The following is a 72,089-nucleotide window of genomic DNA, read 5'->3' as shown; positions in this document are numbered from 1 at the left end:
GACTGGCAAGCTACCGAGAGTATTCCGCCCGCACGGAAGAGCCTGGCAAGCTATCCGCTGTGTATTCGATATGCCAAAACCAGTAACTACAACTGGTCTCATTCACCTGACCCTGAAGGCTTCACCGACATGGCAGCAATGAGAAGGATGAGAAAGGAGAGGCCGACAAAATCTCAAGGCCGACCTAGGCTGCCACAACGAAGGAAGACAAAAATGATCGTCTGTACTTTCAATGCACGTACGCTAGCATCAGATGCATCCATCGAGGACCTGATGGTACAAGCGCGAATGATCAAGTACGACATCATTGGTCTGACCGAGACAAGAAGACACGAATCTCACCATGCCGTTTTCGACACTGGAGAAGAATTGTTCCTCGGAACATGCGATAAAAGAGGTGTTGGAGGCGTCGGTGTCCTTGTCAACACAAACTTGGCCAAGAGCATTGATTCATTTGAATGCCTAACAACCCGAATCGGACGTTTACATTTGAATAGATGTGGCTCACTGCCTGCAGTTTCTATCTTTGTTGTCTACGCACCAACATCTCATTATGATGAAAGAGAAATCGAGAAGTTCTACATGGAGCTAGAGAAGTTCTATAAAGAAGATCACACCTTCTACAAGATCATTGTGGGTGATTTTAATGCCAAGATAGGACCGAGAAGATCAGCTGAAGAGCTTCACATCGGAACCCATGGCCTAGAATGGAACGAACAGGGTGAGAGACTGTCTGAGTTCATCATGTCGACCAAGACCATTCATGGTAACTCACAGTTCCAGAAGGCAGAATCTAAACGATGGACATGGGAGTCTCCCGGTGGACGATTCCACAACGAAATAGACCACATCATATTCAATCGACGGTTTTGCCTGACTGATGTCGCTGTTGTCCCAAAATTTCGAACGGGATCGGACCACCGTCTCCTTCGTGCAAAATTCTACTTCACAGAGCGGGGAGAAAGGGCTGCAAAGTTCAAAAAGAGAACTCCCAGAACGACCACCAACTGGGAACTCTTTGGTACTATTGCGGCAACATGGGAAGATGCCATTGTTGACAACATTGACGAGGAATACGATCGACTGGTTCAGCACCTCCATGAATGTGCGAGGAACGCCAAGAGAGAGATAGCCACAAAAAGTCGCCTATCTTCGAAAACTCTTGAGCTAATTCGCCAGCGTGGTTTGGCGCATGCCTCAGGCAACCGCAAGCTAACGTCCGAGCTTGCAAAGCAGTGCAGAGATGCGATCAAGGAAGACCTCAAAGAGAGAAGAGCAGAAGTACTGGTAGATGCGGCAGAAGCCGGGAAAAGTATTCGTAACGCCCGCCTGTCCTTCGCCAACTATAAGACCAAGATGACTGCCCTCCGACGTCCTGATGGATCCATCACATCCTCCAGAACGGCAATGGAGAAGATTATCCATGACTTCTACTCAAATCTCTTCGATAGCCATGTCCACTTGCCGACATACCAAATTCCACAGGATGGGTATGTAGTTCCCAACGTTCTCCCTTCCGAAATCCGACACACCATTTCGTCAGTAAAGAAGCAAACAGCACCCGGCCCAGACAAGGTCAGACCTGAACACCTGAAGAACCTGCGGTCAGTACTCATCAATACACTGGCTCGGCTCTTCACTCGCTACCTGTCTGAATGCAAGGTTCCATCTCAATGGAAAACCAGCAGGACCGTACTACTGTTCAAGAAGGGAGACATCCATGACATTGGCAACTATCGCCCGATCTGCCTATTGTCTGTCATCTACAAGTTGTTCACTCGAGTCATCCTGAATAGGATTGGCAGAACACTAGATGAAGGACAACCATGTGAGCAAGCAGGGTTCCGCAAAGGATTCAGCACCATCGACCATATCCACACGATAACCAAACTCATTGAGGTTTCTCGGGAGTTCAAGATGCCGCTCTGCTTAACGTTCATTGATTTAAAGAAGGCCTTTGATTCTGTTGAGACGGAAGCGGTCATTGAAGCCCTAGCCAATCAGGGCATTCAAGCCCAATACATCAGGATCCTCCGTGAGCTGTATTGCGGATTCACTACCAGGATCTCACCATTCTACAAAGAAGTGATCGTTGATGTCAAGAGAGGGGTGCGGCAGGGTGATACCATTTCACCAAAACTCTTCAGTGCCACCCTCGAGAACATCATGCGACGACTGGAATGGGAAGGAATGGGAGTGAAGATAGATGGTCGGCAACTACACCACCTCCGCTTTGCTGATGACATTGTTTTAATAACACCAAACATCAGCCAAGCGGCACAAATGCTGGCCGACTTTGACCGTGAGTGTGGAAAGGTAGGACTACAGCTGAATCTTACGAAGACAATGTTTATGAGAAACAGCCTTGTTCCTGACGCCCCATTCGCTCTCAATGGAACGATCATCTCCGAATGCAACAGCTATGTGTACCTAGGTCGAGAGGTCAACATGACAAATGACCTGGCACCCGAGCTGCGCAGGAGGAAGAGAGCGGCTTGGAACGCCTTCAAGAAATAGCCAAGAGGACGAAGAACCTCCGGCTCCGGGCACATCTCTTTGATTCCACTGTTCTTCCTGCATTAACATATGCCTCAGAGACCTGGGCCCTACGCAAACAAGATGAGAACGCCATTCAGGTCTCCCAAAGAAGAATAGAAAGAGCTATGCTTGGAATATCACGTTTCACTCAAATGAGAGAACAAATCCGGAGTTCTGACATCCGTTGACGATCAAGGATCAGGGACGCTGTCTCATTTGCCAAGGTGTCGAAAATCAGATGGGCTGGTCACGTAATGAGATTTAAAGACGACCGCTGGACTAGAGCTGTTACTGATTGGATTCCACGGGATGTCAAGAGACCGCGTGGCCGCCCACCTACCAGATGGTCAGACTTCTTTGTTAAGGTCATGAACGATCGGTTTGAGGCCCTCCATGTTCCCGGAGCGAAGAGATGCCATTGGGCTACACTAGCACGCGACAGGGACAAATGGAGACGTTACTGGCGCCCGCTCGAGCAAATCGACGACTAACGGGAAGTTAAGTGATTAAGTGATTTATTTTTGTAATTTGAAAGTCTGTGATAGTATAGTTCGGTCTTCTGTATTTCCTCTGACTCTCATTGATAGTGTCTATGTCCTTGAATGTTTTGTAATTTTATTAATTGGGGATTACATAAAAATTATTTTGAGAAAAACTTAAAGTTGTTGTCCTTCTCAGAGATGATTATTTATTTTAACAGACTGGGAGCAAACACCAGTTCTAGATTTGATCTCTTTTTAAAGGAGGTGTCAGGAGCAGTTGGTTACCTGAGTGGTACTCACAAGACCATATGTGATGCAGGGGACTGAACTAGGCTCAGATGCATGAGGCAAATGCCTTTACCACTAAACTACCTCCTCCGCCCACTCTATATTTGATCTTTTTTGATGTCATATAGTAGCATGAATCTGAGGTTACACAACCACAAGAAGCAAAAATAAGAAGCCCAGAGAAATAGGACACGAGTTAAGGTACTTGCCTTTCATGTAACAGACCCAGTTTGATCCCAGTTTGATCCCTAGCACTGCCGGATGGTTCCCTGAGCCCCACCATGAATGATCCTTGAGCACAAAACTGAAGTAAGCCCTAAATACTGCTAGGTGTGGTCCACACCTACCACACCAACCCCCTGCCCCAAAAGAAGAAATATCAACAAGGAAGCATTATTATTTTCATTTTTTATTTTTTATTTAAGTATATTATTTTTAAATTAAATTATATTGAGATACACAGTTGCAAAGTTATCCATGATTGGGTTTTAGTCATATAATGTTCCAACACCTGTCCCTTCACCAGTGTACATTTCCCACCACCAATATACCCCGTTTCCCCACTGTGCCCCCATCCCCGCCTTATGGCAGGTCTCTCTCTCTCTCTTTCTCTCTCTCTCTCTCCCTCTCTCTCTCTATTTCTGGCATTATGGTTTGCAGTACAAGATACTAAAAGTACATGACTATTTTCAACATTCAGTTCCTGTACAGAGTGACAATTTCCAGATACTATTGTCTTGCTTGTCCCTTCTCTATCCTAACTGCCCTTTCTCCCCCCCCCCCCATACACACATTTGATTTGTGGCAAGCTTCCAGCTATTGACCAGCCTTCTTGACCCCTATTTTCTGGCCTTAAATATTAGTCTCATCCTTTTAATTTTATATCCCACAAATGAATGCAGTCATTCTATATCTGTCCTTCTCCTTCTGACTCATTTCACACATCATGATACTCTCCATGTTTATCCAACCCCATCAAAAAATGGGGAGAATAAATGAACAGAAACTTCCCATGGAAGAAATTATAATGACCAAAAGGTATGTGAAAAAATGCTCTACATCACTATTCACTAGGAAGTTGCAAATTAAAAAAATGAGATATCTCACACCACAGAGAATGACAGTGCTGTGTGTGGGTGTGGGAAGAAAGGAACTCTCATTCATTGTTGGTGGAAATACAAAATGGTCTTGCTTTTTTGGAAAGCAATATGAATATTCTTCAAAAAATTAAGAATTGAGCTCTCATTTGACCCAGAAATGCAACTTCTGAGAATATACTCCTGGAGACCCAAAAACACACAGCAGAAATGTCATACGCACTTCTGTGTTCATTGAAGTGCTATTTACAATAGCCAGAATCTGAAAATAACCTGAGTATCTGAGAACAGATGGCTGGATAAAGAAACTATGGTTTGTCCACACAATGGAATAGTATGCAGCTCTTAGAAAAATGAAGCCATAAAATTTGCTTATAAATCAACTAGAAACTACTCTTGATGAAAATATTTAATCTAAATTTAACCATGAGAACCAATCAGTGAATACAGAATATGAAAAATTGTACATGACATTCTACTTCTAGAAATTCACACACATATACACAACTAAAATAAAAACATCAAATACAGTGCAAGCACTTTGATTTCTGAATTTATCTTTTTAAAAAGATATTTGGGATAATTTAAGGAAACTAGAATACAGGCCATATGTTAAATAGCATGCTGGATTTATCATTACTTTTGTAAGGTGAATGAGACCCCTTATTATTACTGTTTTTTGGCATATCAAATACTCCACGGGGAGCTTGCCAGGCTCAGCCATGTGGGCAGGATACTCTTGGTAGCTAGCCAGGCTCTGTGAGAGCGATGGAGAATGTCTATAAGACAATACAAGCAAGTATGTTAAGACCAAACACATGTGTGCTGGTTTTGTGGACTAGACTTTAAGAGATCCAGGCGCTTTGTTTTGTAGTCTCTGGATCTTGGCCGTTTATGGTATTACATGGTGCCGGGGCAGTTTGTGGGTATGACTGCCAAGCTACTGGAAAATGGGGGATCTGGGTGGAGGAAACCCACTCCCAATCTGAGCAGGCTTGGAGATCTCAGCCCCAAGTCCCACATACCTAGGTTCCTCTGTCAGTTCCTTCATGCGTGTACACAGATACACACACTTATATGCACGAGCATGGGAATGGTTATAAGTATGGGTATAAGTAGAGGTGTGGCCCTGGGCATGTATAGTGGTCATGGTTGTGAGCATCTATGTGGATATGGGAATGTGTAGGGGTGTGGTCAGAGAGAAATCAGTGACACTAGGAGAACTGTTTATTGTTTCTTTCAATATTTCTGTTCATTTTTTAATGTTTAAGTGTGAAATTTTATAGAAAATACAAAGAAATAGCGCTGGGAATGTTGCCTGGAAGTAGAGCACTTGCCTTGCATGTGTAGTAAGATGCTGGGTTCAGATACCTGGAAACACCAAAAATAAAAAAGAAACAAAAGATAAAATACATGAGAAAAAGTAAAAATTACCAATTTTGTGGAGGGAGATTTTTCTCCCCTATACTACAGTTAAGATCAAAGCAGGCCAATTTCCTTGTTCTACTCTTTATGTATAATCTTTTTCCTATGTTGTATATGTGATTCCTTGAAGTTTTAGCTTTTGTAGGGAAAGAAGTATCTCCTATAATGCTCTTCTCCCCAAGAGAAATTTAGGAATATGTATTTCTTCAGCCTATTAATCTGACAAAAATTGTTGTCAGCTATTCTAGGGAAAAGCTAACTTTGGTGGACATTTACCTCTCAGAATTCATGCTTTAATATTCTTTAACATATGGCCTCTATGAATATCTGACTTTACTATTCCTCAATGACAACTAGTTTTAAAAGCATTTCTACTCTAAATGCTTAACTGTTTTTACTAGTAGAACAGTTTAGGATAACAAAAGAAAAAGATTTTTCATGCAATAACACTTTAAATGCCAGTTTAGCAATAATTTTCTTTCAATATCTGTATTTAAATAGCAATTAAAAGCACAAAGAAAATTGAAAAATCTGTGCAGTATCACCATTATTATAAAGCCCCTGACTTTAATACATTAATTTAGAAAATCTACTTTTCAAGTACCTGTTTGAAAATACAATGTTCTCAACACAAAAGAGAGGACTCAAGGGCTGGAGGGATTGTATTGCGGGTAGGATACACTCGTTCTATTTGCTTATATAAGAAGTAGACTACCAAACAAAGTAGTACTTCTCACCTCATTTTTTCCTTTTTTGCATATGTGCATGAAAAGGAGTGTAGGTGTGTGCCCAAGTGATGCTCAGGGGTCTGATGGGTCCCACCTGCAATTCTCAGTCAGTCAGACCCGAGGTTCAATGCAAGAGGCCAAGGATGTGGTGCTGCTCAGACCTTATTGTGCTGAGGATAACCTCAGCCCCCACAGCAGTGCTGGGAACTCTGGAGCAACAGCAACCAGCAATGCTCAGGGGAGCTAAGTAGTACCAGGAATTGAATCCCTAATTATTATACTTTCTCCCAATCCCTTATTCTTTCACATTTATTTTTTAATGAACTTGAGGTACTCAGGGCTAAGTTACTCCAAGAACTTAATCATACTCTCCTTAACTCAAACTTTCCTCTAAGATACAGGGTTGACATTTCTCCTAGATAGTTGTGTAGGTTACTACTAATTTCCACGCTTGTGTGAATACAGATATCAACTGATGAATAGAAATATTTCTTTCCTTCCTTCTTTCCTTTCCCCCTCCATCTCCCCTTCCCTCCCTCTCTCTCTCCTTCCCTCCCTTCCATTCTTTCTCTGGTTCTTTCTTTCTTTTTCTATTTTTCTGTTTGTTTCTGTGCCACACCAGTGGTGCTTAGAGACTACGCTTGGGAGTAATCCCTGACAGTGCTCAGACCAAATCACATTTGGTGCCAGGAACAACTGGGGTTAGCTGCACACCAGACATGCACTGTATCATGATTCAGAGATACATTTTTACATAGGTTATCCAAAGTAGCTCAAAACATTTGTTTTTGTTTGTCATCAGAGTGATTATGGGCTGAACACGTAATGAGATTTAGAGACGACTGCTGGACTAGAGTCACTACTGACTGGATTTCACGGGACATCAAAAGATCGCGTGGCCACCCACCTACGAGATGGTCAGACTTTTTCATCAAGACCCTGAATGATTGGTTTGAGTCTCTTTGTGTTCCTAGAATGAGCAGACGCCATTGGGCTACACTAGCATGCGACAGGGACGAATGGAGACATTACTGGCACCCACCCAAGCAAATTGATGAGAAACAGGATGTCAAGTGATCAAGTGATCAGAGTGATTAAAACTTCCTCTGAAGCCTACACTCCTTCACTTCATGCTAGAAGGCTGGATGCTCCTTCTTTAAGTTCTGCTTTTTTAAAGATTGTCTAGGCAACCTAGTGCGTCTCGCATTTCTTCTCATTTAGACACTGGATAATAAGAAACTCAATTTCCTCTGGAAATTCTTGAATTGCATCACAAAAATAATGATGAGAACAATGATGCTCATGATAATAATATTACAACTATATTCTGGGCAGCACGTTTAATATTTAAGTTTATTCTTCACCTAACAAGTGCTATCATGATATTTGTTTGCTTTATCAAAGATGTCATTAGCGGAGCTGGAGTTTGCCTTGTGTGTGGCCGACCCAGGTTCAATTCCCAGCCAAGAGTAATTCCTGAGTGCAAAGTAATTCCTGTGCATTGCTGGGTGTGACCCAAAAAGAAAAGAAAAATTTCATTAGCAACTCCATCTTGCAAACAACTCCAGTCTAAGTAATGGCATGGCAAGAGCTCACCTTGGTTTCCCAAGGGCTGTGATGACACTAGATCCAAGCAAGTGGCACAGCTACCAAGCCAGTTGCATTCCTGACCAGGTCACTCCCCTCATCTCAGTATTTTTCACTAGTTCTCCTCACATATGTTACACTTCCTCAAATCTGGCTTCGGTCTCCAAAGCCAGCCGCCCACCCTAGCAATGACCACTGTTAATGAAGAACCCTCAGATTTCAGGCAGAAAATTGAAGTGAGTGCTCCTCCAACTCACCACGTAGATCTTCTTTCCATTTCCCATGAGAAATCAGACACACCACTCCCTCCCCCACCCAAAGTTTAAAGAACCTCCCCAGAACCATGCACTGAGTAAAAAACTGAACCAGGCTTCAACCCCAAAAATAGCTGGGTCAGACAGAATATTCCTTCACAGAACAGTATGGTTCACCATGAAGTATGGTGCTAGTGACCATTTTGGCAATGATCTTTGCAAAGAGTAGAGAAGTAGGCAGACATGGAACTTAAGTGCTAGAACTTATGCCTGGTCTGCTGGAGGCTCTGAGTTCCACCCTGGCACTGCATGCTCCCCACCAGCCCTGCTAGGTGTGGTCTAGTGGTCCCAAATCATGGCCCCAATAGGAAAACTGTCAGCACTACTGGGTGTGGCTCTATTTAAAAAAATAAATTATTGGGCTAGAGTGATAGTACAACAAGTAGGGCACTTCTCTTGCAGGCGGCTGACCCAGATTTAATCCCCGGCATCCTACAAGGTCCCCCAATCCCACCAGTAGTGATCTCTGAGTAGATCCAGTAACTCTTGAGCATCATAATCATCATCATCATAAGCCAAAAAAAATAGTATTGAACCAAAGATATTGTTAGAGGTTAGAGCAATTTCCTTGCATGCAGTTGGCCCTAGTTTGTCCCCAGGCAGCACCAGGAAGAACTCCTGAGCACAGAGCCAGAAGGCATGCCTGAGCACTCATGGCTAAGGCCTGATTCCCTAAAACATTACTAAGAAACAGAAAATACAAGAAAATGGAGGTTTGAGCTTTACATTACATATCAGAAGGAAGCTAGTTAAATTAACAAGAAATCCATTCTAAGAAATTCCTGGTCTATGCAGGAAGCAAGGCTTTAGGTACAGCTTGAACCGTCATTCTTCCTGGAACAGTGTAACAGAGCAGAGGGTGCCAAAGCTGGGTTCTGAAAACCCAAGTTTGAGTCCAAGCTCTTGTATTTCCTTGGGAAATCTACTGGACCTCCCTGATCTTAGTTTTCTAGTCTTTTCTGTTGGAATTATAACTCCTATCTATCTCACTTCATTACTACAAAGAGAGAGATCAAATGTCACTCATAAAATATCTCATAACTGAATGATATATTTAAAGGCGATGACTATTACATGAGTTACTGAAACTCTTCCACCAAACAGAAAAAGATATGAGGCTCACTAAGAGAAAGATTGCAGTCAATGATGAAGTGTTCCTCAAGAAATAAAACATCAATATTCTTTTAATGTAATAGTGAAAAATGCATTCCAGTATGTATACCCACAGACACATATGTGTACATAAATGTTTATATATACACACATATGTGTGCATCAATAGGTTTACAAGTACATACATGTGAGTTGGAGTGTGTGCAGAAAGATAAAAGAACCTAGTCACCAGAAAAGTCCTGATAACATGTGTCAGCACAAGTCTAAAGCCTCTAATTTTAGCTGCTTAACTCTCAGATACACAGACAATGTTGAAAGAGTGTGGTTTTGCCCAAGATAAGAGACGCAGTGGCCTTCCAAGGTCTAGCATTAAAGCTGTGAACTCACAGACCACTTTTGCAGACAGTGGAGTGGGAGATGGGCTAAAGATGAAAGAGCCTAGCCCTGTTCAAAGGGTCATGGGAAATGAGTTCTTACATTCCTGGACCTGTGGGAGAAGAATGAAGCAAGGGTCTTACGTGAGACTTTTGACAGGTGCTTCAGAGAAAACAACTCTCAACTGCCCTGGACATAAGAATCTCAGCCTTCAATAGGTATATGAAAAACTGGTTCTTCGTTGCTTATCATCAGATAAATGCAAATCAGAGCAGTAATGAGATATTACCTCACGTCAGTGAGATTTGCACACATCACAAAGAGTAGAAACAACCAGCATTGGTGGGGATACAGTGAGGAAGTAGCCTCCATTCGCTGTTCCTAGGAATGTTTTCTGCTTCAGCCTCTATGGAAAACAGTACAGAGACTTCTCTAAAAATTGAAAATTGAGTTTCTATAGGATGCAGCAATTTCACTTCTTGGAATCTCCCCCCCCAGGACCTCAAAACACTATGCCAAAACAATATTTGCAGGATGGAGAGATGATACAAGGGGTAAGGCACTTTCCTTACACATATCCATCCCTAGTTTGATCTCCTGCAGTACATGTGGTCCCCAGAGCACTGTCATGAGTGGCCTCTGACTACCACTGAGTGTGGCCCCAAACCAAAAACAAGATATTTGCACTTTTATCTTCATTATAGTGCTATTCACAATAGCTAACATATGGAAATAACCTATGTTTCCAAGAACTTATGATCAGGGTGTATTTGCACAGTGGAATAATACTATAAGAAAACTATAAGAAAAGATGAAATCATACAATTTTTACTACATGAGTGAAAGTAGATGGGATCAAATTAGTCAGAGGGGTGGGGGCAGGTACAGAATGATTTCTCTCATATGCTGGATACAAAGAAACATAGTGGAACCAGAGTGATAGTACAGGGTGCTTGCCTTGCAAGCAGATGACTTGGTTTCAATCCCTGACACTCCATATGGTCCCCCGTGTCTCACCAGGAGTGATCCCTGAAAACAGTCAGGAGTAATCCCTGAGTACAGCCAGGTGTGGCCCCAAAACAAAACAAAACCCAAAAGAAGAATAGTAAGGGAATAACAAATGACCAATGGAAATAGACCCTGAGAGTCAGCCTACAGAACAGAGTTTACTAAGAAGCTGTGGGAAGGGTTATGAGGGGACTTTGAGACATCAGTGGAGATATGCTAACATTCTAGTTGTGATAGAACATTGTATGACAGAAACTCTGTTATTATTAACAGTATTGTAAATTATGGTACTTAAATTTTTTTTGAAAAATAAAATAGACTTAAAAATAACCCTAGAACTCAGAAGATCTCTGCTGCCTTCTGCCTTTCCTCCCAAGGTTCTTTCTCATTTCCTCCATCTCTCTTCCTGGTTCCCTATCCCTCTGCTATATTTCCTTACCTGTTTTTTTCTGCTAACATTTTCACTTTATTGAATTTGTCATATCTATTTTCCTTTCCCACAGATCAAATCTTTAGTGAGGCAGCCAAAATAATCAACATCACTAGCAATTACCTCCAAACTCAGAATTGCCATAATTCTATCAGGAAATCTCTATCTGCAAATATGCCAGGAATTTATTTCTAACTGACATATATGAGGAAACACATGCTCTATAACCATGAAATTTAATGTTTAAATGGAATAATACCATGTTTGCAGTTTATCGCTCCCTGGATGCATAAAACAGGAACCCTATTTCTAAAGACCATTTTTTTCAAATCAGTGGCCAACTTCCTTCCACTTCTCCTGAGACTGATATGAATCTGGCTCACTTTGCTTCCACTGGAAAAAATAACTCATCCGGAGAAAAGGAGGAGGGCAACAGTTGACTGATTATTAGTTTGTAGCACTAGAAAACTCTGTGCACCTTAATTCCTAAATTTGAATAGATTTGAGAATACAGAGTGGAATATCAGCAACAAAAGGACTTACTAATATTCTTTGTTTTCCTTCCTATCATTCTTTGAAATCTAATGCAATGGGTAGGATTGCCATAACTGTGAGCAACAACCCATATGGGGGCAGATCACTGAATGTGAGGGTCACAGAAAAATAACAACAGTGAAAGGTCCCTGAACATGCAACATTTTGAAATCAACAATTTGGAATCAATCCCATAATAAATCTAAGGTGTTTCTGGGGGCGCTTGCCCATGTTGCATTGATGAGATAAAAGGGGGTTACAAATGGAAAAATTTTAAGTAGACCTGATCTAGAACAGGGGCCAGCAAATTTTCCTATAAAGGATTAAAGAGTAAATCTTTTAGGTATTTTATAGTATACTTATCAATAGATAAGTACCAACTTATCCATGGGTAAGGACAAAGAACCTCCGGCTCTGGGCACATCTTTTCGACTCCACCATTCTTCCTGCACTAACATATGCCTCAGAGACCTGGGCCCTATGAAAACAGGATGGAACACTATTTGGGCATCCCAAAGAGGAATCAAAAGAGCTATGCTTGGGGTATCACGTTTCTCACAAGTGAGAGAAGAAATCCAGAGTTCCAACCTCCGTCGATGATCAAGAATCAGGAACTCTGTCTGTCTCATTTGCCAAGGTGTTGAAAATCAGATGGGCCAAACACATAATGCAATTTGGAGACAAGCACTGAACTAGAGCAGTTACTGACTGGATTCCATGGGACGTCAAAAGAACGTGTTGCCGCCTACCTACGAGATAGTCAGACTGCTTCATCAAGACCCTGAATGAATGGTTTGAGGCTCTTTATGTTCTGGAGCAAGCAGACGCCATTGGGCTGCACTAGCACACGACAGGGACAAGTGGAGACCTTACTGACTCCTGTGCGAGAAAATTGATGAGCAACAGGATGACAAGTGATACTTATCAATGATAAGTTAGAGCAAAATCTAAATAATTGACCAACATTATATGATTATTGACCAACAAAGTCAGCAGCAACTTTATCTGGTTCTGTTTAATAAAGTGAAAACTGCATATTTAGGTCTTTATGAATATATGGACTCAGTTGCAACTACACGCTTTGTCCTCTCTGCTAAAGCAGAATATTTCCATTCAGTATGATTTTGTAGATTCTATGTGGGGTCTGTTAATACTAAAGGATATATATGCATATATATATATTTACGTAAATATATGGTGATGATGTTTCAAGACAACTCCCCCCCCCCAAATAACTTAACAAATCATATGAAATAAAAGCATTTGATTTTGAGATAGTAGGAGAAACCTGTAACCAGCTTCATGGTTGTGCCACAAAAATCAACTTCTAGCACTGTCCTCCCATTGTTTATAGATTTGCTCAAGCAAGCCCAGTAATGTCTCCATTGTGAGACTTGTTGTTACTGTGTTTGGCATATCAAATATGTCACGGGCAGCTTGCCAGGCTTTGCCATGTGGACAAGATACTCTCGGTAGCTTGCCAGGCTCTCTTAGAGGGATGGAGGAATCAAACTTGGGTCGACCTGGTCGGCCCCATGCAAGGCAAATGCCCTACCCGCTGGCTATCGCTCCAGCTGTCTATTTTCACATGTCAGAAATCATCATCTTCTTTTTATTCCTTCCCTATTTAAATATGTCAAAACTTTCCTAAGCCTGATGACCCAAAACAACTGGGAAAGGACCAGGCATGGCCTATGGGTCTGTCAATCTCTGATCTAAAGGCTTGTCTATATTTTTCATGGAACTGAAGGAACAGTACAGGGATTAAGGGTACTTGTCTTGCACATGGTCCAATCCTTGGCACCACATCAATCACCTGAGTACTACCAGGAGTGATCTCTGAATGGCACCAGATGAGGCCCAAATCCTTCCCCCATCCCCACCCAAAACTCCTTGGTATTCTTTAGAATACTTTGTATGAAGTATTCTTCATACAAAACCACTGAAATTGAAGTTATTTGCGCTCTCGCTCTCTCTCTCTCTCTCTTTTACTGAATCACCATGAACTTCAGTTACAAAATTTTCATGTTTGAGTTGAGTCATACAATGATCGAACACCCATCCCTCCTCCAGTGTACATTTTCCACCACCAATGTTCTTAGTATTCCTCTACCATACCACCCCCCCATAGCCTAACCCTCCCCTGCTTCTATTGCAGACAATTTCTCTCTCTACTTACGGGTATTATGGTTTTATTCGCTCTCTTTTACCCCTCAATTTTCCCCTAAGCCTGTTATTTCCACTACTGCTCATGCCTCTCCTAATCTTATTGACCAATGTATACGTCTAGCTTCACAAACTTGTTCTTTCATGCTATGAATCTCCTGGGAGAAGAAAGCTCATTTTCTCCAAACCTACCTGAAAGCTCACAGCCCAGTGTGAACTAACAAAGTGGAAGACACAGAGCCTATGGCTGGAAGGGTTAGTTGTAGGGTCAGTTTTCCTTTCTCTCCCCACTTTCTTTCCTAGAAACGCCCCCCGCTAGGGACTGAAAACACCCATCATCACTTTCTGCCCCTTTCTGACTGACAAGACAGAAATTTATCTACGATTAATTCCTAAAATATAAAGACTAAGAAGCCTGTTTCTGGGGAAGGTTTTCTTCACTAAAGACAAGGAGGAGACAGAAGATGAGATCAGAAATCACATGCTATCCTTGCTTTCGACTTTTCTGGTGATGTAACGTAAAAATAAAATATGTAGGGCAGTTGCAGTCATCATGAGATCTTGAGGAAAATTGAAACACCTATCCAGACCGCACCTTGTTAATTCACTAAAATCCCTTTTTCATTCTCTTTTCTCATGATAAGAAGATAATACATTCTTCTTGTGGGAATTTTATTACTGCCTTACACAGGCAGTCTTCATTCTTGTGAAGTTTCTGTTTTAGAGGGATGAGACACTAAATCAAAATCTATGATAAAAAACATAAAATATCAAATTTCAGGGACCACAACATACTACTAGTTATATTTTAAGTGCCTCTCGATTAAGAAAAGCCAAAGCTGGCTGTAGAGATAGTACAGCAGCACCTATCAGGAGTGATCCTTGAGCACAGAGCCAGAAATAAGCCCTGAGTGCTGCCAGGTGTGGCCAGAAACAAAACAACAAACAATAAGAAAAATGTCCACACCACGTCTTAATTATTCTTTCCCTGGTAGCTCTGTTTTATCTACACCAAAATATGTGTCTATCTCTCCCCATAGTTGCTCCTCTGCATCCACACTCCACTTACCAAGCCAGGCTCTTGAAAATTATCTTACTTTCATTATTATCCTTACTATCTCCACTTCCCTTTCTGTCACCCTAACTCCTCAAATGTCAGTACTCTGACTCTTCTACTACTCAAACTACTCTCACCAGAGTCACCGAGGACTTCCTTTGTTAACAATCCCAGGAATAGTTTTTACTTCTTATCATGTTTGACCTCTTCTCTGCTAACAGTATTTTCTGGATGTCCCTCATTCCACACTTTCCCAATTTCCTTTTACATTTGTCTCTGGTGCGGGCTTTCCTTTGCTGATTCTGCAGTCGTGTCCCCTGTGTTCACACCAGTGTTCTTCACTTGTTTTCTTCTCTTCTACATATTGTCCTTCAATGGTGACACAATCATTGTTATAAATGAGTGATTCCCATACATTAAAAACCTATTTTCTGAATAAAAGATATATTTAATTTCAAATTCAACAGACGGTTCTGTTTGCATATCTTGAAGGTATCTTAAGCTCAACATTTCCCCTTCAATCATTATCTTCCCCTGATCTCAGTGAATGTCCTACAATACACTGAGCTACATGGGTCAGTGCTCCAGACATAGTCTTGACATACCCCTTTATGGTTTGGCAAATGTTGCTCATTCCCTCTGCCTAGAGCATTCTTTTTCCCTAGTGTTAACATGTGGAGAATAGCTCATAATCTGTAATGGTCGCAGTGAAAAGCCAGCTCTTCTAGGAATCCTTTTCTAACTCTAAGCATATTTTTCCTGGGTCATTCCTTATTCTCCAAGGCATATGTCTATAAGGATTCTTGTACTGTTTATCATTTGTTTAAGTAAATTGCAAATTAGAGAACAAGAGCTGTGTTTTTGGTTATTTTTGGGTGCCTATGGTCTAACAAATTTAAGAAAACTGTCAACAAATAATTGTTGTTAATCACTCTGGACAAGAATTGAGTGCAAATACTTTTAGACATCTAACATTAAGTTTGGGATTTTCCTGAAATACTAATCCCTGTTGTCTCTAACCATTGTGGGAAGTGCTATGTGGATGGATTCACGTATTGTTTGATGATAAAAAAAGTTACTTGAAGAAGTGCTCATTATCAAAACTCTTGTTACACATCGCTGAGTACACATAATTATAGTTCTAATAAATGTCTTGACAATTGCATTTCTGGCTTTTTTTCAAGAAAAGTTTACATAGTATTTAGTAAAGTATATTAAAATCTTAATGAGTTTTTTGAAAACAGGCTGCATAGATGCTTAGTGAGATTGAAAACAAGTGGTTTTATATACTTCTTTTATTGCTTCACTAATCTTCAGTACCTAATTGCTAAAGCAAAATATGTGTTAAATTCTGGGGTGGGGGGAGTTTTTCCTTTGAATTGTACCCTAACCAAAAGCTTCCTGCCTCATTGACTAGGCACTTTTTGTGCTAACTTGTTTCTAGTGAAGCTATTTTCCTGTCACTTAACCAGGTACCTTCCTTTGTTATTAACACTAAACTAAATAGTAGCCCAAAGTCTACATTTTCTAGTTCTGTGGTATAAATGCCCCACATTAGAGTAGAAACCTATTCCCTTTAAAGTATCTTTAAATGTTAGTAATTATCTTCCATTTCAATTTCCTTCAAGAATTCAAGTGGAAAATAGGAAATAAAAGATAATTTTATACAAATATCAATTACATCTATATGTAAAACTTCTACACAAATGTGTCAAATAACAGTGTAAACTATGAGAAACAGCTCCCACTTATAAAGAACACACACACAATTTGTTTGGTGTTGACATTAATAGTGATGCCAACAGGACAGCAAAAGGTTTGAAAAGGTTTATATTATGAGACTCTGGTGGATATGAAGGGCTCCCAAGTACAACTAAAAAATAATTGAGAGAGCAGGAATGGAGAATGACTTGGGGGTTTTACCACAGTTGGCAAGAAGGACTAACATGTCCCATGCACAATCTAGTGCTTGCACAATGGGAACTTTCTGCCATCACTGAAGAGAGGAGAGCCCAGGCTTTCTTGCTAGCTTACTCAGAAATGCGGCTAAGGGGAATGAGGGTAGTGGAATGTGTAAGCTGTCAGCAAATATCAAAAGTAGAAGTGGACTTTATATTACAAGTTAAAACTGAACATATCAGTGAACATAGCTACAATAATATAACACCTCCCAAATATTTAAGTCATACAAAAAGAAATACTGATTGCTCACCTATCTGAGTTCTTGAATCTACTGATTTTGTCTGATCTTACTCCCCTATCCAAGTCAGATCTCAGCTGGTCTTGTCTGGGTGACTGTTTTGACTTAGCTTCTTGTCTCTCGTCCCCCGACAGACTAGGAGAGTTATGGTATCATGGCAAAGGTGCAAGAGTCAGCAAACCTAAACACACCAGAACTTTCTATGTTCCTTCTTCCTGCTTCTGGCACTTGTGCTAAACTCCTATTAGTCAACTAAGGAATATAGTCAAACCCAGAATTAGAGGGAAGGCAAAAGGATTGGATACCAAAGAGAAAAGTACTGGGCCCATTTTGGCAATCTACTTTACCGAAAAATAGATTTTTAACATACTTACCACAATTTTTGTTTGTTTGGAGTGGGGGGGAGCAGGTGCTGGTGGGGACACATCACATCCAGTAGTCCTCAGGGGTTCCCCCTAGCTCTGTGTTTAGCAATTTCTCCTGGCAATGCTCAGGGGATCATAGGAGTTGCCAGAGATAGAACCAACCTGCAAAGCGTGAGGTCAGCCCATTGACCTTACTCACTAGCCCTAATGACCACAAATTTTTATCCTGCTTTACAGTAGCGAAAAGAAGGAAAGTAAATTCTTGAGCTATTTCACTATTAAGTGGCAAGCACTGTACTTAGAAGTGGCACTACAAAAATAATAGTGCTAAGAAGTACATAGTCTGATATTGGGGGGGGGTAATTAAAGAAAAAATTAATACATTATTAAAAATAAATTCAAACTCCAAGTGCTACATACAATAAAATTTAAGATAGCACAGGGAAAAAAAGAGTAAATTCTTTCACTTGCTTTGCCATAGATTTCATAGTCAATTTAAGAAGTTTTGTTGTAACCAAATTTCCTCTTGCTTCTGCAGTCATGGAGGAAAAAACATGTATGGGGGGGGGCAGAGGGGAGGGCACTGACTGAGACTTCCTACAGAATGACTTCATAAAAATGCAGACTATTTAGAAGCCAAACTAGATTTTAAATTCTGTTTGGTTAGAAGAAAGTAATTTGGTTTTTTTGTTGCTCCATTACACTTAGTAGACATCAAGATTCAACCAAAATTTATTGTGAGCCTAGCTTTGCAAGCTATTTTACAGGAAATTTGCTAGGAATTCTGATGCTTAGCAAAGATATCCAAACAAAGACAGCTAAAACAGTATCTGCCATCAAAAAAATCACAGTTTAGTCCGGCTTGTTGGAAGTTCATTCTAATAAATCAGATAAAAGCAAAGCTATTCTTCTTGGAACACAAGTTGAGATCCTGGTGCTCCTATGTCCTAAGCCTCTCCTGGGAACGTATTGTTTAGGGGGAGGGGGGCGGGGAGCAGAGAGTGTACACAGTTTGAAGACTTGAAGATGCTCAAGTGTAATCCATGTCATTCATAGTCAGTCACCTGTATGTACATCCTTTGTTTCGTAGGTACCCCGATGTGCAGGAAGACAGACCAGGATCCCAGCAGTGATTCTCTGGAACATGATAGTAAATGGATACGGGTTGCACCTAATTTAGATGGCAAATAGAAAAGAGTATGAGAATAGTGGACACAGCCCCAGCTGGTAGTTTACAGGGAATCATAACACCTGAGATGTTATCCTAGAACAAGTGAATGAATTACCTACCCACTCTTCTTTCACTATATGTGAAAATTCTTACTTGAACATATATAATGTGAGAAATATTTATTTCACAAATATATTTTATATCACAAATATTTCAGAAAATACATATTTCACATATATATAAAGAGAGAAATGCTCGGTGGCGGGATCTTTGCCTTTAGTCAAAACAATGTCGGAGAGAAAAGTTTGCCATTACTCTGAAATGCCATTATCTAAGCAAATGCCATTATTTTTAGCAAGACTTGTCTAGTGGGAAGTTTTCTTGTCAGTTCTTAGTTTTCTTGCAGCTCTTTCCCGCCCTTCTTACCCAACTTCCAACTGTCCTGTCCCAGGGAACAGAAGTGGGCAGGCAGAAAATCTGGAACACCAATTGAAAATCAATTTCCCATAAAGCACCATCCACTGTCCAGATGGATCTCTTAAGACGTATTTTATTTCCATTAAAAACTCACAAACTTTCAGATGTTCTGCGCTCATGACTCAAAACCTGATGGGGAAAAATAGTCAACGTCTCACATAGTCTCAATAAACTAGTAAGGGGGAGGGGGGATTAATTTTTGTTTTTCTGGCCCATTTTCGGGGGCAGTACTGGAGAGTCTGGTGGGGGGGGGGGGTGTTGCTGGGAAGGAAGCCCAAGACACGAGTCAGAAGTCTCTGACTTCTTTTCCAGGAAAGTCCCTTTTGGAAAAAAAAAAAAAAGCCGAATACAAGAAATGGGGGCGGGGGGGGGGGGTTCCTGCGGGTGCCCAAAGCGAACGCTCCCGCGTCACTTTCTTCTCCCGCAAGCTGCTCTGGCCTCCCTCGGGGGTCCTCCTGGCTCACCGTCCAGCACCTCCGCCCGCGGAGGGCCCCACACGCTCACGCGCTCTGCTCCTCCGCCCACGAGCATCCCGGCTAGAGGGGCTCCCCGCCAAGGGGGCCGCCCCCGCCTCGGCCCTCCCCCGCCCCCGGCCGGCCGGACCATAAAGAGCCGGCCCGGGACTGCCCGGCCCAGCAGCTCCTGCACCCCGCTACGCGCCGCGCCCCAGAGAGTGTCGCCCCCGACGGCAGCCTCGGACGCCCAGCGCTGCGCTCCCCCGACGCCTCGCCTCGAAACCTGCGTCCCCGCCGGGGTCCGGGCCAGTGCGCCACCCTACCCGCCCCTCCAGGGACCCCGATCCCGGCCCAGCGCGCCGCCCGGGGACGCCGAGGCACGCCTAGCGCTGCCGTCGCTCGCGGGCGCCCGTGGGGGACACCAACATGCTGGCCGCGTGCGCAGCCGCCTTCCTCCTGCTGCACCTGGCCCTGCTGCCCGGGCCTGGCACCCGCGCGCAGGTCACCCCGCAGGGTAAGGGGGTCGCCGGGTCCCTGCTGCCCGCGCTCGGGGCGCTGCGAATGCAGAGACGTGGGGAAGCCCTGCCAGGCCCTGGCTCCTGGGGCCGCACGCTGTTGCCCATGGGGGCGCTGGGGGAGATGGAGAGGGGGTGTGGGTGTGGGGGGACGGAGAACGGGCTGGGGGTATGCGCAACTGATTTTAAATCTGTGCAAGAAGACGGGAGTTCACTGCGGAGCATACCCTATGTCCTGCAGTATGTGGGGGTGATGCTTCTGCTCAGGTCCCTCTCCAACCAGCCTCTGCCAACCAACCCCTTAGACCGCTAAGGAGCGATATTCCAGTAGATGGTCTGAAACCCACCTGCCCAACAGAGAATGCCAGAAAGGCGCAGCTTTCCGTGCTCTCCTCTGGTCTTTTGCCAGATCCCCAAAGAGCGGGAGTGGGGCGGGGGGGAGGGTAGTTGATTTGATCTCTTGATTCCTGAGACAGGTTAAACAAGAAATTTTGAGACATCGATCTTTCCCCCGCTGTGGAGAAGTGAAGCTGTGTTAAAATCATCTGGGGTGGGGATCTGACACCCTTTTGTGAGATGGAATGGAAATAACCGCTGTGCCAGCGCCTAAGCTTCAGCAGTGGTTCGGTTGGTAAAGGCCGAAGGGAAGAAATTTTTTAAGCAAGGAAAGATTTTAGGATCTAACACTGACTGGCCGGTGAGGGCCATCATATAGTTGACATTGGTTCCGGCTTGTTCGATGGCCAGGGAAATCGAGCTGGAAAAGATACCCAGCTCGAGCGAAATTGTTATTCTTGCTAAAAAGCAGAGTGGAGCGTGCCCGTGACGTTCCCCAGCCCCGTCCCTCCCGCGGCCATCGCCGCTCCGCTTAACTTTGCATTTTAAAGCACAACTAAGTTCTGTTGGGGTCCAGGAAACAGGAATTGTGGCTTGGTGGGGTAGGGAGGGAGGCGATGTGCTGCTTCTAATTCGGGTTGAAATACTTGAAATGCTATATTCTGTAATAGTTATTCCTTATGATTTTTCTCCCAGGAACGGAAGCCTTTTAAATGGAATACTTGACATAATATGATGTTATTTCAGGTGTACAACATAATCCAACAATTGCATACGTTGGGAGTAACAAATGTAGACAGCAATCTAGTTGAGTCTTCCCCCAGGCATAGTTAGAAATTTATTTCTTGTGGTGAGAACATCTTAGAACGACTATTTACAACTTTCAGATCAGCAGTGTGATATTAACTGTTGTCACCATTGCTGACCCCCTTCATCCATTTCACAGCCCCCCCCCCCAGGAAGCGATGATCGATCTGCTCTTTTCACTCATCAGCTGTTTTTTTTTTTTTCAAGTTTCCATGAATAAGATTCCGCGGTATTTATCTTTCTGCCTGATTTATTTCACTTACTGTAATGACCCCAAGAAACGTCCTTATTGTCAAAAACAGCAAAATTTCATTCTTTCTGTGACTGAATAATGCTCTGCTGTGTGTCAATGGCACACCTTCCTAATCCTCCAATCCATTCTTGCACATTTAGCACGATTCCTTATCTTGGCTGTTGTGAACAATGCCTAGTAAAGATGGGATTTGCAAACAGCTTTTTGTTTTCTTATTGGGCGAAAGTCCACCCAGACATGAAATACATGCTGTATTCTGTAATGGTTCTGTTTTTTTTTTTCCAATGACTTTTTTACCTTTTTTTAAAAAATTACTTTTTAAAATTGAATCACAGTGAGATACATAGTTACAAAGTTGTTCCTGATTAGATTTCAGTCATATAATGTTCCAGCACCCATCTCTTCAATGCGCTCTCTCTCTCTCTCTCTCTCTCTCTCTCTCTCTCTCTCCTTTTGGGTATTATGGTTTGCAATACAGATACTGAAAGGTCATTATGTATATCCCTTTGCCTACTTTCAACACTCAGTTCTTGTCCAGAGTGATCATTTCCAACTATTATTGTCAACGGGTCCCTTCTGAGGACACTCCTTATGTTATCATAGTGGTAGCACCAATTTAAAGTCCCATCAGCAGTGCACAAACATTTCCTTCTCTCCATATCCTTCTCTCCATATCCATAATGTGTAACTCTTGTCTTGTTTTGGTAATAGCCTTGCTAACACGTATGAGGTGGTAACTTGTAGTTCTTATTTGTATTTCCCTAAGGATTAGTCAGCCTTCACATATCTTCCTTGTGTCTTTTAAAATCTGTCCAATTTTATTTTTAATTTTTTTATTAATTAATTTCTTTTTGTCTTGAGACCACACTTGGTGACGTCCAGGGGTTATTTCTGCCTCTGCTCTCAGGAATTACTCCTGGCAGTTCTTGGAGGACCATATGGGTTGCCAGTGATTGAACCCAGGTTAGCCATGTGCAAAGCAAACGCACTACCTGCTATACTATCTCTAGCCTCAAGATTTGCCCAATTATAAATTTGATTTGGGGGGTTCTTATATTTTTTAACAAGTAACATGTATTTTTAAATAGTAACCTCTAATCAGATAGATGATTTGCAGTTGTTTTATCACATGTCATGTGTTGCCATCTCCATGTTTTAGAAGAACTGTATTTTTCTAGTTATCATGGTCTTGAGAATTGAACCCAAAGCCTTACCAATGCAAGGCATGTGCTCTACTGCTAAGCCACATCCCCAGACTCCATTGCCATTTCATTTATGTGGTGATTTTCCTTTGCTGTGAAGTAACTTTTCAGATTGATGTAGTTCTGCTTATGTTTTGTTGCTTTAGTTGTCATTGTTTGTGGAATCAGAAAGGAAGCTTTTAAACAGAACCCATTTTTCTTATTACAGTTATTACTTTGGCAGGTTTGAATTTATAAGTATAATATTGTGTCATACAGATTATTGGTACTCAAACATGTTATGGCTTCTACAGGTGTGAACTTTGCTCTTCTTAGCATATTTGGCTATTTTATGGAAAATTGAACTTAATACCTAAATTATCTGGCTCATTTAGTTGCCATAGATGATCAGATTAAGTCAAGTTTCTGATACATTCTTTTATTGAGTAATTTAGTCTTACAATTTCCATCTCAAGGGGGTAATTTTCTTATACCCCTTGTCTTCTGGGCTGCATTACTAGGTTACATTAGTATGTATTTGATTTTCATACCATGGTAGCTGGGCATATTAGTACCTGTAATTTCACCTTTAACACTAGCAAGTTGTTCCTAGAATCTGGTGCTATTACTAAAATAATAACATTAGTAGAACGTTATAGTGTCTCATTTTCTTTTCAGAGCACTCCTCAAACTCATTACTAACAAATCCCAACTGTGCCTCTTGAGAGGGAAGCGATTGGCTTAGATGAACCATACAGATTGAAAAACAGCAAATTTAGCTTGAGCAAAATTATGGATGTGATCACAGCAGGAATCAAGAATCCCAAGAGTTTAGTTTTGAATGCAGTCTCTGTACCCGGAACACAGATCTCTTTTCTGAAGATACCTTCGCCTAAATGAAATTTTTAAACGTGTTCTCTTACTCCCCTTTGCCCTCCTCACTACTGGAAATGTCAACTTTCTAATTCTCTGGTAACTCAAAAATTCTCTTATTCACTTCTAGTATGCCGCAGCCTTCATATTTGTAGGATTAGGTTCTAAAAGGAACATAATAGACTTTCTGTTTCCCAACACTTCTGATGTTAACATTCATTAAAGGTTAAGACGCTTGTTTTGCATGTGACCAATCCCAGGGTTTGTTCACCCAAGCATCGCGGACCAGAGTAGACCCCAAGCATAAGTGGTCTAAAATTCCTTCCCTCCCCCCCCCCAATAAAAAATAAAATAGGAAAGATTTTTGAGTAACAAAGTTTTCATTGTGTTATAATTTTTTCTTATTACAAAAGCAATATGAGTTTAGTATAAAAAAACAGACAATGGAATAAGTAGAAGAAAGGAAATTTAAATTGCACAACCCAGAGATAGCTATTATTTATGCTAGCATCTTGTTGCTTTCTACATCTTTTATGCAAACATACTTTTCAAATGGGATCATGTTACGCATATAGTTTTTATAATTATTTTCCCACTTAATATGTCATGAATATCTTTCTATATCTGTAAGCATTTAGCTTCATTATCATGTTAAAGGGTTGGTATTCCACTTTCCTAAAGACCTAAATTTATTTATCCTGGGCTCTAATAGAAGGTGCTTAAGTTGTTGCCAGTGTTTTGATATTATAAATAATAGTTTGTTGAATAGTGTGCAGTGTCACGGGATGGCTTGTGATGGCTAAAATCCGCTAATCTCTGCTGATCTCTTTTTTCTCTGCTAAAGAGAGTTTATGTTTCCATAACAAAGTACATGCCAACAGACTTTCAGATTTCCCAATTCTTCCAATTCAGTGTTCACCCATGATCTTCCTAACTAGAAATTCAAGAATAACCACTGATCATGAATAACTTTATATCTGGATAATTTGCCAGGTCATCCATTATTTCCTTAGCATCAATTATTACAAGCAGAATTGCTAAGTCAAGGAGTCAATTCAGGCATTTAAACTGTCTTCAAAACGTTTAAACTAGTTTAAATCTTATGCAGAGGTATAACAGAGTGCTCACTTCCCTCAAACATCTCCTACTGTTAGATAATATTGTATTTATTGTTTTCTTTCCTTGAAGGTGAAAACAATACTGTATTGCTAAAGTTATAAATTTCTCACTAATCAGACTTATGAGCATTTATATATGAGTATGTTCTCATGCTTTCTTGCTATTTTTTGTAAATTGTTTTTGTAAAATTTATTATTCAGATGCCTGTTTTATTGACTTATAGTAATGTTTTATAAATTATGAAAATTATTACCATTTTTAGTAATGTGTATTGGGAGATGGATTTAGAGGATGAAATTGTTCAGCGATATTTTCCTAACTCAATAGGATTACTAAATAACTTCTAGTGAATATTACCAAGTTTAACCCTTGCCTTTTATGTAACTGTGGTCTAGTTACACGTATATATATTATATATAGCTCCTAGATATTATTAAGTTGCGCTGCTGGCTTGCTCAAAAGCAAAGTACATGAACATAAATGTGAATTCTAGCTTTATAGACCAACTTTATATTTAAGGTACAGTCAAGCAATAAAGAATACTTTCTTTTTGCTTCTGTGTCATGACTTTTTAACAAAAGTTTTGAAAAACTCTTTGTGAGGAAAGGTAAAGCTTAGACTTCACAAAGAACTGATACTTCTTTCCAAGAACATACAGGCTTTCCCCTGCATAAACTAGACCATTTATCACTGACCAGAGAAAAGACTGGGTCTGGGCTGGGAAGGATATGAGGGACCAGGAATAGAACTTGGGCACAGAAGAACAATAACTTGGGTGCTCTCACCACTCCTATTTACTTTAAGACTTCAATGTTTTTCTGAGGGAGTATTTTCAGAATAACTTCTTCTGGCAAAATGCATTTTGGAATTTGCAAATTTAGTCTTGTCTTGGGGGTAATCATCATGTGATAAACATTACACTATTGTTTCTCCTGGTTCAAGTGTACAACTTCTCTAAGTGTAATAAGGAAAAACTGGTGAGTTCAGGAGTAAGGTGCTCTCCTTGCATGCAGCTTAACCTGGCTTCAATTTCCAACATCCCATAGGATACCCCGAGCACTGCCAGGAGTAATTCATGAGTGCAGAACGGGGAGTAAACCCCAAGCATTGCTGGGTGTGGTCTAAAAACCGAAAACCAAAACAAAATGAGTGAGTTTGGCAATGTGGCAAAGGATTACAGTATTAGTTTACAACTCTTAATAGCTTACCATCAGATCATGCCTTCTCACAAAAAATGCATTTGCCTGAAAATGAAGTTTTTTTACTAATGATCTCTCTCTCTCTCTCTCATTGTCCTCAGTCTTTGACCTTCTTCCATCCTCCAACCAAAGGCTGAACCCCAGTGTTCTGCAGCCGATCCTGACCGATCCCACACTGAGTGAGCTCTATGTCATCTCCACCTTCAAGCTGCAAAGTAAAAGTTCAGCCACCATCTTCGGCCTCTATTCAACCACTGACAACAGCAAATATTTCGAGTTGACCATCATGGGGCGCTTAAACAAAGGTAACCGAATCCGCAGAAAGCATGGACTGAAAGGTTCACTTTCCTCTTTCTAGATTCAAATCTACTTTTGTTAAGATGTTCCTGTGTGTACAATGTTCAAAACAGTGTGTATGGATGCTTGCCACATGTGTTCAGTGGTCAGGCCACTTTCCCACCCCAGATGGCCAACAGAGAAGGAAATGGGGGCCAGACTGGTTGGTGGTCAATTGCAGTTTATTCCAATTTATTCTTCCTCTGCCTCTTTCAAGTCTCACTCACTTCCCATATTCCTCCTCCAGTGCCCACTCTCACAGCCTTAGTTATATGGAAAAATCACCAAGGGTTGGGAGTAGCAATTATACATAGGTGAGATAGCACAATCAGCACATGAAAGCCCTTCCTTCCAAAGATGCTCCTCTGTGACAAAGATCTACTCCTGCTAGGATATCCACTCAAGCTCTGAAATTCACCTAAGGGCATATTTCTCCTTTCCTTGGTTAATATCCATTTAAAAAGTTATCTTAAATTTGCTTCTTAATAAGCTTTCTAGTCATTGTGTATGGACACAGTAAGAGATATATTAAGCTTAAAGGGTGGTTCTCTTGGGGACATCTCAGACTACAGTTCTCAGGCCAGATTAGTCCTTCCTAACCCAAGCAGGGTCCTTGTCCAGGCTCTTCTCTTTGGGTCATGACAGAGTTTGTCCATGATAGTGCTTCTAATTTGTTATAAGTTTTATGGCACTTGGCCTATCTCATTTTAATGCCAGGGTAGCTTACAACCTTCCCTGGGTTCATCCAAGTCCCTTTGTCAGGACCTTCCTTTTGGGGTGCTAGAAACTAAGGGCAACTGAGGCTTAAGTCAAGTAAATATGATAGATGCCCATTCCCAATTTACAAAGCATAGCATTAACTATCTTCCTATGTCTATACAAAAATGACGTTGTTCTAAAAGTAAACTCTGTGAAGGACATAAGGGAAAGAGAAAAGCAATATTTCATTAACAAATAAAAAATCCAGAGTTCTTAGAAGAATATGACCTCACAAGTCACAGTGTCTGATTTGGAGGTATAGGTGATTAACAGATAGGGGAAGCAGAGCAAAAAGGAGAGGTTAAAGATAAACAGAGAGGAATGGGAGTGCCTCAAGAGCACTGTGATGGGTGTAATACAATAAACCTAAGCTCCCTTCAGCAAGGGAGAAAGGACAAAGGAGAAAGCAGGGGGGGGAGGGAAAAAGGAGAAAGCATGAACCAATGTTATTCTACACTTGTGTGATTTCCATTTTCAATGCCAAATTCTCCCCATCATATTATTTACATTACTTACATAGGGAGTGTAGGCTCAAAGGGGGAGAATTGAAGAATTTCTTGTGGCTGAGATACCCTTTGATATTGTCCCATCCTCATGTATTCTAGATCTAGTTCTAGAAAGGATAGGATCCAGGACAGTGGGTCTACTGTCATAGTCAGCTGTAACTGTGGCAACAAATTCTTTAGAGTGAGTGGCTTAAATTTAGAAACATGTTTCTCAGCAAATGGATGACTGCCAAGATTCCATGGCAGAATGACCTTGATTCCAAGGTCAAGATGGAAGAAGATGCACTTCCTTGTCGACAATGTCCTCATGGCCTCTTTTTTTTAGTGTGTGGAAGGGGGAAGGAGAGAGAGAGAGAGAGAGAGAGAGAGAGAGAGAGAGAGAGAGAGAGAGAGTTGATAGAGAGCTCTATGTTCTCAAAACCAACTAATTCCATTATGAGTGCCTCATCTTCATGACCTAATCTTAACCTATTGCCTCCCCAATTTCCACTTCAAAAAATCTTAGCATAGCTCACCTTAGAACTTCCATATTAGAAATGTGCCCCCTGCATGAGTCTTCAGCCCTTTACAACCACCCCATCATTCTTATGATGTTCCTTTAAAAGTTTGGGGCTCTCTGCCAAACACCTTCCTGCATCTGTGGCAAACAATATACCTCAAGGGACTAGAGAGATAGTACAGTAGGCAGGGTGCTTGCTTTGCACACATATGACCAAGATTTGATCCCTGGTACCATATGTGGTCCCTGGAGCCCTTCCAGGAGTGATCAGTGAGCACAGACCCAGGGAAAAGCCCTGAGCACTGTAGGTATTGCCTACTTTTTTAAAAAAAGCCTTTGAAAAAAGTATATAACATACAGCTCAAGTACTAGAACTAAACTCACCACTCTCTTTCCTACCAGTTTTATAAAATTTGACTGAGTTCTATCTCCATTGGTTCCTCTGCTATCACATGTTTTGCTGCCAACATGATTCAGGTTTAAGAAATGACTTCTAGAGACAAAAGTCACCACTTTTTTGTCTTTCTCATCCAAGCGTGCCCAGGGGACACAATTTGTTACTGCTTATTGAGGAATGTGACAGAGACATGTTCTTACTATCTTTTGCTTTTAATGAAAATTGAAGGATGACTCTTTCTAGCTAGATTTTACATTTATCTCCATTTGCCTTGCAAAACTGATACTGATACTTCTAGTGTTTTAGACTATTTCTATTAGGTTGTGGTTGGAATTAAACACTTAAATCAGTAAACATAGGAACTCAAAAGAAATTCAGAATCTTGAGTTCTCACAGGAGTATAGACAAGAAAAATGGGGATTTTTATCTCTTCTTTTATGTCAGGCTCCCACATATTCCTTCCCTCCTCTCTCGTTACTCCTTACTTGGATGCTTCTGAGTTGGGGTGAGATGGGGAAGGTTGGGTGTGTGTGTAAGGTATCAAATAATGATGGAGCCTGAGAATGGGGTCCATAAATTCAGCAAATGGTTCAACTATTCCTACCCCTATACCTGATCAGCCTTAATAGCAGGTGAATTTGTCCATCTCTCTGCTTTGGATCAGACAGCCCACTTGGTCTTATATCCATTGCCTAAATAACTTAAATATTCAGTTTAAATATCCATTGCCTAAATAACTTAAATATTCAGTTCATGATCTATTTTTTTAAAATCACTTCATCTAAAGATCACTTCATCTCACTAAATGGTCTATTTTGGATGCTTTAAATTGTTTTCTTTTAGTTAAGAGACCCTCTGACAGTGAAAAAAAAACTCTTGTGTTTCTAGCTTCTCATTCTCATTGGCTGGAGCGATAGCACAGCGGGTAGGGCATTCGCCTTACAAGAGGCTAACATGGCCGACCCGAGTTCGATTCCTCCGCCCCTCTCGGAGAGCCCGGCAAGCTACCGATATGCCAGACACAGTAACAACAAAGTCTCCAATGGAGACGTTACTGGGCCCGCTCGAGCAAATCGACGATCAACGGGAGGGCCTTTACCTTTTACTTTATTTTACATTCTCATTGAATATCATTCACCATTTCTTACTTGGTCATTATGTGAACCCATTATGCAAAGTCCATATTGCCTGAAAACAATAGAATGAAACTTACCCAAAATTGATTGCTCCTCTTTATATACAGGGGTATTATTAGCTCTAAAGACAGAGATATGGATGTATTGCTAATGTATTTCTTCTAAAGTATTCCTAGTAATGTGTTGAGCTGTTAATACCAGCTGATCTCCATGTTAGGGGAAATGATGAAACAATGGTTGAACATCTTTCTACCCTCCAGCTTATTAATGAATGCTCTTAGAAATTATGGGGGTTAAAAGTTCTAATAGTGGGGCTGGAGCGATAGCACAGCGGGTAGAGCGTTTGCCTTGCACATGACCAACCCAGGATTCGATTCCCAGCATCCCATATGGTCCCCCGAGCACTGCCAGGAGTAATTCCTGAGTGCAGAGCCAGGAGTAACCCCTGTGCATCGCCACAGTGACCCAAAAACCAAAAAGAAAAAAAAAGGAAGCCTTATATTCTGTCCAGCACCACATGCACCCCGAGAAGTGCTGGGAGTAATCCCTGAGCAACAAACTGGGAGAAGCCGCCAAGCATTGCCAGTGTCGAATAACGCATAGCAATCAACAGGGAAAGACAGAAAGAGAGAGAGAGACAGAGAGACAGAGACAGACAGAGACAGAGAGACAGAGACAGAAAGAGGGAGAGGGAGAGGGAGAGATAGAGAGGGGGAAGAGGAGGGAGAGGGGGAAGAGAGAGGAGAGAGATGAGGGGAAAAGAGGACTGTGTACTAGTATTATATAGAGCTTGGAAGGTTGAAGAATTTGACAAGAAGTTTTTTTGTTTTGTTTTTAAGATTTTTTTTTATTGAATCACCATAAGATAGACTCTTACAAAGCTGTTCATGATTAGGTTTCATTCATACAGTGTTCCAACACCCATCCCTCCATCAGTATACGTTTCCCAGCACCAGTGTCCCCAATTTACCTCCTCCCATCAACCACCACTGCCACCCCCCCCCCCCCCGCCCCAAGCCTGACAAGAAGTTTTATTGAAGTAATAAGGAGAATAATAAAACCGAAGATTTGCCATCCCTGGTGAATCTGAAAATTCCAGGAAAGATCATTAGTCTACTCTGACTGGAACAACAAATCTCCAACATTTTGCACTTGCCCTCTGCTTCCACCTTTGATATCTATGGCACCAGGAACTTGCAGTAATGCTTGGAGAATCAGCCAAGCCCTGAGGCCTAAAGATAAAGTATCACAAGCAGTTCAGAGCACTGGTTCTGAAGCCCGTGGGCTAGAGCGTTAAATAATTTGAGAAAGATGCATGGTTTAAAAGTTATAATTGGGCCAGAGAGATAGTATAAAGGTTTAGGTGCTTGTTTTGCACATAGACTGACCCCAGATTGACCCTGGCATTGCATAAATGATCCCTGAGCCCAGAGCCAGGAGTAGAACCTGAACACTGATGGATGTGCCCCAAAAAGCAAAAACAAAAAAAAAATTAAAATTATAGTGAGAGAGATAGTATGGGGTTAAAGGAGTTGCCTTGCAGATAAAACATCTGTCTTTGGTTTTTTCTGTAGCACTGCATGGTCCCCAAGCTTTGCCTGGTGGGCCTGAGTGACCCCCAACACAACAGCACCTGAACAGCACTGCATCCTAGAGTCTGAACTAAGATGAACTCTGAACCAATGACCCAGATGACCAACAATTCTCAAAGGGGCTCCAAGTTCCCTGAATAACTCTTGGGAGGTATCTTACCCCAAATTAGAATGATAACCCCAATAATAATAATACCACTCAAATAATAAGTGGTAGTATTTTTGGAGCCTTTTCAATGTGCCAGGATCATGCTAAAGGCTCAACATTCATTTGCCTTTTGAACTTTCATAACATTCTTATGAGATTCCCTTGAAAGAACTTGATTTTAAAGTCATATGCAAAAGATTTCAGGAACTCTACAGCAAATTCCCAGGTTACAACATTGTTTGTGCATTTTGGAATTGCTTGGGAAAAACTGAGATTATTTGGAGAAAAATGGGCTTACTGAAAATAAGTCATGTCAAACATTTTCGTTTTTTTAAAGAAATGTTTATAAGGTAATCAAAAAGATTCTGGCTTTTGACAAGGCTCTATGTTGGGTACAAATCTATTTGACATTCCAGTGAGGAGGCCAGAGCAATAGAGCAGTGGGTAGGGTACTTGTCTTGCATGTGGCCAACTCAACTTCAATCCCTAGTACCCCATATGGTCTTCTGAGTAATTCCTGAGTTCAGAACCAAGACTAAAACCTGAACATCGGTGGGTGTGGCACAAAAAGAAACAAAACATATCAGTGAAGGCATGAAGTAAAGACAGGATTTGATCATATTTGCAGTCTTGAAAGAGAGAAAATAACGTTTTGAATGCCATTGTCATTATTTACAACCAGGCTGACACAGTGAGCTATAATCAGAAGAAATTAAATAAAAATAAATGCAAATTCAACATCTAGGAATAAAAAACAATACTACTGAAACACTGTAAGTGAGAGACCTAAGCGTTCCAGTTACCATTAACTACTAATCAAGACCCAAGGACTCAATAGTAGAGCACATGCCTAAAATGTGTGGGGTGCTGGGTGCATTCTCTGGCGCCACAAAAGTGTAAAGTAAATAAATAAAAATTCATCACCGTTGAAGAATATGCTTCATAAGAAGCAATTGCCCAAAGATATTTCCTGAATAAATAAATGGCACAGCTCCTTTGATACGACTAATTTTGAAAACTCCTCAAAATTTTGGACTTTTCAAATGCATATATGTTTCCAGGTTAAGAGAACTAAGTAATAACCTTACCATATCATCATTGCCCAGGCCACATCCAGAACACTGGGTCTAGTCCTGGACACTTTTCACAGAAACACCACTGAATCACAGGTTATTATGGCAACCACCTAAACAACATCCCTTACATAACTGGCCCCCTTTTTCTTTCTGCCACATCACAAATCAGAAAGTCAAAGGAACTAGAGTCATATAAAAGCTTGAGAGAAGCAACAATTTCCTTAAACTATCTGAAGAATGTCATTTGTATTGGGGATACAACCAAACCTCTCCATAGCTCTGAAGAGTCAGATTTGAAGCCAGTGGTAGAAGTTTAAAGAAACACATTGGTGCTGCATTTGAACCATGTTGAGCCATCCAAAAGTGAAATGTGTTTCTCTGTGAACTAATGCGTTTCTTATTACAAGAAATACACTGATAGAGGCTTCACTGTTATTGAAGGGATTTGTTTAGTGAAATATTAAGCTAATATTATAATGTTTATAATATTCTATAGCTCTATTACTTCTAACTTTCTATGGCTCAACCACAACTAGAGCAGTTCTGTAAGTATACTTAAGGAATTGCTTTGCACCTTTCTCCTCAAACAAAATCTTGGAATTTCATGCATATGCACCTACTGGCTTTGTACCTACCTCATAGTTGTGTACACGATGTTGTACACATAGTTGTATACACCCATAACTTAATAAACTACAGATCCCTCTGTAGAGGTTTAATACGATTCCTGTGCTTCTTCTACTAGATGGTTTCTTTGATGTGTGCGTGCACTCTGCAAGCTTTACTTTTTTCAAACCAGACAGACTACATCTATCACACCTGAAGTCACCCAGAGTACGTGGAGAAAAAGCAATTTGATGTTTACCTTTTATATGAATTTCCAAAGCACTGACGTTACAAAGGCCTAGTATATAGACCATAAAGATAAATAAGCAGAGGCAAATGAGAATATCCATCACAAGAAACATTAATGACAAGAAGTCTTTTTTCCCATGTACAATTACTTTTAAAAAAAGGAGAAAGTTTGACAGTGATGGCTTTCACCAGATATTTAAAAGTGCTAAAGAGTGAAGTCATTTCTCAGTAAAGCAGAAAGCCGCGGACTACCTTCCCAAATGTGCTGTCTCCAGGACAGCCACTCAGAACTCCTTTGGCTGAGCAGACAAAATATTATCATTTCCGGTTTTTTAAAGCTAACACACTGCTTAATTGCTTTAACATTTGATGCATCACAACATTTTTGACTACCAGGTCCACTTTTCAAAAAGATCTTTATGAAAAATCTTTCCTCATCAATATTTGCACTCTTCCTAGTGAGGGCTCACTGTTTCACGTCCTGACATTTTCTGAGGTGGTCTTTACTCAGTTTGGGCAATATGGTGCCTAATGTAGGACTGGTACCCAGGCATGGGAATCTAGTCTTAAAATCAGGCTCCAAAGTATCAAGAACATTGGGTCATAGAGGAAGTACAGGAGGTAAGGTGTTTGCTTTGGATGCAACTGACACTTTTAGTCTCTGGTACCACATGTGGTCCTCAGAGCAACACCAAGGTTCCCTCCTGAGCACAGAGCTGTGAATAGCCCCTGAGAACCCCCTGGATATGACCCAATTTACCCCCTCAACCCAAGATAAATTTTAAAAAATTGCGATAAGACAGCGGGTAGGGCGTTCGCCTTACAAGCGGCCAACATGGCTGACCCGAGTTCGATTCCTCCGCCCCTCTCAGAGAGCCCGGCAAGCTACCGAGAGTATTCGATATGCCAGACACAGTAACAACAAAGTCTCCAAAGGAGATGTTACTGGGCCCGCTCGAGCAAATCGACGATCAACGAGAGGGCCAAGCACACAAAAATGCAAAGTTTAGAAAGAAACAAATGTGTATTTGTTATCAATAAACCAATATAAATTGCCTTAAATTGCCTCTGCACATATAAGATTCTAGGTTTAAAAGCAATACAGTGGGGGCTGGAGAGATAGTACAGGAGGCAAGGTGTTTGCCTTGCTGGAACCTGACTCAGGTTTGATTCCCAGCATCCCCTTCGGTCCTGAGCAGTGCCAATGTGACCCAAAATAAAAACACTCACTGTCACTGTCCTCCCGTTGTTCATCGATTTGCTTGAGCGGGCCCAGTAACATTGTGAGACTTGTTACTGTGTTTGGCATATCGAATATGTCACGGGTTGCTTGCCAGGCTTTGCCTTGCGGAAATAAAAACAAAATAAAATAAAAATTAAAAAAATGAGTGAGCACTTGAGTACTCTCATTTATTTTTTCATTCATTAAGTAGTTTGTTTTGGTGATCTCATATGCTATAATAGGTAGAAAATTAACAAGAAATGGACAGCAGGTTCTACTAGTTTACAATCTTTCTAATCAGCCAGACCCCAAAACCCACTGACATCACCAAGCTTGTTTCAGAGGGGGGAATGCAAGAGAACTGAATGTGCCACAGCTGAAGAAACAAGAGTTGTACTGGGAGCCTCCTGAATGTCCACACCCAGGGTGGTGATGGACCGAGGTGTGGTTCTCCCTCCCTGAGGAACAGGGAATGGCTCTCACACATCCTGGAGGGGGAAATGATTATCTTATTTACTCTGCCATATTAATGCATTTTTCTTCCCTCTGCTCTGTGTTGTGTGTGTTTTGGGGTAGGGGTGATGCATGGGGGTTGTTACTAAGATAGGACAAGCTGAGACCCCAGAAAGACGGGCAGGAGAGAAAGGGAATAGGGAACTGTGTCCATTCTCTCCCACACTGGATGCTCCCTGTCAGGAAACTTTCTTTGCAGGCCTGTGGGGTCCACCCTTGCAATGGCTCATGTGAAAATGTTGAGTTTCCCAAGTAGGTGCCTGTCTGCCCTCTGGGCTAGTCAAAACTGCTCTGAAGAGAAAAATCAGTATAAAAGCAGTGAAGTAAGGAATGCGCAATAAAAAAAAAAGGAAGCTGTAAGAGAAATGAGTGTTATTAGCTCAAGTATGACAAATGGTAAATGTCAATGCACTTGATAACTTTTCTGTTAAAGGATGCTGTGGAGATGGAAGTTTTCATAATTCTTCTTTTCCTTATTTTCCTCTTGGTATTGTCACAAGATCTAGGAGCATTAAAATTTGTCATCTTGGGGTGGAGCCATAGCACAGTGGGTAGGGCGTTTGCCTTGCATGCGGCCTACCTGGGTTCGATTCCCAGCATCCCATATGGTGCCCCGAGCACCGCCAGGAGTGATTCCTGACTGCAAAAACCAGGAGTAACCCCTGTGCAACGCCGAGTGTGACCCAAAAAGAAAAAAAAAAAGAATTTGTCATCTTGGCATTGCTTTGCCACGTCAGTCAAGGTGGAAGTACAGAATCTCCTAAAGTGACAGCATGAGCACAGTAGTGCAGTTTGCTACCTGCAATGTGTTGAATTGTCACTCTCTAAAATTTTATGTCAGAAACTTTGACTGCCATCATCCGATTATTCTCTGAAGTTCATATTCACCACATTAAATGTGCACCTGTTAGATATAAAGTACTCCATTAGATACTACTAACAAAATGAAACTTAGCTCTCAGTCTCAGAAGTAAATCATGGTCCACATGCCTTGGAAGGTCTGCTAAAAGCAGGCAATATGCCCAGGAAAATGTTTCCTTGAATTCCACAGAAATCTCAGGCTGGGGAGGAAAACCAGGAGCATTTTATTTAATCCATTTTGTGTATCCTCTTAAAAGTTACCATATGAAGCAGAGGTTATGGCCTTAATGAGAATCAGAAGACACTGAGTGTACCTGGCTCTGACTGAATAGAAGCCTGGTTGTCTGAGTGGTGTTTTTATTGGACTGTGAAAATCCAGTTTTTTGCAGAATTTCTCTGAAAAAAGTCAAAGTTTTTTAAAACTGTATTATAACATGTTTGGGTATGATTTCCCCTTCTTTGGGGGTACTCTATATGCCTCTAGTTTCCTACAGTGCAGCTAGGATTATAAGTTCTCAACAGTATTCAAGCAGTCAAAATTCTGTTATATTCCATTTTTAATCTACCTCAATAATTTCTACTTGTGTCAATATGTCTATTTCCTGCTAGTTTCTTTCTCTTCATACCAGGTTATAGTAATGTTAGAAACCCTAGTATCAGAGAGAGAAAGAGAGAGATAGCAGATAAGGCACTGTGTTGTACACAAGAAACCCATGTTATATCACCCTAGCGCTTCCATAAATGATGAAGGAAGGCCTGAGTACCTCAGGGAGAGGGAGAAAGAGAGGAAGGGAGAGAGGGAGGGAGGAATTCTCCTTCAGGAAACACAATACTGTCCTTTCAGAGAAAGGCTTTCTAGCTAGTATGTTTTTTTCTGTCATTTGCCTGATCCTGATTCTTTTCTCTCAGTAAGCGTAGGGTAGTGACCACATAGAAGAGCAGATCAGCACTTGGACTCAGTCCATCATCTCCCTCCCAGCTCCTAAACACCACTGGTCCTCTCAGGTCATGGTGACATGGAAGGGCACAGGTCCTCAGGGAGCAGGGGTGGGGAAATGAAGCTAGTCTAATTTAGGAAAGCCTTCCAACATGTCCTTCAGGTTTAAAACAACATAAGCAAGTATTCCTGGCTGGTTATGGGACAGCACCATGCGGGCATGCCACCCCCTAGGAAAGTTCCTGAGCAAAGACAGTCTGAGTCACTTGTCGCAAATCATACAGATGGACAGGAGCACAATCTGTCTGTCTGTGTCTCATGCGTTTCTTTTTCACATTTTTGTATTACAGAATTATTTTTCTTTAAATTTTAACTATGGTTTAGATAATATTGTTATAGTGTTAAAAAAAAACTTACGGTATTGGTGCACAGTTACTGCATCTTACCACCAGCAAAGTGTCCATGAGTCTCCATCACTGTCCCTGTGTCACCTCTAGTCCCATCTTCATTCCTTCCCACCACTCCCTCAGTTGCTTGGTAAACAGTTTTGTAATACAAGGCCAAAGATTGCACAATATTATCTATTCCCTTGATTAGTTCCTCTATATTCCTCAGATGAATGAGATCATATGGTATTTGTTCATCTCCCTTTGAATTAATTCATTTAACACAATGTCCTCCAAATTCATCTATGTTGCAGTGAGCTGCATGATTTCATATTTTCTTAAGGCTGCATGATATTCTATTGATTATATGTCAAAATTTATTCATCTTTTGTTAAACATCTGAGTTTTTTCGATATCCTATCTATTGTACTAAGCACTGCAATAAACATAGATGTGCATATATCTTTTTTAATTAATGTTTTTGTTTTGGGGGAGTATGTGCATGTTTTAATGTACATGTTTTATAGAAAGATTAGATAATAAAGATGAGCAAAAGGAAATAAATATATCATCCAGTTATACTAATGTATTGATATCTGTAGCTCTGTAGCACTGTCCTCCCATTATTCATCGATTTGCTCGAGCAGACCCAGTAACATTGTGAGACTTGTTACTGTGTTTGGCATATCGAATATGTCATGGGTAGCTTCCCAGGCTTTGCCATGAGGGCAAGATACTCTTAGTAGCTTGCCGGGTTCTCCGAGAGGGTTGATATGTTTTATTCTAATTTTCTATATGTTTATTACATGTGTACACATATTTTTAAGTAAAAGTGCCTTGACTTATAATCTTTATCCATTCAACATAGTACTAGAGTGATGTTTTGTGGTTTTAATACACAGACACTCCATATCCACAATATTTAATTTTACGGTGGTGATTTTTTTTAGTTTGTTTTTGGTGGTCCCAGAAATTGAACCAGAGTTTCACACATACAGTGCAAGTGCTATACCAAGTCACATTCCCAAACTTTACAGTAAACCATTTTAACTATCCAGATGTATTCGATATGCCAAACACAGTAACAACTGTCACAATGGAGATGTTACTGGGCTCACTCGAGCAAATCGATGAACAATAGGACAGTGACAGTGACAGTGACCTATTCCAGAATTTGAGTAGTTAGCCCTCCCTTTCACTTGTCTTATTTAAATGTTTGTTACAATAATTCTGAAACACACATTGAAACTCATACATTATGAATTTAAAACTATTATTTTCTTGGTTTTAATTTCTAGAAGTGACTTTTCTGGGTATAGGATATGTGTGTGTGTATACATATGTTTAAAGTTCTTACACACACCACTGTGTTGTCCCCCAGAAAAGTTCTACCAATTTTAAACTGTCCTAAACTGATGTAGCTGAAGACTTTGGCCCTGACCTTTGGAGCTGCGGAGAGGATTCTACTACATCCATTATCCAGCAGAATTTGCTGTCAGCTTCTGACCTTGTTCCTGGTGATGCCTTTGGGTTTAGGGGTGGTACCTAAAGGCATTCTTGGTAGTCTCGCTATGCCCTTAAAGAAAATTACTTTAGTCTTTGTAGCAATAAATAGTCTTTATTTTCACCCCATGGCCTTCCAAAAGTTTTTCCTTCCAAGAACAGATTTTATTGTACTTCAGAATTTAGTAAATCCTTGACAATAGTAGCACACAAGGCAAGCCAAGATTTTTTTAATTGACATGAAGTTTTATTTAGTGAGCTTAATAAGGTATGTGGGTAGATAGCTACCTACATAGGAAAAGCAAACAGAAAATAAGGTCATGAGCCTCCCTCCTAGCAGCCATGGATACCTTTAATTCTCAGAGTATTGTTGAATTTAAGGATGGCTTTCTGAAGAGCAATATGCTGACTTATACTTGATTCACTCTGTGCTCACGCAGGTCTTTCCGTGCCTAACATTCTGTTAGTCATGGAATAAATCACACCAGGTTTCATATTGTAGTTCTGCCATTGCTATGTCCTTGAGCAAGTTCCTCACTTCTCGGAGTTTCACTTTCCTCATTTTTATTGATTTCAATTTCACAGGGTTGCCATGAGTAGAAATGAAGTGTTTAATGTCACGAAGGGTGGCACCAGCCCCATGGCAGTGCTCAGTAAGTGTCTGGAGAGCTAATGAATTCATGCCCTGAAGGACTTGGTTATCATCTGACTTTGGACGGGCTCTGCTGACTCAGTGTATGCATTTCTATCTGAAGTCGGGTTGTTGGGTTGTGTGTGTGTGTGTGTGTGTGTGTGTGTTTTCACATTTGCCACTCACTATTTCTTCAGAAGCACAAGTCAGCCTCAGCAAGAGAGTGGGCTGCTAGTGCCAAGAACAAAGTCTGCCTCATAAGATGTTGAATATTTATGCTCCTGACTGGGTCTGCATTTCCCCCACATCCCCAGGACACATCCTTAGGACTCCATAGGCTGTTCCCACACAGAACTGCCCCTTTTCCTTTGTTGCTCTCATTCACTGATCTTTGCTTGGTTCCAGCCATTCTCCGCTACCTGAAGAATGATGGGAAGATCCATTTGGTGGTGTTCAACAACCTGCAGCTGGCTGACGGCCGGCGGCATCGCATCCTCCTGAGACTGACCAATTTGCAGCGAGGGCCTGGTTCTGTAGATCTCTACGTGGACTGTACCCAAGTGGACTCTATCCACAGCCTCCCTAGATCCTTTTCTGGCCTCTCTCAGGGTGCTGCCCTGGAATTAAGGACTTTTCAAAGGAAAGCACAGGTAGGAATCCACACTCCATTCTGTAGTGAAAAATCAGGATGCCAGAGCTCAAAACTCAAAGGTGCTGGGGCTCACAGGCAGTCAGACCATGGCTGTATAATACAATCATGTGTAGAACGTAAAACTCCAACAAAAGACCCAACCTAGGCAAAATGGTATCTGTAGGGATGATGCCTAAGCATCACTGTTTTTCCCTATATTGGTAGTGGCTGGGGATGTGATGACTCATTGGTAAAGTAGTTAATTGCCTTGCATGCATGGGGTTCAGTCCCCAGCACCACAAAAGCAAAATCCCCACAGAAGACTTTACCTGATTTAATTAAAAAATGCTCTTTCTCAAGTATCAGCATTCAGAATATATCCAGATATATAAAATATAAATGGTAATGAGAAGACAAAACTTGGCATTTATGCATTAGATGATAAATGAAGACTTTTTGGCTATAAGAATAAAGTTGGAGAGCAAAATTAAAATAAACTGTCTTTGGGGAAGAGATAATATATTTTTAATCTTTCATAATGTTATTTTTATTATAATGAAAGTTTTTAAATTAATGTTTGGAAACTGGAAAATCAAGCACTAGGAATAAAATTTTCCACAGGTCTTATCAGAACATCCCTAATATGAAGGCCCTATTGCCAATTTAGTCCCTTATAACTTTAAAAATCCTGGACTGGAGTGATAGTACAGTGGGTAGGGTAAGGGCCTTGCAGAATGGACAACCCAGATTCAATCCTAGGCATCCCATATAGCCCTTTAAGCCCACCAGGGGTGATCTCTGAGTGCAGAGCCAGAAATAATGCCTGAGAACTGCCTGGTATGGCCCAAACGCTAATGACGAAAAAACCTGTCAGTGGGCTAGAGCAGTAGTATAGTGGGGACGGCATTTGCCTTGCACATAGCTGACCCCGGTTCGATTCCTGGCATCCCATATGGTTTCTCGAGCCAGGAGTAATTCCTGAGTGCATAGCCAGGCGTAACCCCTGTGTATCACTGGGTGTGACCCAAAAAGCCAAAAAAAAAAAGTCCATCAGTTCCCTTTTCTATTTTATGCCATATAGATGGTATGGTTTTATTACTGTACCATTTTCAAATACTACAGAAATTGAGACATTTATTTTAAAGCTTTTTCCTAGGAAAAGCCTTTTTTTTCCTTTGGAGAACTAATATTCTTTTTCCTTTCCTATAACTATAACTGGTCATAGTTCCTGGATTTTATCTGATTTGGAAGCCAGTGTCAACATTGGTAACAATGTTCATCTGTTGTGGTCTCTAACATTGCTGTCTTTGATGTTGCAATCCTTACTTTCCAATTATATTTTATTATATGTGATTTTGTTACAAGCTGCTCTGAGTCCTTTGTGTGGAAACAGAGTGTTAGTGATCATTTCCATTACGCATAGAAATGCTAAGCAGTTTCAGATAATAACATAAAAACAGTGAACCTAATAGTTGAATTTTGTGCTTCAGAAGAAGGAGTACTTTTTTTTTTCAATTTCTAGTTTTTTTTAATAATTTATTTATTTATTGAATCACTGTGGGAAAAGTTGCAAAGCTTTCAGGTTTAGGTCTCAGTCATGCAAATATCAAACACATTTCCCTTTACCAATACTTATTTTTTACCACGAAGAACCCCAATAAAACCCCACCTCCCACCCCTCCCAATGCCTGTGAGGCAGATGAATTCTAGTTAACGCTATCTACTTTGACTAGATTCGTTGTTTCGATAAAAGATGCACCATTATTATTTAGAGTTTATGACCCCCCCCCCAAATCAGGCATGCTGAAAAAGCATTGTGAAATGATTTGCTTTCTACAGCTGGGTTCAAGAATTAAATGTTGTTGCGCGGCCGCAATAGCGGCCGCATGGTTTTGGATTTCTGCTATTTTACTTATTAACCCTGGAAATATTTCTACTGAAAGTCAGATAATTAAGAGATTGGTTTCTGTGCTCTGGAGTCATGGCCGTGCCAGAGAGCCGCTCGTGGGGGGCAACTGGTGACCTCGGTAGGGCGTGAGGAACAGGCCGGAACGCCCCCTTCCCATGAGGTTTTAGTCACCCCCACAACCCCCGGTTCATACCTGCTGTCCACAAGGCTCCCATGCGGCCGCCATCTTTCTTTCCAGAGAGGGGAGGGTGGAGGGGAGTAACACCCTTTCCCCTCCGGGCAGGTATGATGGCGTGGATTAATGCATAGTCCGTTTACTTTTCTGCTCCAAGCAGAAGCAGTACTTTTAAGTAGGAATTCCAAGCAAATTAAATTCTCAGAGTGCTTTTTTTGTTTGCTTTTTGTTATCTTGGCATATATTTGTATGTGTAGGTAGTGGAAATTTATAGAGAATGAATCAATAAATATGTAAACATGTTAAACTTTATTTCTGAATCTCCAGAGTAGCCCAAGTCATCAGAATACAATCAGAAATTAGGTCATCAAGTCTGAAATTCAGGTCTGCTACCAAATAAATTCATTCTTAACCTATTTGAAGTCATCTAGGACAAGCTGGTGAGAAACTCTATGCTTTGGAATTTTCTCCAAGGTTGTAATTGCTTGGTGGAAACAAATACTGAGATAAGGTCAAGTGAATTGTGACCTGAGGATGCTAAGGGAAGGAGATGGTGGAGTGATTTTGGCACTCTGGTACTGGGCGTGGTGTAGCAGCTCTGCACACATAAAGTGATATTATTGGTACATGTGCAAAAAATAAATAAACACTAATTATTTTTAAACTGGACCTCCTTAGACTATCAGGATGGACCACAGCCCTCTGTCTTAGTCACCTACTTATTAAATCAGGCAACTAATCAACAAAGGGACACTTTCTACGTAGTAAGGATTCTGTGGTGGTTGAAAATATTAATGGCCCTGTTAGTGATTGTAATCTAGTCTCTAACGTTATCCCTGCTATCTAGTACAGATTTTGTACACCTTAACTCAGCTAGACCTCATAGCATGCTCACTTCTGAAAGGAGGAATAACGTGGACTGTTTTGTATTTAATGAGGAATATCAGTAAAAATGACAAAATAAAGGGGTAAGGAAATTAAGATTATGACTAATGACGAATGATTACTATCAATCAGTATTGTGAAAATAAATTATCAAATACTTTATAATTATAGAATGTACCATCTATTTATTCCCATATCCCAAGAAAATCAGTGACCTTATAAAAGCAAGAGTCAAGACATTCTATAAACAGTATTAAAATTGCTTAAAATTATAATCTGGGGGTTGGAAGACAATACAGATAATACAGACAAGACAATACAGAGGAGATAATACAACGAAAGATTGATGTCTGCACCACAAGTTCCCTCCAAGCATCTCCATTTAGCCCTGGAGGTCTCTAGTCCACTGAGCAGCATTGTATCCTCTGGTTCTTGCATAGAACCTCCAGTCTGGTTTGCTGCGAATCTCTAGGGCCTCGTGAACACCACTTGGGAAGCAATAAATAATGCTAATGAATTAATAGGGCTATGTATCTTGCTTATTACATGCTTAAAGTTAAAAACAAATTCAAATTCTAAACAATGTTCGAATTCCCTGCCACAAAAGTCTCTCATTTAGGAAGAAGAAAACCAGCTTCTTCTGAGAGCCATGGCGATTAGTTCTCAGACCAGGTTGAATGTCAGCATTTTTCTAGACTCCTGGCTACTTGCAGATTTGCTCCTGTTGAAAGACTGATTTGCCAGCTTTTGGAAAAATGCATACCCACAAAATTATGTAAAAACCTCTGGGTCCAAGAATACAGGACCGTGCCATTGTGAAAACTCTGTGTTGGCTCTCGCTTGGTGTCAGCAACGTGTGGTATGACTGTGGTTTCTTCCAGGACTTCCTGGAAGAGCTGAAGCTGGTGGTGAGAGGCTCACTGATCCAGGTCGCCAGCCTGCAAGACTGCTTTCTTCAGCAGAGTGAGCCCCAGGCAGCCATGAGCACTGGTGAGGACTGTGGCACCATTTCTCCCCACCTCATCACACAAACCTTCCGGCCCCTGAGTGGGCTAGGTCTTGTCACCAAAGGGAGCCTTTGGCAGGGCAGCATGTCCCAGTGCATCTCTAAGAATCAGGCTCAAGTGCCCCAACTCAGGGCAAGGAATCTTTTGGTTGGTTGCACTTTTACTTATTTTTTCATAAAGAACATATCTAAGTGCATTTCTGTTTTTATAATGGATAGGAATTTGGACTAACTGGTTAGTAGTCTCATTATCTTTTGGTTTTTAATTAACTCAGTGGCCCCAACTCAAATTCCCATGGGAATGTATATTTTTAAGAATTGTTTGTTTGGAGTCACTCTAACAATAACAGTCACTGAGTTGGGGAGAGAGATGACTCACAGGCTAATGTACATGCTTTACATATGGGAGGCTGAGGTTTGATTCCCGGCACTGCATAGTTCTCCAAGTGCTGTTGGATGTACCTTGCTACCTTCATCCCTGACTTAGTAGTCCCTGGCTAAATGTGCCTTATCTTTATTCTTTCTCCAGGAGACTTTAATCGACAGTTCTTGGGGCAAATGACACAACTGAACCAGCTGCTGGGTGAGGTGAAGGATCTCCTAAGACAGCAGGTAACCACCAGGACATGGTATCAGGATGCCCAGCCTATCAGAGAACTTCTCAGCCAGAACTAGCAAAGTGGGCAGCCTGCAGAGGCAGGGAGGTGCCTCAGCTGCTCAGCGCAGCCCCCACCAGGGCTCTGCCAGAAGGACTCTGGAAATGGCGACAAGCCGTGACAGACACACATTCACCAAAGCACTGAGTACTATTGCAGCACTCCTTTAATAAGCGTTTACCAGATTGCTACCCATGGATTCTTTCATTCCTGGATTATATATTCAGAAACTCCTTTTCTTCCCCCCCCTTCCCTTTTCTAAAGGTCAAGGAAACATCATTTTTGCGAAACACTGTCGCTGAATGCCAGGCTTGCGGTAAGTGCTTTTCTAGCAACTGACTCTGAGATGGACAAGCAGTGCAGACTGCTGAAGGGCAGAGGGGGTAGTGGCTTTAGCTGGGGTTTCTGGAGATTAGACACAGAGTAAGAAGAAGGGCATTCACTGAGAAAAAAAGATTTCATTTGGAATCAGGTATGTTTTCTTGGCGGGGAATAAACCTGTGGCTTACATGGTTTTCTCTTAGGTCCTCTCAGCTTTCAGTCTCCAACGCCAAACACCGTGGTGCCCCCGGGACCTCCTTCACCCCCAGCTCCCAATGTACGCCGATGTGATTCCAACTCGTGTTTCCATGGGGTCCGATGTACCAACACCAGAGATGGTTTTCAGTGTGGGCCCTGCCCTGAGGGCTACACTGGAAATGGAATCACTTGTTCTGATGTTGATGAGGTAAATATTCAACTAGACTGAGCAGGGTCTCCCTCAGAATCTTTCTCATTCATCAGCTTGCAGGAAAAAAGCCAGCAGGATGACTAAGGAATGACTTGGGGAGTCCTCCAGACTCCATGAAAATTACTTCCCCCGCAAATCCGTAGAGACTGTAAGGCACTATGAGGAAAGAGGCATGACACTGGGGTGTGCAATCTCTCAAATAGTTCTTTGTGTTGGCTCCTCTCAGTTGGTTCAGGTTGCCACAGTGATAGACTTGGGTTTTCAATTCTCTTAAGCAATCTGTATTAGAGTTTTGATTTTTCCATGATCTTTGCCAGTTTGGAAGGGCGAAGGTCTGTGTAAGGATGTATTGCAGGGGTTTCAGCTGATGTCTTCAGACTTCTTCTGATAGAGGAGCAGAGGGAAATCTCAATCCAACAAGAGTGGTTCAGACCCCATAACCAATGAGAAATGACAAATGCCACAGGACAGAACCAGAAAGGCACATATAGAAAATAGGAGCTATTTGGCCAACTGGGGAATGACAGAGGCAGTTTCAAAACCAGAATTATGCAGTCAGTAGTTGGACCCCAATATTCATGAGAGGGAGGGAGGCTGCTCCCAGAATGTGGCCTTTCCCAGATAACAGCTGGAAGGAGAAATGGAGAGCACAAGGTACATGCACAAGCAGGTAAGCACATGTGTGCTCACAAGTCCCTATGCGTGTGCAATTGCACACGTGTGCAACTGCACGCACGCGCACACATGCGCACACACACACAGACTCCTACACTTACACCTACCTTCTGTAGGCTTAAGGTGGCTGATTACCTCCCTAGGTAGTCAACAATTAAAAATCATTTCCAGTAATCCCTTAATTGGAGAAACATCTGTACACATCTCATAGAACCACATCTGGTTTTTATCTGTGAGCTGGAATTTTCCTTCTCCTGAAAGGGCAGGAAGTATTCATGTTTTTTACATTAGTTGAAGTGGCAAGAATGAAAAAAAGGATCAAAACCAATATCCTGGATTCCAAATGCCCTGGAACAGTCATTGCCTTCATTGGGCATGGAGAGGCACAGACCATGATGGGTCACAGCTTCCTGAAGGAACAACTGCCTTGGCTCTGACTTGAGTAGTTGGTTCAGTAATACCTTTGGACTCAACTAACAGCCAGCTAACAAGCAGTCTATAACCTTTATCCTTTCACGAACATTTTTCTTTAATTTTTTAAATATTAAAACAATTGTATTATAATTTATATAATAAATTATAATTTATTATAATTGTGTTACAGTTTAGGTAATAGGGTTACAATAGTGCTCGGGTTTCTGGTATTGTTGTACAAAGTTCCTACCCACCCTGATTCCATCCCTATGCCCACTCTAGTCCAGTGTTCCTTCCCTTTTATTTCCTGCCCGTATTATTTATTTGATTAACAGTTATGGTTTTGCTTCATGCTGTGTTTTTCTTCTTTGTTGCCCGCCTTCCTCTTTGGGACCTGGAAATCTCAGGTCTGTATTCTAGTCTCTGAAGTTTATTGTTGATACTGTCCACACCTTTGGTTTGTTTCTCTTATTCCACAGATGAGCAAGATGATCCTTTATTTGTCCTTCTGCCTCTGGCTTATTTCACTCAGCATGATGCTCTCCAGTCCCATCTAAATTGCCACAAACTGCATGACTTTATTTTTTTCTAGTAACAGCATAGTATTCCATTATGTATATGTACCACAACTTCCTTATCCATTCATCAGTTGTTGGACTTTTCTGTTGCTTTCACATCCTGGTTATTATAGTAAGAGCTGCGGTGATCATCAGTGTGCATATAACTGCTTTAATTAATGTTTATGTGTTTGGGTGTAGATATTAAGACCAAGTTAAACTATCAGAAAATTTACACTGGGAAGTAGACTAGTTCACATCAAGGATGCTTTTCAACTTGTTTTGCCATTATTCCTTGATACTATCAAAGCCAACTAAAAGGCACCCCCAGATTGTGTGGGTCAGATAATTAATGGGTAAATATTAAATTGGAACCCTTTATTTCCTTTTAATCATTTGCCCACCGAAGAATGAATGGAGAATAAACAAGGATATGAAAACAGTTGAATGAAAGTCTGTGAGTATTTTCTCCATGTGACTAATAACTAATCATTTTTTTCCCAGTGCAAGTACCATCCCTGCTACCCAGGTGTGCGCTGTGTGAATTTGGCTCCTGGCTTCAGATGTGACGCCTGCCCAGTGGGCTTCACAGGCCCTATGGTGCAGGGTGTTGGAATCAATTTTGCCAAATCAAATAAGCAGGTGGGTTGAAGTTAGAACTCTTCCTACTCTTTTTAATTTTTACCTTAAATTTTCCAAAAGGAAAATATCTCCTCACTCTGTATAACCTGAACTTACTGGAGCAGCCAGTGGCATATGGAAGAAATACCATGGTGTCTAATGGGAAAATTAGAAAGTTTCCAACTCATTTCTGAGTGTATCTGTTCATAAAGTCTAGTAGGAAGGATGTTGCTTAATTGGTTGAAAGTCCAGAAGAACAGTAGGGGCTGAGCATGTGACTTGAAGGTAGAGCTCATACCTTAAATGTCTAAGACCTTGGGTTTGATCCCTGGCACCACAACACTGAATGAACTACCAATGGGACTTGATTTCAGGCTTATGGCTTATTTCGTGGAGAGCCGTTGAATAGTTTGTCCTGCAGAGTAAGTTTTGAGAATCAGGGAAACAAATAAAAGCTTGGAAAAATTAGGTCACTTTTATAGTCTTTGTTGCCCATCAGAGGCTATTTTAAAGATGAGAGGATATCAAGAGTAGAAATAATCCCCTGAGGAAACCCACCCTCCTTATATGAGCTATAAATTGCCATAAGTACTCAAGCACTTTGTGACAGTGTCCATTTATTTCCAAATGTTCTTCTCTATCCTGGTCATTATTTAACTGACTGACTATGAAATTCCTTTTGATGTTTTCAGCCTTTAAAAAATGGTTGGACTATAAATACATTTTACTACCTTAGGGAAATTATTTGCTTTGAAGAAGGGCATGGGTTCATTATTTCCTTGCTGCCTATCAAAGAATTCTAGAGGGCATCATTTTTTAGGCTAAAAAAAAAGAGGCAAGCCAGACAGTTAGGAATGACAAGAAGCCATTAGAGTAATGACCCAAAGTTTTTCTTCCACTCCTCTAAAAAGAAAGTCTCCAGGATCAAGGCAAAATGAAACAGAAGAAGCTTTGTGTAAGCCAGTAAGGAACACTTCTCAGTGAGTTTCCATCAATATAGTTGGCTGAAGATAAAGTCATATTCAATTTTAACAAAAAATTATAAATGTCTTACCAATAAATGAGTTGGGGGCTCACTCTGTCTTGCTCACTCATCAGCTTGTGAGGGGAAAAAGTCATCAGGATGACTAAGATTTCACTGGGGGTGTAACCCAGATGACCCCCAGAATCATGCAGGAGTGATTTCTGAGTGCAGAGCCCTGAGCATCATCAGATGTGGCCCTAAGACTAAACAAACAAAAAAAAGTTAACATAAAAAGGATCCCTTGGCAGTAAAGCCCCAGGACTTTAATATGTCAAAGCCATATCTTTGTGTGAATTTGGCCCCTTAAACCCACTAACAAAAGTAGGGTTCATGTGGATATGCTTACAAACAAAAATAGCAGTTTATATGAAGAAGCTACCATAGGAAATATAACATATGTCCTGATTAAAGAATCAGGGGGAAACAACAAGCTAGCAAAATGCCCAATATGACTGATTCAGTTGGTATCAGAAACTCAATAGATTAGAAAAACAGCTAAAGGAAATTCATGTATTTGCAACTAGACCTAAGGAAATCACTCAGAATAGACACAGAAACACAGATATAAAAAATGTGAGTGAATGTATAGAGTCAGAAATAAAAGAATAGATGAATGGAAAAGCTGAATATTTCTTAATTGTAACTCCAAAGAATAGGAGTCAAAGGAACCTGAGAAATTTCCAGAATTGATAAAAGATAGCATTCAGCAGGATAAAGAAGATTTTCTGACTTTAAAGGTGCGCAACGGGTTCATTGAAACAAGTTGTCTTTACTGAACAAATTTAAATGCTGGGTAGATAACTGTTCCTTGAAATTAGTTTGATACAGACTTGTATAAGCAAAGGAAAATGGTTAAAATGGTCCTCTGAGGGGGCTGGAGAGATAGTACAGTGGGTGGGCACTTTCTCTGCATGATGCAAACCCAGGTTCTATTCTAGTCATCTCATTTGGTCCCCCAAGCACTTCCAGGAGTCATGCCTAAGTACAGAGCCAGGAGTAACCCCTGAGTATTGCCAGGTGTGGCCAAAAACAACAAAATAAAAAGAAAGGAGAAGTAAAATGATATTCTGATTGTTTCTCTCCCTGAAATTCTTTATCTTCAATGCACACAAAAATATATTCCTACCCCCAAAAAGGGAAATGTGCCACCATTTCTTTTTCTTTTCTTTTTTTTGTAATGCAACACATTTCTATTTAAACATAGTCTCCTTAAACTTTTCTGCTGCAGGTCTGCACTGATATTGATGAGTGTCGAAATGGAGCATGTGTTCTAAATTCTATCTGTATTAACACTTTGGTAAGTGGTTTTTCATGACTGTTGTTATCAAAGAAGACCTGTTATTCCATCAAGTATATGTTTATAGACCATAGCCCAAAACATATGTAGAACCTATGGACATAATGTCTTTGATTGACAGGATGGAGACAAAAATTTATGCAGAAAGGGTTTTAAATATACAATTGCTTTTTTTAACAATATGGGTTTGAACTGCAATGACCCACTTGTGTTCAAACGTTCCTGTAAATAGAAAATTTAAACTTACTGGTATTGATAAACATAGTACAAGGTTGTAAACAAACTCATTTTCTCAGGATTTTTTTCTCTAGCTTACCTTACTTTAAAAATAACATACTACTATACATAATATAAATAATATGTTAATTTATTCTTATCAGTAAGGCTTCCTATCAAGAGCAAGCTAGCAGAATTTTAAGTTTGCAGTAATTGTAAAGTTCTCTGTGGCTTTTCCACTGCATAGGGAGTTCATACAACCAGTTCCTACATAGTTCAGAGTCCACTATAAGAGTGATTTTATAAGTAAATTTTAGTTTGAGACTCTTTAAGGGCCAAACCTGTTCTTTGGCTTCTATCAAAGCCTAAGTGTTAAGCTCCTAGATAAATAGTTCTTGAATAAAATCTTATAGCAATTTTTAAAATGTAAATCACTGCTTTGTTTTAATTAACAGGTCAGTATTTCAAATATTCATTTTACTGGTAACCCCGAAAGATTATTGTTATTTTTATAAAACTTTTCAAGAATCAGGTCTGGAGCAATAGTACAGCAGGTAGGGTGTTTGCCTTGCAAGTGGCCGACCCAGGTTCGATTCCCAGCATCCCATATGCCCATATGGTCCCCTGAGTACCGCCAGGAGTAAGTCCTGAGTGTAAAACCAGGAGTATCACCTGTGCATTGCCGGGTGTGACCCAAAAGGCAAAAAAAAAAAAAAAAACCACTTTTCAAGAATCATTGGCATTAAATTAAAATCCTTAGCACTCACCAAATTTAAACATTCAAATAAGAGTTCTATATCTGAAAGTTCTTGTCAGCTGTCTCCGGAATGACAGAGGTAGCACAGTAGATTACCAAGAAAGAAAAAGAATTACTGCTTCCATGTCTGACCATTCTAACTTAACTGATTGTCCCCTGGAAAGTCATCTATGCTCTAGGCTCCCTGTTACCTTACATGTAAAAGCATTTCATAAATATCAGAATGCATAATTATTATCCCCAGTTTACAGGTGAAGAAAATGAGGTTAAGCAATTTAACAGAGGTTTAGCAATTTGGGCTAAGGTCGGTCAAACACACGCCTCTCCTAGAATTTCTAGGTAGAGCCTGTTTGTGTTCTTGCCCGCTGTTCTCTGCTGCCTAGAAATAGGCCGGGGTATTGCTTTCCCTACACCTTTTTTACCAGACCAAAGCTATTCTGCAGCAATAGATGTGGGAGACACGGGAATCGAAGTAATTAGCTACTGTCATCCAGGAAGGAGAAAGCGGGTAGTGTAACTGCCTGGAAAGGTGAACATAAGAAGCAGTGAAGAAAACTGGTGAAATGTAGCAGTTCTGCAAAGCAGATAGATGGGGAAAAAAGATGACTGAAGTTCGTCCTTGGGACGTGGCACATTGGGAGAGTGTTCTGGGATGAAAATGACTCCTTCAGCCTTGTACTGTGCATGGATGTCCATACACAGCAGGTCATTCCAGCCCCCCTGCCAGGCTGCCTCCCAGCAGCTGCCGCATCAGGATACTCGGTGCAAAGATGACATTTCTCTGGGCACCTATACCTTTGTCCTCAGCTGTTATTATTTTTACCTTCTAACTTTTAATCAAACCACCGCCCTGTCGCCAGAGTAAGGAACCCCCATTCTCTACCTCTGGGAACTCCACTGGCACTTCCGCCCTTCCTCCTCTGCTCTCCACAGCAGAGCAGGCAGGACAAGTGACGCTAGCTCACCGTGCTGCTTCTTGGGCCTGTAGTTCTCTCCTTTGTGTCTGGAGGGCTGGCCACGGCTTCCGGCCTCATGGTGGTGTCACCCACACTCACACCGGCACCCAGGATAAATCTCATTTCATCCCAACATCATGAGCATGTATAAAATTAAACACAGTCCTGGAATAAACCCTTGAACCCACACCCCATCCCCCAGGTATGGCCCCAAAACAAAAACCAAAACCTGGTCTTAGAGTCTTTGCTCTCAGAGCCAGCCCTTGGCTCATCTCCTCTCTGCTGCTTGCAGGGATCCTATCGCTGTGGACCCTGCAAACCAGGATACACTGGAGACCAGACCAGGGGCTGCAAGAGTGAAAGAAACTGCAGAAATCCAGAACTGAATCCCTGCAGCGTGAACGCACAGTGCATCGAAGAGAGGCATGGCGACGTAACCTGCGTGGTGAGTGGCATGTCCCCTTGTCGTTCTTCCCTGTTGCCTTGGAAGCTCCTCTTCCTCCAGTGTCTGCCTGCTTCATGGTCAGGGTCCTTAAAAAGAAAAACATGTTAACCACTTAAACGGGCAGCCTAACAGGAATAGGAGCTGTGAGCAGGGTGTAGTGCCTCCTTTCTGCTACCTCTCAGCCAGGTGAGACACCATTCCCATTGGGCACCTCAGGGCGGGGCTCCAGCTCTGGGCACGCCCTATGGGAGGCCCAAGAAATGACTGTCAGGAAGGCAAAGCCGCGCCCCCTTCTTCCCCACCCCACCTCCTCTATGTACTAAATTGCCTTCCTGCTTGTAAACATCTGCATGCTGTTGCCATTTCACCCTCAAGAGGAGCAGTTTCCAGATCTGTGCTAATACTCCAGGAGGTGGGTCACAGTGGCTCTTGTAAACCCTCAGAGAAACTTCTTTCACCCTCAGGTGAGTGGGAGGGTACTGAGGAGCCATTTCTTAAGTCCACCTTTCCCCAGATTCAGCAACAGCTTTGTGGATGATCACTTTCCCATGCCTTCCAAGAAGCGTGTGTGTGTGTGTGTGTGTGTGTGTGTGTGTGTGTGTGTGTGTCTGTGTCTGTGTGTCTGTGTGTCTGTCATCTGTCTGTCTGTCATCTGTCTGTCTGGGGGTGAGGGGAATGGGTGAAAGGTGTGCCTGATCTTTTTCCACTTGGCTCTCATGCCCAGGAGATGTGTCATGGTCCTTGCTAAAGTAGGCAAGTTCCTCTTATAATTTCCCAAATCCTGGGGTCCAGAAGCCTTTGGGATTCTGGCCACTGAGTATCAACTCCTTTCACTTCCTTCCTGGTGAACCCTCAGGCCCTTTGGATGCATGGTTGTTGCTTCTGAGTGGTGAGGTAGATTCTGGGAGACACACACACACACACACACACACACACACACACACACACACACACACTCACACCTTCCTTAGATCTCGAATTTATTTTATTTTGCTTGTTTACGTTTTGGTTCTCTGGAGACACACCTAGCAGTGCTCAGGGACTGTTCCTGACTCTGTACTCAGAAGTGACTTGTAGCAGTACTCAGGATGCCATATGGAGTGCTGGGGTTGACATACCTTACCGTCTATAATATCTCTCTAATCCTTTTTCTCAAATTTGGGCTTCATTTTCTTTAGACTCATGAAATTTTTTTGATAAAGCAAATCACAAAGAAGATTTAAAATCAAAAAGTGGGAAGAATAAAATATAAGTGAAAGAAATTGATATAATGACATCCTTCCCCACAACACCACAAGAAAGTCCTGCAGAAGGAACTTAGAGTGAGGGGAGACTGGCCACTCCCCTAATCCCAATGGCTAGGCATGTTGACTGCCACTTAGAAGCTAGTACATACCTGTGTTTAAATCTTTATTTTCTGAGAACAAATTGATGACTTCTGTGAGATAGTGGGTGAATGGACTCTTCATATGTTTTTGAATTTGTAATAAGGCACAACGACAGATGGGACAGGATTAATACACTTGGTATGACTACTGAAATAATTTAATCTTCCAGAAAACTGGCTCATTAAAAATGTATTTGTTCCTAGAGGAAATTTTTTCTTCATTAAAATGAGCCAAGGACAGTACCCATAACTGAGATTGCCAGACCTTCTGAAGGCCTTGCTGAAGCAATTAAGTGGAAATGAGGTAGTTCTTGGGGGGAGAGAGGTCTTCGGAATCCTGCCCAGAAGTCTCCAGTTGCAGATGAGTACAGATGACAGAGAATAGGCAGACTGCTGCTGAGGAAGTTACGGGTCTTAAATCACCTTATTTCCATGATGTAGACCAGTCACATGATGTTTCTCTTCCCCTGACTGCTCCTCAGACACTTTCTCCCTCTCTCATTTTATGCTTTTCACAGGTCAGCTCCCCCCCCTTCTGGTTTCCAGGCCTTCCCTTCCCCCATGCTCCTTCTGCTGCTTGGCAGAGCTCCACCTACCACCTCACACCCAGAATACCACTTACTGACAAGTTTCCTTTCTCTTTGTTTTGTCCATCACTCCTTAGGCTTGAGCAATCTGGAGAAGAGCTCAAAAGTGCTTATTAAGCAAATAGAAAGGACAGGAAAATATATTGGATTGAGACAGACTTGAGTCTGAGTCCCAGCACAGAGACCTTAAGCTGTTGATTCCTGAACCCGTTTGGTAGACAAGTACAATTGAGGGCCTAGATTGATAATACAGTGGGTAGGGCGCCTGCCTTGCACATCAAACACCCAGGCTCAACCCCAGGCATCCCATATGGTTTCCCTGAGCACAGCCAAGAGTGTTGGCTTGTTTTCAGTGACCAGTGGTGATAGGATACTTAGAAATAAAACACCTCTGGTGGTTGCCAAATGGAGACAATGCTGGAGGGAAGATGACAATAGTGGTGGGATTGGTGTTGGCATACTTAATGCCTGTAATATCATCATGAACAACTTTGTAAACCTTGGTGTTTGAATAAAGTGGGGGAGAAAAGTAAAATAACTCAGAATGATCTTCTTTTGGTGGAAATTATTTATAAAACTCTTGTGTTACTATGTTTCAAGAATGATGAAACTGCTCAGAAGCCAGTCTACTCATTCACTGATTTATTTCCACCAGGAGAAGAAATTGGACAATCATACAAAGACCAGTTTAACAATAGCTCAAAATTACAAATCCTTTGATCCAGGACTCACTATGCTAATAGAATAATACATGAGCAGAATGCATTTGTTCCAGCATTGTTTGCCATAGAAAAAGATTCTAAAACCATGAAGACTGTCAGTGGGTAAATTAAGGCCCGTGCATACTTAACCTTATGTATGATAAATGTGTGGCTATTAAAATAGCTTGAGTGAAGTGAGTTGGAAAGAGCTCCAAGATGTAGTGTTGATTTAAAAAAAAAAGATGCAGAACAGTGAATCCATATCTATACTACATCTATATATATGCTCCCAGTTGTGTTAAAGGACAAAGAATGATTGTTTGCTTCTCAACACAGAATCTTTGAAAGTTTATGTCAGAATGAGTCACCAGATTGCTTGAGGAGTGGGGAGTTTTCACTATATCTCCCTCGAACTTCTTGCACTTGGAACCGTAAGACTGTCCAGAAATAAGTTACATTTTTAAATCGTCCCCAAGCAGGTTTGGGGACTCTTGATTGTCTGTCTAGGAATGTACTCAAGAGACAGAAGCCCTTGTCCCCTGCTGATCTCTGCCAGACTCAGCTTTCCCAGGATTCTCATGGATTTTTTCCTTCACAGTGTGGAATTGGCTGGGCTGGGGATGGTTATGTCTGTGGAAAGGATGTGGACATCGACAGTTACCCTGATGAAGAACTACCATGCTCTTCCAGGAACTGCAAGAAGGTAAGAAGGACAAGTGGGGAAGAAACACTGACATGATTTTTATATTCATCTAAAATTTCCTTTTTCACTAGCAACACCTCAAATGCAGCCGGTATACAATCTGGAGGTCACAAATGGGTTCTGGTTTTGATGGATGTTGATGGGGATAGGAGAAATAGGGGAAGTGAGAAAGTATCTACAAATTTTTAGCTATCTAAGATGAATAAAGTCTGAGTAATGTATAATGTGGTGATATGACTGATTGCACTTGTATAATTGAAATTTGCTCTGAGAGTAGAACTTAAATGTTCTCACAAAAAGGAAGGGGTAAATAAGTGGGGGATAGATTACCCTGATGTTATTAACACAATATGCATTAAGCTAATGGAGAAATCCTTTTGTAATATGTACTCATTGTCAAATCATCACTCTGAACATTTTCAATAATTTATCATTTTGTTTGTCAGTTAGACCTCAAGAAAACTGGACAGTTGTGTGTCTGCGTTTTCTTTTTTATTTTTTTTCCCCTGCATTTTCTTTTCTCCCTTAGGACAACTGCAAGTATGTGCCAAACTCTGGCCAGGAGGATGCAGACGGAGATGGCATTGGAGATGCTTGTGATGAGGATGCAGATGGAGATGGGATCCTAAATGAGCAGGTGCCTGGTGTGGGAGCACTTGAGAGTGACCAGGGTGGGGGGGGGGGAGGCATAGGGGGAAATTCCTGAAATCAGCAATGTCTATTTATCACCCCAAATGTTTGTGCCTGCATTCCCATGGCACTACAACTTTTTATTTTAAGGTTCTCAGATATTTAAAATGGAAAACTGATGGGGGCTGGAACGATAGCACAGTGGGTGGGGCGTTTGCCTTGCACGCAGCTGGCCCGGGTTCAATTCCCAGCATCCCTGATGGTCCCCTGAGCACCGCCAGGAATGATTCCTAAGTGCAGAGCCAGGACTGACTCCTGAGCATCGCCAGGTGTGACCCAAAAAGGAAAAAAAAATGGAAAACTAACAAAGTTGGAGCCCCTGAGTTTTAACTGCTCGTGACAGTGGGAGTTGGCCAGCACCCTCCATGTTTGCTCTTCTGATCCTTTAGGACAACTGTGTGCTGACTCACAATGTGGACCAAAGGAACAGCGACAAAGACATCTTTGGGGATGCCTGTGATAACTGTCGCACTGTCCTCAATAACGACCAGAGGGATACTGATGGGGATGGGAGAGGTGATGCCTGTGATGATGACATGGATGGAGATGGTGGGTTTGTCTTGATTTGGTTTTTATTGGAAATTCCTTTGTCCTTGGGTTCTTGTTCTCTATGAAGAACAGGAATAGATTCATTAACCTGGAAGTTCCAGGTTGCTGTCTGGGGTTCACTTATTTCTGTGGAAGGAGACGTCAGAGCCCACTGCCTATTTAATCACCCTAGGATGTTTCTGATCTTCTCTCTCATTGTCAGAGACATGGTCAGAATCCTTTTTTTTAGTTGTGTCTTTGTACAGCCAGTACCTGTCTTCTAGATTGTCATTTTCTCCCTGTCCTTTTCAGGAGAGACCCAATAACAAAGAATTAAGTGACAGGGCCTTGAGCAGAGTCAGAGGCCATAGCCTCTGGGTCAGGCTCTCCTGCAGAAAATTGGACATTTCTCAGGAGATGGAGATGTCCTGTCTCTTCTCCAAAGGGCTATGGAGACAGGGTGTCTGCCTTACCTGACTCCGCATCTACCAGCGGTACCTCATATTGTAAAAGGCACCTCCTGGAGCCTAGCTCCTGAGTCTTGGAGGCTCAGAGAACTTAAGGAGGACATTTATTCCTGGACAGATTTCATAACTCATTAATTTGGGAGTTGAGGGCTAGGACCACACCCACTGGTGCTCAGGGCTTACTCCTGACTCTGTGCTCAGGGATTACTCCTAGCAGGATTCATGGGATGATGAGCAGTGCTGAGACTAAAACTAAGGTTAGCTGCATATAAGGCAAGCACTTTGCCCCTCTCCTGCCCCAGCTTCTGTCAGTCTTAGGCAGTTATCCATAAACTAGAGGCCTGATCTAATGGTTTCTGAGAAAGATATCACATCTGAGTCTTGAAGAAATCTCCTTTTTTGGAGAGACACACACTTATACATATGGACTGTGTGCACATGACAGCATTCCAAAATGTGCACACCTTCCCCAAATTTGGCCTCCCCTTCTAAGAGTCCCATGAATGACTTACCAGTGGTGGGCTACTAACCAACTCAACACAACAAACCAAGAAAGTTCCAAGTGGTAGCATTTTGAAGTTTTCATAATGGAAACAACCTTTCCACTAGGGGCTGTAGGCACTGGTTCTAATATGCCATGACCTAAACCGTGAATCCCTGATATGGAGTCCCCCATCTACAAAGTCACCTACTTCATGACCTCCTCATCATGGTGACCATAATAATCCTTGACATCACAGATAAATGCCACCAGTCACGGCACATTTCTGAGTCCTAGAATCCACACTTTGGAGTTACCTCTAGATGTCTGGTGACAGCATCAGTGGCTCTCTAGGCTGACCTATGCGGAAGTCATTCACCATGACCTCTGTACAGAAGCTGGAGGGAAGTCAGGTGTTCCAGACACACCCATGATGCTTTCCTGACCCAGGGACACGTTCCTTTCTCGCAGGAATAAAAAACATCCTGGACAACTGCCAAAGGGTTCCAAATCGTGACCAACAGGACAGGGATGGAGATGGAGTGGGGGACGCCTGTGACAGCTGCCCTGATGTCAGCAACCCAAACCAGGTGAGTCTGACACAAATGTACAGACTCTAGGCTAAGCTTCCCTAAAACTGACCCAAGCCCAGACTCACTGCAGGCTCTGTGTGGTGGTCTCAGGCCTTCCAGAGCGGGGAAGGTAGAAGATGATGTGAACTGAGAGCTGGAAGATGTAGCCTGATTGCTCTGGCCCTGTGGACCAGTCTCACAGGCTGTGGAGTACCTGTGAAGTTAGTAATTTGCACTTCATGGTGCACCAAACAAGTGTTTTCTGCTGAAAGAAAATGTAACATGGAAATGTACCCCTGGGAACCTCTGTCCCTTCAGCCCCAGCACCTCTACACACCCTCTGTGTGGACATTTCAGATTAATTCAAATCAGCTACAAGCTGAGCTTCCCTGCTCACTCCCCCTTCCTGTCTGGATCATTGGGTGTGAGGTGCCATGTGCGCTCAAGACCCCAAGAGAGCAGAACATTGTTGTCCTTGGTGACTCACTCCCAAGCTGGCCCTATTCCAGAATGTAGAAGCCATACAGCCTCCATGTGTCTCATTCCTTTGTCCATGCTGGCTCCCTCCTCCCCGCCATGCCCAGGGCGTTGCTGAGTCTCCACCTGCCACCACACTGCCCAGCGCCCGCTCCCAGTCAGCTCATCTGGTGTGTAGGCAGCCCCTCCATGTAGCTTGGTATTTTGGACGGCTTTTTTGAAAATTCAGCGTGGTGCCTACACCAATATGGTGTTGTCCTTTTGCAGTTTTTGTACTACTCCCGTTCCAGAGAAATGAGTCCCGAGATCCAGAGATGATGGGCCAGGTTTGCCTTCTCTGGAACATTCTGTCTGCGGGCCCAGGGAGAACTAACAGCACCTTCTGTTCTCTTTGCAGTCTGATATAGATAACGATCTGGTTGGGGACTCCTGTGACACCAATCAGGACAGGTATGGCATGTTTCTCAGCTGCCTAGGGTGGGGTGGAAAAATCCAGAGTGAGCTCCATCATGCAGAGCTTTTTGCTGCTCTCATGCTCCGTGATTGCTCTCAGGAGACTGAGCTGACACTTTCCAGTAGCTGGTTCCAGTCAGCCTTTCTTGTAGGTGGACATTGGTAGCAGAAGAGACCAGAGGCACCTAGCAAGAATGAGATTCTTTTGCGGAGTGGAACATTGCACAACTGTCTCTGCTTGGGGGGTACTACCAGCTCTGTGTTTGGGGACCACTCCTGGAAGTGCCTGAGGGTTCGTGCCTTGCCAGGAATCAGATCCAGGCCTCCTGCATGCCAAGCAGGAGCATAGCCTGAGGAACCGTCCCTCTGGCCCAGAAGTAAGATTCTGTTACACAAGAAGCAGTGGATGCTTGGAACTGGGTCCTAGAGGGACAAAGCTAAGGTAAATCCCAGTTCCTTCACTTACGCACCAGCTCATCTTATTAAGTTCCCTGACTTCAAGCTGCCTCATTTTCCTCATCTGTGAAACAGGGACAATAGACACGAGTACAGTGGACTTTTGTGAAGTCTAATTGATTTCATCTCTGAAAAGATTTACATATCACAGTTGCTATGACACAGATTGTGCTCCGTAGATATACATTTTTCTACTATGACTGACATTCTTTCGGAAAGCTTCACCATCATCCCAAAATAGAAAACTGTCAGTTCTCCGAGGAATCGCTGTTACTTCCTTGCCCTGGAAATTTTCCACTCTTTCTCTTATTCCGCTGGCATTGCTCTATGCAAATGAATCCGGTCAACCCTCTCCACCCCACAGGGATAGACTAGAGTCCCCCATTAACACGCAGGGCTGGCTCGGATGCTCTAAGAACATCATCAGAAATGTAAACATGGGCAGGAGAGATAGTTCGGAGGGTATGGCACTTGTCTTGCAGTCTTGCACACGGTCAACCCTGATCCAAAAATGTAGGCGTAAGCCACGCAGACCATGGGGAAAACCGCATTTCACTTTCTAAATCTTTTCGTCACCCTTAGGAATCAGGATGGAGGCAGCAGGAGGAGGGAGGAGGGTCTGAGTGGCCTGCAGGGCTTGGTGACCGCGTGCTGTTCTTGTCAGAGCTTTGAGGAGACACCTCAGCCGCTGCCTCTGTGTTTGATGTTTGAGTGGCAGGTGGGCCCACTCCCTGACAGCTTCCCTCTGTGATGGCCCGCCACCGTGTTCCTGCCGCGGGTCACCCTGCGCTGATTAGCAGCCACAGAAATTTCCAAAATAGTCCGTCCCACCAAACCTCTTGATTTTTCAGTCCGAAAATAAATGACTCATCCCGCCCCGTTTTCATTCCCACAGCTTCGAACCTTGGGGAGGAGCGCAGGAACGGCTTGTTTTTGCATGAAAGCGTTGAGCACAAGGGAGCATGGCTGCTAAGGGAAATGGCTCTGTTTTAGGATGGGAAACAGCCTCCCGCAGTCAGTGCACACGGGACTCTCCTTGTCCAAACCAGGTTGAGTCCGGTCACTTGTCCAGATGGGTCTTTCCCTGTGAGCGTTGAGCTGCACCCACCAAGAAGCATGGCCTATGTCCCTCCTCACCTCCCCTCCCGCCGCCTGGCCCCAGCACAGAGTTCTGGGCAGAGCAGGCGAGAGAAGTCTCTGCCTGGTCTAGAGTTCCCTGGCCATTCTTGTCAACTCAGGGACAGGAGAGATTCATGCTTAGGGGCACTTGGGCCTAGAAAGAAGAAAAGTCAGGAGGGAGGGGCCAGAGAGGTAGGACAGGAGTAAGGCAGACCTTACTTTCTGTAAGACAGACCTGGGTTCAACCCGCCACACTCCATAAGATCTCCTGTGCACCATCAGGAACAATCCCTGTGCACAGAGCCATGATAATCCCTGAGCACCACTGGGTATGGCCCAAAAAACAAAAAGGAAAAATATTTTTTTTAAAGGTGAGCTGAGAGGGACTGGAGCGATAGCACAGCAGGTAGGGCATTTGCCTTGCACATGGCCAACCTCGTTCGATTCCTAGCATCCCATATGGTCCCCCGAGCACCGCCAGGAGTAATTCCTGAGTGCAAGAGCCAGGAGTAACCCCTGTGCATCACGGGTTGTGAACCAAAAGTAAAAAAAAAAGAAGAAAAAAAAGGTGAGCTGAGAATGAGGGTTCTGAGACGTGCTTTAGCCCAGGGCTGAGCCACTCTGCGTGAGGGGCTGCTGCTCTGTGCTGCTCAGGAGGGGCCTCTGCTCCCCTCCACCCTTCCCCAGGCAGCACCGATGTTCCCGCTCAGGCCTTCCGGCCAAGAATGGGGAAGCTTTGTGGGAAGCTCAGTCAGGCTTCCTGCAGGCCAGACACTTAAGAAGTGCTTTGTCCTGTGTTCAAATTCAGTACGCAAAACTTGAATTGTTCTGTCTTCACAGCAGCCCTCTGGGAGTGGGCTCTGTGATAGCCCATTTTACTGATGCGGCCCCGAGCGGTCCAGGGGTCCAGTGTCATGCCTGGGCGTCCACGACTCAGTGGCTGAATTGGATCTGCATCTGTCCATCTGTCTCCACGTCTCCCGTCCACCCACCCCACATTCTGTTCCCTTTGGTGCATTCAGAATCACAGGTCACCCTCCCCCCACTACCACTACCAGCAACAACTCTCTAAACCACAGAACTCTCTAGATCTTCTTGAGAAGTAAATGGTTTCCTGCTTTGGCACATTTGAGGAAGGGGTGAAACAGCCTCTGGGGTGCTTAGGGCGCTGTGAGAGAAGAGGGAACCTGGTTCAGACCCGAAGCCAGATACTCCCCATTGTCATGGATTATTCCTGCCCACCGCTCCTGGCCCAGTCACACAGACCATCTTTGCTTCCTTCTGCAGTGATGGAGATGGCCACCAGGACAGCACGGACAACTGCCCCAACGTCATCAACAGTGCCCAGCTAGACACAGACAAGGATGGCATTGGGGATGAGTGCGATGATGATGATGACAACGATGGCATCCCAGACCTGTTGCCCCCAGGACCCGACAACTGCCGGCTGGTCCCCAACCCGGGCCAGGAAGATATCAACGGTAAGTGGGTGAGCCTGGCTGCGGGCACCTCCAGCCCCAGCACAGAATGCCTAGGATGGGAGCCTCTGGCACATGGAAGCAGCCTCCTGGTTCCCAGGCCTGTCTTCTTGAAGCCTCAGGAAAGAGAAGGACAGAGTGAGGGTATAGCTGGATTTGGACTGGTAGAGAGCACAGATGTATGCAAGGCTGAACTTATAAGGAAGACAGTGGATCAGTGAGGTCCACATGTCTACTGCCATGCCAAATCACATCTTTCAAACCCCTGCCAAGGGTCAGAGAGAGAGCATAGCAAGTAGGGCACTTGCCTTGCATGTGGCCGACCCTGGTTCAATCTTTGGCTCTGCCTATGATCCCATTAGTATCACAAGGAGTGATTTCTGAGCACAGAGATGGAAATAAACCATTATCAGGCTGGGTGTGGCCCCCAAATCCCCAAAATTAAACAAAATGAGTCAATACCTTGTCAGCTGAACAGAACATACTTGGGCCACATTCAACCTGAAGATTACCAGCAAGTATGGCCTCAGAATTCAGAACTTTTTTGGGGGGAGCTGAGGGGTCACACCCAGTGATACTTAGGGTTACTCCTGGCTCTGCACTCAGGTCCCCTGGTAGCACTCAGGGGTCCCATATGTGATGCTGGGGATCGACCTGGGTCGGCTGCATGCAAGGCAAATGCCCTTCCCACTGTGCTATCACTCCTGTCACTTTCAGAACTCTTTAAGAAACAGTTAACTCTTAGCTTTACTTCCTTTATTTCTGGTACTGGGGATTGAACCCAGTATTTACCACCCAACTCTATTCACTGCTACTCATTGCTGTGGCTTTTGACCCACAAGATTCCAGAAAGTGCTGCCATTTGCTTATTTAAGGCTGGGTTTATGTTCCATGCATGGGTGAACCTCACTGCATGGGATCAAGTTTTCCGGAACCAGAGCAATAGTACAGTGGCAAGGCATTCACCTTGCATGTGCCTGACAGGGTTTTTTCCCTGGCTCCCAATATGATCCCCCAATCCACATGAGGGGAGATTCCTGAGCATAGTTTTAGGAGTATATGCTGAGAACCACAGGGTATACCCCAAGCATTAATTAATTGATTAATGAAACAAAATCCAGCATTTCTTAAAAAGGAAAAGAAAAAAAAGGAAGAAGCACTTCCTGGATACTGCCTCACACAGTCATTTAAAGGGCCTTCCCAAGAAACTCTGGCTGTCCCCTGAGGACTTGCTGTGTGGCCCAGCACAGGGAGCCAGGTAGGGCCCAGACCAGACTGGACACAGCTGGTACCTGGATTTGCCTCCCAATACTTGGAAGTCCGGATTCTGGGCTCTTCCGTGCAGCTCCATTTCTCTGCCACCTTCATGAGCTCCTCCCCACCCAGGTGATGGTGTCGGAGACATCTGTGAGTCCGACTTTGACCAGGACCAGATCATCGATCGCATCGATGTCTGCCCTGAGAATGCTGAGGTCACTCTCACTGACTTCCGGGCCTACCAGACCGTGGTCCTGGACCCAGAGGGGGATGCCCAGATTGATCCCAACTGGGTGGTCCTAAACCAGGTGAGTGCCACACCCCTATCCATCAGCACAGTCCCTGGGAGGACAGAGCAGGGGGAGTGAGTGGGCTGCCTGCGACAGACCAGGCCTCTTGGTCCTGTGTCTTAGATGATGAGGTAAAGTCGTGGAGCTTTCACATCACTGGCAGTAGCACTGTAGGGTAGTGGCTGAAAGTGGGTCCTGGCTGCCTCACCCGAGGGTTGTGCTTTTAGCTCCTCCGGCAGCTGACCTCGTATGGGACTAAGGAGGCTGGCTGGAGAGACACATGGCTTTTCCAGCCCCACCTAACAAGACATGTTTATTCTAAGTGTCTGTTTTCTCTGAGGGTGACACCTGGCAGTGCTCAGGGGCTATTCCTGACGCTATACTCAGGAGTATAGGGGGTGGGGAACGGGGGGATATCCCATGCTAAGATCAAACTAAGGGTCAACAAAGCAAGCGCTTCACCCACTGCACTGCCAGGCTTGAATTATATATATTTTTTCAGTGAGTTTCTTGAATTAGCCTAACTAATGACTTTAGCAATGTCACTCAGCTTGGGGCTGATGTTTCAGATAAATAGGGGCTTTCTGTGAGCAGCTAGCTTGTACGTCCGTGACTCAGTTTCCCAAAGACCACCAAGGAGCCGACTCCAATGCAAACACATGAGGGTCTTTATTGCAAGCTCAAGCTTGGTCTCCCAGTCAACAGTGATGCAGCGGGTTGAAGCTGAGAGCCCTGAGCCCTTAAGAAGCACGGTGTATATAGGGTGTACAGTGGGAAATAGGGAACTTAAACAGCATTATTACAGGATTGGTGGATCTTTACCACTTGAAGAGTGTAGCACTACATGATAGGCTACATTCAGCCTTAGCCCGTCACTAGCTCATGCATGTAATCAGGCTGATGCCGCCTTTAAACTAGTGAAGCCTGTTATGGCGTAGCTTTGGTTCCTCAGTAGCAAGGTGAGGCAAGTTCTCAGACCAGCCTGCCCTGGCTCACACTGTCCACTCTCTCCTCAGGGCATGGAGATTGTGCAGACCATGAACAGCGATCCCGGCCTGGCTGTGGGTATGTCCCGGGCTCCCATGTCCCCTGGTGGAGAGTCACTCTTCCCAGAGCCTCATGCAGGCCTGACTCAGTCTCTCCTCTGGCTCTGTTCTCACAGGGTACACGGCTTTCAATGGCGTCGACTTTGAAGGCACCTTCCATGTGAACACCCAGACAGACGATGACTACGCCGGCTTCATCTTTGGCTACCAGGACAGTTCCAGCTTCTACGTGGTCATGTGGAAGCAGACAGAGCAGACCTACTGGCAGGCCACCCCTTTCCGGGCTGTCGCAGAACCTGGAATTCAGCTGAAGGTAGGAGCACTCCTACCTTCACCCCACTGGGCCTTTCACCCCATTTTTTCAGTCCGGTGTCTACCCACCTGGCATTGAGTTCTTCTCAGAAGCTGAGGTTTTAGTGCTTATGGTCACGTCAGTGTGGGATCCGCCTTCTTACCTCTGGGAGACTCTAAGAATGACAATTGCAGCCTGAATAGAAGCCCAAGGGTGGGAGCTTGGGGGGGTTGGGAGGGAGTAGGTAAGGAGCACGTTATCAGATTCAGATGGCATGTGGTACGGCACACCAGCTAGTTCGTTTCCTGGGGGGGGGGGGGGGGGGTTGCGTTGTGCAGGGGAGCAGAGAAAGTGCCTCTGACAGTCCTGCTCAGCGAGGAGGCAAACTGTGAGCAGCTAGTAGCCACTCATGGGAGCCCTCATCCGATGAGTGTGGAGGGTATGGTGTTACTGTAGGACAAATGTGTCTGGGCTTTGCAGGACACTGGCCTGGGAGTCAGCTCAGTGGAAATGACGTTGAAGGGCCTGAGAGGTAATACAGAAGGTCAGGCCTTGCCTGTGGCCATCTTCTTCAGTTCCCTCCCTGACACTGTGTAGGTCTCTGAGCACTGCCAGGGGGGCACTCCTGAATAGAACTGGGGATAGCCCCTGGGCATTGCTGGGCATGGCTCAAACCTGGGGATGGAGGAAGTCAAAAAGGCACTCAAGCATTTCTGTTTTTGTCTAAATCTGAGGTAGCCATGTAGCAACCCTGACCTTAGAGCTGCTGGGGTGCAGGAAGGCCTGTGTGTGTGTGTGTGTGTGTGTGTGTGTGTGTGTGTGTGTGTGTGTGTGTGTGTGTGTTTATGTTCTGCTTTGAGCACATGCCCCTGTGTCTCTCCAGGCTGTGAAGTCTAAGACAGGGCCAGGGGAGCATCTCCGCAACTCACTCTGGCACACGGGGGACACGAGCGACCAGGTGCGGCTGCTGTGGAAAGATTCCAGGAATGTGGGCTGGAAGGACAAAGTCTCCTACCGCTGGTTCCTGCAGCACCGGCCCCAAGTGGGCTACATCCGGTGAGCAGAGGCCCTTCTCCCCATCTTGCATCTGATGCGAGCCCCCACCAACCCCCGTTCCATATCCCAGACCCTTCATTTCCCAGGCCCAGGACAGTGCTCCCTGGGTAAACCTCAAGTTCCCCCATGGCTGGCAGGCTGGATGGATGGATGGCGTGTGGCATGACTGCGCTCCATAGGAACAGATGTATTCTGCCCCATTGCCCGCAGGATTCTGCCTACATCACAGCTTTGCATTGGGGACAATGCGCCCACTCTCCTGTGTAGTCTGATGAGAAAACAGCCTGATGAGGAAAGAACCTTGTTAGGGGCTCCTTCCTATTTTGTTCCTGGAGGCCTGCTATCAGACGTAGTGCTCGCTGCACAGAAATCCTGTTCTCAGCTCTGCCAAGCTCAATACTCACTTTTACTGCTGAGAAATGTTCACTCTCCTATCCCCAAATGAAGTCATAGAGAACATAACCCATTTAGGTATAAGTCTAGAAACACCACATGAGTCCTCATTTAAAGCATCATGTAAACACTCAGATGTGACTGCACCAAAGCATGAAAGAGACACCCACCCCCAGTGTGAAGGTGACTCTCCAATACTGACTGTTGTGCTGGGGACTTGACTCTTATGGTGACGCTGCCAACACCTGTGGATTGTGAATGATGGAAACAGGAAATTTTCAGACAAATAAACAACAGTGTCTCAGTTTGCCCTGGGAAATGCAACTCATACTGAAACTACTGATACTACTAGAGGTTCCCAGGAGTCAGGTTCTAGGTCCAGATCATTCATTACAAACAAGGGTTTTCATCAACCCTAGTATCTAGAAGCCACCCAAACGTCAGAAAAAGCAGCAGCTTTTAAGCATAACATCTGGACTATGTCACAGGAAGCTGTAAAACCTCTGTCGCCTATGTCATGTGGCGAACCCTCTAATGCATCAGAAGTGCCTGTGGCTATGCCTTGAGAGAGACGAATGTGGGGAGCATGTGGACACATTGCCCCTGCTCACAGGGTGCTTGCAACCTCATATGAAACAAAACTGAGGGGGCTGTGGGTGGGGTCCTATGCTTCGCATGTGGGAGGCTCTGGGTTCCATCCAGCACCATACGAGGGGGGAGAGAGAGAGAGAGAGAGAGAGAGAGAGAGAGAGAGAGAGAGAGAGAGAGAGAGAGAGAGAGAGAGAGAGAGAGAGAGAAGCAGGTGTATAAGGTGGGTCTCGCAGGGCACTGAGACCAGCCTTGGTTCTGTTCTCTGCAGGGTCCGATTTTACGAAGGCTCTGAGCTGGTGGCTGACTCTGGTGTTACGATAGATACCACCATGCGTGGGGGCCGGCTTGGGGTTTTCTGCTTCTCTCAAGAGAACATCATTTGGTCCAACCTAAAGTATCGCTGTAATGGTAATGTATATTTTATTAATGCACACTGTTATCACTAAAATTAACCCAAAACTCCCTCCCCTCTTTTGAGAGGAAGTTAAGGGGGGCTTCCCAAGAAGTGCTTAGAAGGTTTGGAGGCTCTCTCCTATTCCTTAGCCCGTGGGCCAGCAGTTTAACATAAAGGCCCAGCATAAGGGTGCCAGGGAATGTTTGGGCCACCCCAACTGTGCTTTGATACCCCCAGGACCACACTGGGCAGTTCTGGGACCCCAGAGCCAAACCAGGCAATGGTGGGACCCCTCAGGGCTGCACCAAGAAATGCTGGGACATCCCCCAGGAAATGCTGGGACTCCCCAGGGTTGTACCAGGCAGTGCTGGGGCTACCAAGGCTGCACCCAGCAATGTTCAGGGATCATGTAGTGGTGAATCTTGAACTAGGGTGAGCTGTATGAAAGCACTTTAACCCTTGCACTATGTCTCCAGCCTTACCCCCTGGGCTTTATAGCACACTTCCCTCCCAGAAGCCTAAAACCCATGCCACAAATTCACTGAAACCTAAAAGCCTCTGTGGCATGGGAGTAAATGGCAGATCTTATTTGTCCTATCTGATAAATGAGGAAATTGAGATCCGTGGATTTTAACCACTTAGTTAGGATTTGGGTTTGGGTAAGAAATTCAATCAGGTTTAATTTACAGCAGCCTTTCTTTTCTTTCTTTCTTTTTTTTAAATTTTATTGAATCACCGTGAGATAGTTACAAGCTTTCATTTTGGGTTATAATCACACAACTATCAAACACCCATCCCTCCACCAGTGCACATTCCCCACCACCAATATCCCCAGTATACCCCCCCTTTCCCACCTTCTCCCTGCCTCCGTGGCAGACATGATTCCCCATAATCTCTCTCCACTTTTGGACATTATGGTTTGCAATACAGACCCTGAGAGTTTATCATGTTTGGTCCTTTATCTACTTTCTGCACACATCTCCCATCCTGACCGATTCCTCCAGCCATCTTTTTCTTAGTGATCCCTTCTCTATTCCAGCTGCCTTCTCCCCTTTGCTCATGAGGAAGACTTCCAGCTATGGAACAATCTATCTGTCCCGTGTATCTGCTAACTTTAGGTGTCAGCCTCCTGTTATGCTGTTTTATACTCCACAAATGAGTGCAGTCCTTCTATGTCTGTCCCTCTCTTTCTGACTCATTTCACTTAGCATGATACTCTCCATGTCTATCCATTTATAAGCAAAGTAGCAGCCTTTATTTTCATGTGGCTCAAACATAATCACACACTCACAATCCACTCTGCCTGCTAATTTTCTTCAGGCCTGTGAATGAGCTGCTTCCGGGCCAGAAGCCAATAATTTACAAAGAAGCAGAAAATGGCCGCGGGGCCTCTGGGGGCTCTCAACGGGCTGCGAGTGACCCCTGCAGGATGAACCAGGACTCGGGGTTTAAGGGACTGGCTAATCACCTCTGCACCTGTCTTTGCTTGCAGATACCATTCCAGAAGACTTCCAGGAGTTCCAAACCCAGCATTTTGAGCGTAATTTTGATAATTAAGCCAAGAAAGCAATTCAGAACTGATTTTTCAAAAAAAAAAAAAGCCATGCAGTTAGTTTTTAAGCTTCCTTCAATTTAGTTCTGTATACACAATGACTTGTTTGTATTAGCCCAAATATATCCCACTTTTTATATGAATGTGGCAATAAAGAATGATTTCTAGAAACACACGTGACTGCTCCGTGCCTCTGGGGGCGGGGGGTGTCACACAAACGGTGAGCTGTTTTCCAAGGCGTCTGCATCAGGCTTGCGGGTGGCGGGGGTGGGGAGGGAGAGGGTCTTTTCTCTTCTGACCAGATCAGGCAGTGAGTGTGCACAGCGCTCAGAGGGCCCAGACAAAGGCATCATTTGTCGCTCTAGTTTGTCTAATTACAAAATCCCTGACAATTTCAAACTCATCGCAGCAGCCTCAGAAACACTTGCTCAGGGGACACCATCCCTTGGACTGACCGATCCTGTGACAAATGTGCGCCTTTCATTTATGATACCTTCACTCACGTACTGCCACAAGGACCGTTTATTACTCCAGCACCTTCTGCATAGTTTTTGTGCTTTTAGCTATATGTTTGGGCTGGAGCAATAGCACAGCGGTAGGGCATTTGCCTTGCATGCGGTCGGCCCCACCGACCCGAGTTCGATTCCTCTGCCCCTCTCGGAGAGCCCGGCAAGCTACCGAGAGTATCTCACCCGCACGGCAAAGCCTGGCAAGCTCCCCGTGACGTATTCGATATGCCAAACACAGTAACAAGTCTCACGATGGAAACGTTACTGGGCCTGCTGGAGCAGACTGATGAACAACGGGAAGACAGTGCTACAGTGCTACAGCTATATGTTTGGCTCCCCCTAGTGGAATTGAGAATAAAGAGCTGCATGTTTATTGAGTTTATTGAGAGTAAAGGGCCGCATGTATGCTCAATGTCAGGTAAGGTAGGTATCAGTAGGTACCCAGTAGCTGTTCGCCGAATGAATGAGTGCTTCTTAACTAGGACAGTAGAATATAAATGGATCATATGAGCTTTCCTACAGCTCAAAGTGCTGCCCACAGCCTATGTTCTAACTGTGAACGATACCAGAGCTGCCGCTTTTTGCAGGGCAGAACCTTGCCTGATTTGTAGACTAGCTTTCCCCCCACCTTCCTCTCATTTTTAAGGCAAAGATTCAGGAAATATTTTACAAATTCCCTTAAGAGCTTTGTTCAAAGAAATATTCTGTGTTGTACTTTGCTATTTCAGAATTCCTGGTACATCTGGAAATCATAAAAGATAAGCCCTCTCACCATCATTTCATAATCTGAAAACCAGAAAATAAGACAGAACAGTGCAGGAGTGGTGGGGAGACTGGGTATACCTTGGTGTCACTCGTAAGAGAAGACACTTGATCACAAAGGTCAAGGTCCTCTGGTTCAGACGCATTGTACCCGCTGCTGACTCCAGCCTCCTGGGTGGGTTCTGCCGCCAGATCTGCCTTCCAGAGGCTATAGCCATATTGCTGTCAGGGGCTTTTGTTAGCTTGTGCGTCCACCTCTCCGAGACTTCCCCAGTTCCAGAATAACCTGCAAGTAGTGAATTCATTTGGTTGGAAATTGCCATCTCTCATTCTTTTTTGGTTTGTTTGGTTTGAGTTTGTAGCCACACTTGGCCATGCTCAGGGTTCGCTCCTGGCTCTACACTCAGGAATTACTCCTGGCAGTGCTTGGGGAGCCATATAGGATGCTGGGGATTGAAAGTGGTTTGGCCACCTTCAAGGCAAATGCCGTATTCGCTGGACCATCACTTCAGCCCCCTTTTCTTCATTTTTGGCTCTCAAGAAAAAGTTACCTCCTCGGCCCAAGGACTCACAAGCCTGGTCCTATTGCGGGAATAGGCACATTTTGTCTTCAGAATTTATTCCATGCCTTTCCTCAAGTCTGTGAAGAAAGGCTGTAGATTCTCTCGAGGGCTTTCATCCTGCATTGATGTACCTAACCAAATCCTGTTCTTGCGATATGCTCCTCTTTTGTTCAGAGGAAAGGGGCAGTTTGTCAATTGATCACATCCAGATCTGAATCTCAGTTTAATTATTATAGTGATTTACTTGGAGGTGAACCTGGCTTCTTTAAGTTAGCCCATGGCTCTTCTGCCCTCTGCTGTCTCCCTGATGCAGGAAGAAAGGGGAATCTTCCTGCCTTTACTGTACAGCTGCTCCGATAAAGCTCCATCTCCACAGGAAACCATTAATATTTGTGTGCCTATAATTTTGATGAAACTCTGGATCACCAGGACATCCAGAACATAATCCCATCATCTCTGAGGGAGCTGGTTACATTGTTAGGAAAACAAGGTATTAGAGTTGATCCTAAAGCTAACAGAAGAGGGAGATTAAGGTTCATACTGAAGTCTGTATTTACCAGCTCATCCAAGTCAAATGTTTCATTGGGGGCAGGTGCTCCCAAGTGGTGCTCTGGGGCCTGTGGCCACTCCCTTTGATACTCAGATATACAGGCCATTTTTCAGTGCTAGGGCCTGAAGCTGTGCTTCTTGGTCCCTGAGAGAATATGAGGGCCACCCTCTGGTGCTTCTTGGTGGCCTCCAAGGCCACATCCTGTAAGGCTGGGGTCCTTCAGGGCTCCTGGTGATGCTCGGGAGTCCCTGTGGTACCAGGGATCCAACCCAGATTGTTGCACAAGCACTAACCCTTGTATTGTCTTCCCAGCTCCTAAACATAAATTTAT

General features: G+C 43.2%; 1 protein-coding gene across 1 annotated transcript; it reads left to right on the top strand.

Annotated features, from left to right (window-relative positions):
* Nucleotides 1–20,236: 20,236 nt before the first annotated feature.
* Nucleotides 20,237–69,419, top strand: THBS4 (thrombospondin 4). Its single transcript, XM_056112540.1, has 22 exons — nucleotides 20,237–20,324; nucleotides 26,195–26,398; nucleotides 39,856–40,100; nucleotides 43,932–44,040; nucleotides 44,586–44,668; nucleotides 44,977–45,028; nucleotides 45,237–45,439; nucleotides 47,593–47,730; nucleotides 49,962–50,030; nucleotides 52,252–52,404; nucleotides 55,678–55,782; nucleotides 56,312–56,419; nucleotides 56,862–57,021; nucleotides 58,420–58,538; nucleotides 59,395–59,447; nucleotides 62,313–62,506; nucleotides 63,890–64,068; nucleotides 65,067–65,115; nucleotides 65,213–65,409; nucleotides 66,272–66,444; nucleotides 67,697–67,836; nucleotides 69,315–69,419. Exons 1-22 carry the CDS (start codon nucleotides 20,237–20,239, stop codon nucleotides 69,377–69,379), a joined length of 2,886 nt encoding a protein of 961 aa, XP_055968515.1. The 3' UTR covers nucleotides 69,380–69,419.
* Nucleotides 69,420–72,089: the final 2,670 nt, after the last annotated feature.

Source organism: Sorex fumeus, unplaced genomic scaffold, assembly GCF_029834395.1.
Source record: "Sorex fumeus unplaced genomic scaffold, SorFum_2.1 ptg000018l, whole genome shotgun sequence".
In the NCBI taxonomy this organism is placed as follows: Eukaryota; Metazoa; Chordata; class Mammalia; order Eulipotyphla; family Soricidae; genus Sorex; species Sorex fumeus.
Note: the sequence above shows the minus strand (reverse complement) of the source record. Positions and strands in the feature narration are given on the sequence as shown.

Excerpts from the sequence above, each read along its gene's own strand:
- THBS4 (XM_056112540.1), top strand. The coding sequence starts at position 20,237 with ATGCTGGCCGCGTGCGCAGCCGCCTTCCTCCTGCTGCACCTGGCCCTG. Across the intron at positions 44,041-44,585 it reads CCAGGCAGCCATGAGCACTG|GAGACTTTAATCGACAGTTC; the intron begins GTGAGGACTGTG and ends TTCTTTCTCCAG. Across the intron at positions 62,507-63,889 it reads GGGCCAGGAAGATATCAACG|GTGATGGTGTCGGAGACATC; the intron begins GTAAGTGGGTGA and ends CTCCCCACCCAG.